This window comes from Erythrolamprus reginae, chromosome Z, assembly GCF_031021105.1.
Source record: "Erythrolamprus reginae isolate rEryReg1 chromosome Z, rEryReg1.hap1, whole genome shotgun sequence".
Taxonomy (NCBI): Eukaryota; Metazoa; Chordata; class Lepidosauria; order Squamata; family Dipsadidae; genus Erythrolamprus; species Erythrolamprus reginae.
This window is the reverse complement of record NC_091963.1, coordinates 66454239-66526056: the sequence shown is the minus strand read 5'-3', so window position 1 is coordinate 66526056 and position 71818 is coordinate 66454239. Positions and strand designations below refer to the sequence as shown.

The 71818-nt window shown below is 43.3% G+C and overlaps 1 protein-coding gene across 1 annotated transcript; it reads right to left on the bottom strand.

Moving 5' to 3' along the window:
* Positions 1-28719: 28719 nt before the first annotated feature.
* Positions 28720-44821, bottom strand: SFRP4 (secreted frizzled related protein 4). Its single transcript, XM_070767057.1, has 6 exons — positions 44368-44821; positions 43478-43555; positions 43304-43369; positions 40751-40949; positions 31026-31089; positions 28720-28989 (listed from the first exon to the last, which is right to left on the bottom strand). Exons 1-6 carry the CDS (start codon positions 44819-44821, stop codon positions 28801-28803), a joined length of 1050 nt encoding a protein of 349 aa, XP_070623158.1. The 3' UTR covers positions 28720-28800.
* Positions 44822-71818: the final 26997 nt, after the last annotated feature.

The window sequence follows — 71818 nt, the reverse complement described above, 5'->3', positions numbered from 1 at the left end:
ACTAAAAGGGCCTGATTGTCCCACCCCCATGAGGAAGGAGCCGCGGATTCTTCCAAGGAGGGGGAGGTCTGGTCTGAAGAGTGAGTGATGGGTTTTGTGGTCCAGGAGATTTGGGAGAGGTTGGAGTTGGAACCAGCCTTTCTTCCCCCACTCCCCCCCCCCGGATGGGAAGGGCTCCAGACAACTTCTCCACTTCATAGAATCTGTTCTGGTTCAGCGATTCTAAAACAAAATTACATCCCCTCCCACCCCGTTCTTCATTCCTTGTGCTTTATAGCCTCCCTTCCTCTCCCCCCTGTGTGTATGTGCTTTTTTAGGAGAAGGAAGGGGAGGGGTTAGCCTCCTTCCCTTCCTCCCTCTCTCTGCTTTCAAGTCCAGAGCCCGGTCTGACTACAGCAGCTCTATGACTTTTTTTTTTGCAGAAGGACCTTCCCTTCCACCTGCCTTGTTTCTATGAATAACCAACAAGATAAATGGGACTTGAAGATTTGGTCGCGCCCCCCCTCCCAAATTATCCCCCCACAGGTTGCTAATTGTGAGTGTGTGTGTTTGTGTGTGGCAGAGAGAGAGATGGAGAGGGAGGAAGAGTGGGAGAGGGAGAGAAAAAGAGAAAGAAAGAGAGGATGAGAGTAGGTAATAACTATCAAGGGTGAAAGAAAAGCACCCCAAAGTGATCAAGGTGGGTGAGGACACCAGACCTCTGCGGACAGCTGGAAGCAACTGGCTGGACACACACACGCAACACACACACAAAGAAAACACAAATACACAAACACTTGTTTCATTTCCCAGATGAAGATTCTGCCAAAGGAAAAGCTACCGCACTGGATGACAAGGGGGAGGGGAAGCCCCTCAGCCAGCGAGGACTTGGAGGTCACAGACACCCCCCAATCTGAAGGGAAGCTAAATCATGAAGAGGCAGAGAGGATCTGCAGGGATCCCTCCTAGACCAGCCGGGTCCTCCCTCCAGCCTCCCCCTCCCCTCCATTCGGCTCTCTTGGGAAAGGCGCAGCTTCCCTTTACTGGAGACAAACCCGATTTCCTTAATGGAAACACGCATCTCTCTTGCCCAGAACATCTACGAACCGGCTCTTTCCGATGTTCCGCCCATCAACCCAAGATATGAAGGAAACGCTTCCCACCCCCTTTGTGGGTTGGGAAGAAATTTTGCCTGTTTCCCCTCAGAGAAATTTTGCATATTCTAGCTGTGGAACAAGAAGTGGTCCTAAAACAAAAGGCTCCCTTTTATTATTTTTTATTATTATCATTGCATAAAATAGAAAATAAAGGTAGTAAAGAAATGAGAAAGGGGGAAGGGGGTGGGAGAAAAAGGGTGGAATAAAGAGAAGAAAAAGGGAAAGGAAAGGAGAAAAGGGAAAGGAAAGGGAAGGAGGATGAAGGAAAGTGAAGGAAAGGAAAGAAAGGGAAAGGAAAGGAAAGGAAAAAGAAGGAAAGGAAGGGAAAGGAAAGAAAGGGAAAGGAAAGGAAAGGAGGAAGAGGAAAAGGGAAAGGAAAGAAAGAGAAAGGAAAGGAGGAAGAGGGAAAGGAAGCTACCTTGCTCAGATGTTCTTGAAAGCAAATCCAGGCGAGAGTGCAATGAATGTGACCCAACCAACAAAACTCTTCAAGCGAAAGCATCTCCTGCCCCCTGTAAAAAAAATCATTACTCGATCTATCTAATTTAGCAATCCTCTTTGTTCCCTCTTCATTCATCTTCACCCATCTTGGGGTGCTTTAATGTCTAATCCTCACTTAGTCATGAAAATCATCTGACTCAGAGTTCTAATCCTCCCTTAGCATATCAACATCCTGGATGACTTTGGACCAATCACCAGGAGACTCCTGAGTTCCAGTCCTGCCTTAGTGCTTTTTAATTGGGAGTGGGAAACTTGCAAAAAAATTCTCAGATTAATGTGAGATGCCAGAATTGGGGATTCCTAGAATGTAAGATGGCTCAATGTCCAATCCTGTGTGATGAGATGGAGGAAAGTGAAATCGAGGGAAAATGCCTGTTCCATTTTGGGCAAAGCCATAAGTCTCCACCTTCTGCTTGTGGGAGAACCAGAGGTTTTTGTCTGGTCACTGCGCATCTTGGACGCATCTTCATCTGATCCAACAGAGCTTTTCTTATCTCCTTAAAATGGATGTTGCAAAGGGATTCCATTCACTATTAGCAGCCATTTTGAGATCTAAACATTGATTCCCAATTGATCAGCAATCTGTGTGGTTGGAGAGCAGAACAGCTTCCATGGGAGCCTTTTCCATAAATCTATATGTTCCCACCAGTGGTGAGGTTCAGCCAGTTCACACCACTTTGGGAGAACTGGTTGTTAACTTTCTGAGCAGTTTGATAAACTGGTTGTTAGAAGAAATCATTAGGGCAGAGAATAGATTGTTAAATTACTTTAATCCCATCACTGGTTCCCACCCTTATTCACCCTCTTCTTGGACCTGGATGAATATTATGCAGCATTAAGCGTTTGTGACCTGCCTTTAGATTTTCTCTGAAAATCTTCTCCAGCCCTTCACAGACAAGACAAGCTTGGAAGAGGAGAAGATAAATTGCTTTAGGCAGAAATTGTGAAGTGGAAATTTAATAGACCTGAAAACTGCTATTTTATTTCTGTGCTTGAAAGAAAAAAACACAGTGGAAATTTCATTGCATACTTTATATTTTAAATTTACTTTATTTTTTAAAATTTTGGGGTGAAGTACAGAAACAAAATAATAATAATAAGATCTACCCCAACCTAAAACCAAACTGTTGGAGATGCAACAGCATAACTGGATCCTTCTACCACCTATGGTGGACATGCCCACGCATAAAAAAACTATGGAAAAAAATTCAAATATGGATACAACAAATCACAGCAATTTCATTAAAACTTAGACCAGAAATATTCCTACTGGGCATAATGGATTTGGAAAATAAAAAACAAGATCTATACCTAATACAACATATAATTACAGCTACAAGAATCACAATAGCACAAAATTGGAAAAAAGACAATACACCAAGTGAAAGAGAAATTATTAAAAAAAATTATGATTGTGCAGAAATGGATAGGCTCACCCAAAAACTTAAAAATAAAGAAGATTCGAGATTCTATAAGAATTGGGAAAAAATTTACGACTGGGTAAAAAGTAAAAAACAAATGGAGGAAAAAAAAGAGAAAGACAAGGAAACAACACAAATTGTAGGTCAAAAATACATTAACGGATAGTGGAGAAACCTTTATAGCGACATAACATAAAACTCTGAACGGTTTTATCGGATTATTATGAACACCTTGATCAATCCAATATGACTTTATCTCAAGTGTAATTTAGAAATGTATTGAGAAAAATAAAACAACAACAGAAAAATAAAAAACAACAAAACCGCGGCACCCATATGCCGCCCACTTAGTAATTTAAAGCTTTCTGAACTGTCACAGTTCATTGGGGGGGAGGGGGAGGGAAGGAAGAGTTAGAAGACTTAAATGATAATGAATTTTCCATAATTGGTTCTGGTTTTGATATGTATACTGACTGGATAAAGTCATTATGATAACATATACTTGCGAGTATATGTTATCATAATGATGTCAATTAAGATATATTTGCTCTTCCTCCCTTTGTACATACTTTTTTTTTTGTAAACTAATAAAACTTATTTTTTTTAAAAAAATAATCTCAAACTGAAATCCCAAACAGTTGTTCTGCTAAACATTTTCTGTAAAGGAGGTTTTATCAGAAAATCAAAATAGAATTACATAAATTTTTTAAAAAGTTTTTAAAAAGAAAGAATTATATAAGAAGGATCAAGATTTCTCTTCCAAACTGAGAACCGCTCAAACATGGTATTTCACATCATTCTGGCATTCTCACGGATTGGATCAGGTAAACAGGTTGGTACTTGGTCCCAACAACTTCCTTCTGACCTCTTTTCCTACTCATTCTCTCTCAGAAACACTTTTAGCTGCTGTCAATAGGAAAGAGTGCCCACAGTATTTTCTATAAGCTTTCACAGTCAGTAATGTTGCTGAACAGCTGAATTTCTCTGAAGTTTACAAAGATATTTTTAGCAAGATTTATTGATAGGGGACAGAGCTGCAAGAATTCCCCTTGTTCAACAATTTCCCACTTTGAAACATATAGATATGGTTTTCTTTGACTCCTGCAAACTATCTAAATGGAAATCAAATGAAAGTCATGTTAACAATTTTCCCAGTATGACAATGGTGTTATATATCATGTTTTTACACTTGTTCTGGCTGTGAGATGCTCCTTTGTGTTCAGGTCTGGCCTCAGGAGGATAATGTAGCACTTGGGGATGAAGATGCAGCCCAGAAGTTTCAAGTTCAAGTTTCAAGTTTATTGGATTTATATGCCGCCCCTCTCCGAAAACTCAGGGCGGCTAACAGCAATCATAGACAGTATACAATAATAATCCAATACTAAAAGCAAATTAAAACCCCTTAATATACAAAACCAAACACACATACAAACATACCATGCATACCATTGTAACAGCCTAGGAGGAGAAGAAGTAGCTTACGAAAGGCAAGGAGGGTGGGGGCAATTCTAATCTCTGGGGGGAGTTGGTTCCAGAGGGCCGGGGCCACCACAGAGAAGACTCTTCCCCTGGGTCCCGCCAAGCGACATTGTTTAGTTGACGGGACCCGGAGAAGACCCACTCTGTGGGACCTAACTGGTCACTGGGATTCGTGCAGCAGAAGGCGGTCCCTGAGGTAATCTGGTCCGGTGCCATGAAGGGCTTTATAGGTCATAACCAACACTTTGAATTGTGACCGGAAACTGATCGGCAACCAATGCAGACTGCGGAATGTTGGTGTGACATGGGCATATTTAGAGAAGCCCATGATTGCTCTCGCAGCTGCATTCTGCACGATCTGAAGTTTCCGAACACTTTTCAAGGGTAGCCCCATGTAGAGAGTGTTATAGTAGTCGAGCCTCGAGGTGATGAGGGCATGAGTGACTGTGAGCAGTGACTCCCGGTCCAAATAGGGTCGCAACCGATGCACCAGGCGAACCTGGGAGAACGCCTCCCTTGCCACAGCTGAAAGATGTTTCTCTAATGTGAGCTGTGGATTGAGGAGGACGCCCAAGTTGCGAACCCTCTCTGAGGGGGTCAATGATTCTCCGCCCAGGGTAATGGACAGACAGATGGAATTGTCCTTGGATGGCAAGACCCACAGCCACTCCGTCTTGTCTGGGTTGAGTTTGAGTTTGTTGACACCTATCCAGGCCCCAACAGCCTCCAGGCACCGGCACATCACTTCCACTGCTTCTTTGACTGGACATGGGGTGGAGATGTATAATTGGGTATCATCGGCACATATTGATGATACCTCACCCCATTCCCTTGGATGATCTCACCCAGCGGTTTCATGTAGATATTAAATAGCAGGGGGGAGAGGACCGACCCCTGAGGCACCCCACAAGGGAGAAACCTAGAGGTCGACCTAGAGGTTTACTAGATAAATGGTCAAAGCAATGGAAACTGCAGTTTAATGTTTCCAAATGTAAAATAATGCACTTGGGGAAAAGGAATCCTCAATCTGAGTATTACATTGGCAGTTCTGTGTTAGCAAAAACTTCAGAAGAGAAGGATTTAGGGGTAGTGATTTCTGACAGTCTCAAAATGGGTGAGCAGTATGGTCGGGCAGTAGGAAAAGCAAGTAGGATGCTTGGTTGCATAGCTAGAGGTATAACAAGCAGGAAAAGGGAGATTGTGATCCCCTTATATAGAGCGCTGGTGAGACCACATTTGGATTACTGTGTTCAGTTCTAGAGACCTCACCTACAAAAAGATATTGACAAAATTGAACGGGTCCAAAGACGGGTTACAAGAATGGTGGAAGGTCTTAAGCATAAAACGTATCAGGAAAGACTTAATGAACTTAATCTGTATAGTCTGGAGGACAGAAGGAAAAGAGGGGACATGATCGAAACATTTAAATATGTTAAAGGGTTAAATAAGGTTCAGGAGGGAAGTGTTTTTAATAGGAAAGTGAACACAAGAACAAGGGGACACAATCTGAAGTTAGTTGGGGGAAAGATCAAAAGCAACGTGAGGAAATATTATTTCACTGAAAGAGTAGTAGATCCTTGGAACAAACTTCCAGCAGACGTGGTTGGTAAATCCACAGTAACTGAATTTAAACATGCCTGGGATAAACATATATCCATCCTAAGATAAAACACAGGAAATAGTATAAGGGCAAACTAGATGGACCATGAGGTCTTTTTCTGTCATCAGTCTTCTATGTTTCTATGTTTCTATGACCTCTGACCCCCCACTAACACCGACTGCGACCGACCGGAGAGGTAGGAGGAGAACCACTGAAGAACAATGCCTCCCACTCCCAACCCCTTCAGCCGGCGCAGAAGGATACCATGGTCAATGGTATCGAAAGCCGCTGAGAGGTCAAGAAGCACCAACAAGCCCCTGTCCCGGGCCCGCCAGAGATCATCCATCAACATGACCAAAGCAGTTTCCGTGCTGTAGCCAGGCCTGAATCCAGACTGCTGAGGACCTAGATAATCGGCTTCTTCCAAGGACCGCTAGAGTTGGAGCGCCACCACCTTCTCAACAACCTTCCCCATAAAGGGAAGGTTGGAGACTGGACTGTAGTTATTGAGCATGGCTGGGTCCAGGGAAGGCTTCTTGAGGAGGGGGCGCACAAGTGCCTCCTTATAAAGGGCCGGAAAGAACCACCTCCCCAAGGAGGCATTGAGAATCTCCTGGGCCCAGCTCCGTCTCACCTCTCAACTGGCCGAAACCAACCAAGAGGGACACGGATCCAGTAAACAGGTGGCGGAACTCACAGCTCCAATGGCCTTGTCCACTTCATCAGGTGTCACCAAGTCAAACTCCCCCCAGACAGATGGACAAAGACGTTTAGCCCCAGTCACCTTGACTGACTCGTTGTCAGTCGACTCTGTTTTACAATTGGAGTCAAGGTCCGCTCGGATCCGAGCAATTTTATCAGCGAAAAACGTGTTAAAATCCTCGGCGCTACTCTGCAAGGGCTCCCCAACTCCCCCCTGATTAAGAAGGGAGCTGGTTACCCTAAACAGAACTGCCGGGCGGGATTCCGTTGATGAAATCAAGGCGGCATGATACACGCATCTTGCTACCTTGAGCGCCACTTTGTAAGTCTTAATATGAGCTCTTACAAGTGTTCGATCGAATTTGGACTTACTCTTCCTCCATCGCTTCTCTAGACATCTCTTCTGGCATTTCAACTCCCGGAGCTCCTCGTTGAACCATGGAGTTCTTCAGGGTCTAGCGCCATGGAGAGGTCGCAGTGGCGCAATTCGGTCAAGGGCCTCCACTGCAGCCTTGTTCCAGGCCTCAGCCAGAGACTCTGCCGAACTGTGGATGAGTATATCTGGAAGAACCCCAAGCGCCTTCTGAAAACCTTCTGGATCCATCAGGCGCCTGGGGGCGGAACAACTTAATCGGTTCCGCCTCCCTGCGGGGGAGGATTGGAGCCAGGAAGTCAAGCAGCAGTAGAAAATGGTCTGACCATGACAAAGGCAACATTTCTAAGCCCCTTAGTCTCAGACCATTACTCAGTTGCTCAGAGAGGAATACCACTCATGAGTCGGAGCCTGTACTACTTGGGTCAGGTCCATGGCTGCCATGGTGGCCATGAACTCCTGTGCCAGTCCAGAGGATTCGCCGAGCGATGGCAGGTTGAGGTCCCCCAAGACAATAAGTCTAGGGAACCCCACCGCCAGCCCGGCTACCTCCTCAAGTAGCACAGGCAGGGCTTGTGCCACGCAGCTGGGAGGCAGGTACGTGAGAAACAAGCCCACCTGAACCCCTAAGTCCAACTTCCCCAGGAGAGACTCGCAACCTGCAATCTCCGGAGCAACAAGTCTACGCAGGCAAAGGCTCTCCCTGGCTATAATAGCCACTCCTCCCCTCCTTCCCCGGGGTCGAGGTTGATGCCATATCTGAAACCCGGCTGGGCAAATTTCAGAGAGAGAACTCCTCCCTCTGGGCCCAGCCAGGTTTCAGTTACACATGCCAGGTCGGCCTCCTCATCCAGGATTAAATCCCGGATGAGGAGAGTTTTATTTACCACTGACCTGGCATTAAGTAGCAGCAACCTGAGCCCAGGGCCAGACTTACATTTGTCACCCATATTCTGGGTTGAGCTCACGGAGCCGGAACAAGGGATCGTTATTAAGCAACGATCCCTCCTTCCCCTGGAATGGCTAGCTCCATGGCTCCTGCCATATCTGCCTCTCCCCAGCAACACTGAAATATCCTGACCCTCTGTCACCCCAGAGATAGATGTCCCTCCCCCTCCTGCCTCTCCAGTGCCAGGTAGGCCAAATATATTATTTACATGATTCCCATTCATCTCACCCATACTGTGACCCCACCCATACCACCCATCCCATCCATACCAATCATTCACTCCATACACACTACACCCACCCCAATTATCCATCACTAAAACATCCCCCCAATAATTTAGTTAAAATATGAATCAATTTATAATTAAAAATGAGCCGGGGTGGTGCAGCAAGTAGAGTGCTGTACTGCAGGCCACTGAAGCTGACTGTAGATCTGAAGGTCAGCGGTTCAAATCTCATCACCGGCTCAAGGTTGACTCAGCCTTCCATCCTTCCGAAGTGGGTAAAATGAGGACCCGGATTCTGGGGGCAATAGCCTAGCTCTGTTCAATAGTGCTATTGCTACCATGTTGTAAGCCGCCCTGAGTCTAAGGAGAAGGGCGGCATAAAAATCAAATAAATAAATAAATAAATATTAAAATACTAATTAAAAGATAATAGATACAAATAGAAAATATAGAATATATAAGATATAGGTAATAGTGCAGCAATTCAGTTGATTAAAATAGATCCAGTCAGCAGCAAATGACAAAAGAGTGGTAGAGTCAAAGATTGTTCTGATTGTTCAGAAGACCAGTACTGGAGGCCAGGATGGAGAAGACCTGCACAGCCACCATGTATTTCCCTTTGGTGCTCAGGTAGGTGGGCACAAAAGTCACCCAGACACTGCAGAAGACCAGCATGCTGAAGGTGATCAACTTGGCTTCGTTAAAGGCCCCAGGCAGATTCCTGGCCAGGAAAGCCACCGTGAAGCAGATGGCAGCCAGGAAGCCCATATAACTGAGGGTGACGTAGAACATGACAACAGCCCCTTCGTTGCATTGCAGGATGATCTCTCCATGCTGTGAGTGGAGGTCAGAGTCAGGAAAGGGGGGAGAAACTGCCAACCAGATGGAGCAGATGACAATTTGGACAGCATCAGAAGAAAGGATGAGGGAGTTGGCCAAACTCTTCCCCAACCATCTCTTCATTTGGTTTCCTGGTTTTGTGGCCAGAAAAGCCAGCACCACCATGATGGTTTTGGCCAAGAGAGAAGAAACAGCAACTGAGAAGATGATGCTGAAAACTGTCTGCCGGAGAAGGCAGGTGACTTTCCTTGGTTGACCAATGAAGAGAGAAGAAGACAAGAAGCAAAGCAGGAGGGAAACCAGGAGGATGTAGGAGAGGTCCCGATTGTTGGCTTTGACAAGGGGAGTTTCTCGATATTTAATGAAGATGATTAAAACAAGGTCTGTGCTTAGGAACAACAGTAGGGCAAAGACACCAGGATTATGCCCAGAAAATCTTCATAAGACAGGAAGGTTATAACTTTGGGGATACATTGGACTCTGTGCTCATTAAGATATTTATCATCTGGACACTTGGTGCATTTTTTAGTATCTGAAAAATAAAAAGCAATATTTCTTTAATATTTTGGTTTTTTAAATTACAAGAAATAATGTTTTTGGACAACACCTAATTCCAAGAACATTTTCCACGATGTATTATTATTATTTATTAGATTTGTATGCCGGCCCTCTCTGTAGACTCGGGGCACCTCACAACAGTAATAACACAATATATAACAAATCTAATAATTAAAAGTCACTAAAAACCCCTTATTAAAAAGAAAACATATCATGCATAAACTGTATAGGCCCGGGGGAGATGTCTCAGTTCCCCCATGCCTGGCGGCAAAGGTGGGTTTTAAGAAGTTTACAAAAGACAAGGAGGGTGGGGGCAATTCTAATCTCTGGGGGGGAGCTGGTTCCAGAGGGCTGGGACCACCACAGAGAAGGCTCTTCCCCTGGGTCCCGCCAAATGACATTGCTTCGTCGACGGGACCTGGAGAAGGCCAACTCTGTGGGACCTAACCAGTCGCTGGGATTCGTGCGGTAGAAGGTGGTCTCGGAGATATTCTGGCCCGATGCCATGAAGGGCTTTATAGGTCATAACCAACACTTTGAATTGTGACCGGAAACTGATCGGCAACCAATGCAGACTGCGGAATGTTGGTGTGACATGGGCATATTTAGAGAAGCCCATGATTGCTCTCGCAGCTGCATTCTGCACGATCTGAAGTTTCCGAACACTTTTCAAGGGTAGCCCCATGTAGAGAGTGTTATAGTAGTCGAGCCTCGAGGTGATGAGGGCATGAGTGACTGTGAGCAGTGACTCCCGGTCCAAATAGGGTCGCAACCGATGTACCAGGCGAACCTGGGAGAACGCCTCCCTTGCCACAGCTGAAAGATGTTTCTCTAATGTGAGCTGTGGATTGAGGAGGACGCCCAAGTTGCGAACCCTCTCTGAGGGGGTCAATGATTCTCCGCCCAGGGTAATGGACAGACAGATGGAATTGTCCTTGGATGGCAAACCCCACAGCCACTCAGTCTTATCAGGGTTGAGTTTGAGTCTGTTGACACCCATCAGACCCCAATAGCCTCCAGGCACCGGCACATCACTTCCACTGCTTCGTATATCTAAACAATTCCATTAAAGAGGTAAAAAGGATATTTTAAAAAATAGCTAGGTATACCAAGGTGAGGGGAGTCCTAGGATGTTAATTATTTTCTGGGTAATATGTAGAATCTTCATAGGAACCTACATTATTAGAGGTTAATAATGAATCATAACATTTTTAACGTCAAAAATCCTGGGTCCTGCCCCATGGCAGTTAAAGGGACTTGGAGGATGCCTACAGTGTCCTGTAACATCTGGAAGCAATATGGAATTAAGGAGAAACTTCCTAACAGTGAGATGATTAACCAGTGGAACAGCTGGCCTCTAGAGCTTTTGTGTCGTTCAATATTGGAGGTTTGTAAGAAGATATTGGACAGTCACTTGTCTGAAATGATATAGATCCATGATAGCAAACTACGGCATGGGTGCCAGAGGTGGAATGCAGAGCCCTCACTCTTGGAATCTGTGCCATTGACAGCTGATCTTCTGATTTCCAGTGCAGGCAGTGGAGCACTGAGAAACAGCCAGAAAGGAGCCTGAAAAAATGGTCCAGAAAACAGACAAAGGAAAGACAATTTTCACACTGTTTTTCGGACCAAAATTCATGGAAAACAGCCAGAAATAGCCAGAAAATGGCCACAAAAATGGCCACAAAAGGCATGTTCATGCTGAACAGCTTGTCTTTGAGTTTCCAATGCTCCAGTATGTGTATCTGCAGGTTCTGGTTTGGGCGCTCGGTGCCAAAAAGGTTCACCATCACTGATATAGGTTCTCCTATTTCAGCAGGGGGCTCGACTAGAAGACCTCCAAGGTCCCTTCCAGCTCTATTTTCATTGATAAATGGATCGATATGCCGGGCAGAATATTTGTGTAAGGAGTTCCCCCCAAAACTATCCACAACACCACATGATGGACCTTCTCAGTGATCCTCAAGGGGAGGCCAATATACACTGAATTGCCAGGTCTTTCAGAAGATGGAGCTGAAAGGATTCATCAAGTTTCAAAGATCTCAGATGGTCCTAGAAAGATAAACTTATCTTATCTCCAAACTAAAAAGCAGAAGAGATATTTCCTCTGCTGTTAGTAAAGATTGACCAGTCTTCCACCACCTCCTACCGTCTCTTCTCAGCCCTCCTTCAAAGTCTTTTTGATTTACTTCCTTTTAGAAAACAAATTGTGTAGGTTACAAATAAAGAAAAAACAGGTTTGCTCCAATCTGACTTAACTTGTACTTTCATGAAAATGTTCTGGATGGATCCAGTTCCACCAAGCCTCCCATTTTCCTCAGGGTCACCCACCTTCCTGAGTGGAGAAGGTTCCCACCAGACAAGGAACACAGTCGTAGCAGCAAACTGGCTCCCCCCTCTCGAGCCCTCTTGACAAATCCAGGATGACAACTTTCCACACATTTGGACTCAGGCAGGGACTGAGCAGAAAAAAGAGAATGTGTTAGGAAATGCATTAGGACTCTCCATCTATAGATAATGTAGGTAAAAATGGCAGGAGACAATTAGCCTCTGGTCTTCATTGAGGTTAATATGAAATCTCTGACTTCTTATAAACAAATGCAGGAGGTATAACAACAGGCAGATTCTTCATTTAATTCCTCCCTTTTGCTTTTGGAATTCAACATTACAATAAAGTACTTTTCTATTTAATAAGGTCTGATGGGATGGAATTGAAGAAAAAAGATTTAAGTATGAGGATATATTCATATTAAAAGTGAGAATAAAGTTTACAGTAAAAGGTTTAGGAAACTTTTATTTCATTCAGTTTTTTTAATGTAGAATAAAACTGTGATGAAGAAAGAAACCTCTGACCAGTAAGATCTCAAAAGGTTTCCATAAAACATGGCAAAAAATCTTCATTTAGTTGCTGTCTATTGAAGAACTTCCATTAAATGACACCAACTGTCATGGAAGGCCAACCACCCTGGAGACTCCAGGCTTTCCCCACTTGAAATGGGACCTCAGACTTTGGGAAACAGAGAAAAGACAGCAACATTTCTCCCACCTTATTAAGCAACTTAAGCCGTGAAAGAGCATCTTGGTCGATATAAAATACGCCAGAGTCTCATCCTTGACATCCCCCTTGGGGAGAACCAAGTAGCTGTCAATGAAGAGATCTGCTTTTATCTCTCCATTTTGGTCCAAGTACAGTTTTTTCGCAGAAATATTCCAATATTCATTCTTCTCCAGAAAGGGATGAAACTAGAATGGGAACATTCAGGAATTTGAAATACAGAAAACATTGTTTCTTATCCCACATTCAGTCTTTCTTCTATAATTATCTAATCTCCAAATATGATTAAATAATTCTACCATTATCTTCAAAAGTGAATGAAAAAGTTTGTCACTCATATACTGACAAAATATAGAGAAAATATAATTGACACAATTGGTCAATTATAGAGAAAATTCTAGAGCAGATGAGAAATAAAATGAAAAAAATATTCATAAACTCTTCAGAAACCACAGGTAGATTCCCAGAAAGCATGGGGGTTTATCAAGAAGAAAGGTATCAGGCTAATCTTCTCCCTGGTCATCCTGATGGAAAACAGCTCAAGATGTGGTAATTCTACTTGATGGTAATGTGACATTAACCCAATGTTGCAAATCTGAAAGAACAAATCTCCCACCAACTCTTTTCTCAGCCTGAAAAATTATCAAAGATCCTTTCTGAGTTTATTTCTCTCCCATTATGCAGTTTCAGGAGTCTCCCCTCTGGTCCGATCCTTCCCTAGGCAGCCTCTCTTCTCCTCATCCCTAAAGTCATTCACAGATACCATTCCACTTCCTAAATACCATATTTTTGGATTATAAGACACACTTCTTCTCCCCACAAAAAGTGAGTGGAAACATTGGTGCATCTTATACACTGAATGCGGCCATTTTTGGCCTCCCTAAGGCCAGCTCCATGTGAAAACTGGTGAGTAGACAGTTTGGGAGGTCTGAAAATGATCCTGGGGGCTGAGGGAAGGCAAAACCTTTTTTTCTTATTTACCTCTTTGGAATCTTGGTGTGTCTTATGCACAGGTGCAACTTATAGTCCCACACTGGAAGTTCTAAAGATGTTGGATAACCATTTATATGAAGCGGTATAGGGTTTCTTGCCTAGGTAGGGGGTTGGACTAGAAAATCTCCAACATCCTTTCCAACTCTGTTATTCTATGTTCTAATACAGGGATCCTCAAACTAAGGTTCGTGGACCGGATATGGCCCACCAATGCAAAGTATCCCATGCACGAAGTGGTGGAATGAAGCCCTTCCCCTTGCCCCTCACCTCACCAATGGCCTTATCTTCCCACGAGCATCTACTCCAGTGGCACTTCTGTCATTGGTTGAGCTGCCCTTCTGATGACACAGCTGTTGCCAGTGGGTGAGTAGGGGAGGGGCTGCTTTTAAAAGTAGGCCTTTCAAAGTGGGTGGCTGGGTGGGGGACATGTCTCCGTGTCTCTTTGCTTTTTCAAAATCAGCTGAAGTTGGCTAACACTCATTCAAGTGCAACCACAGTATAATGCCTGGAGGAGAATTCACCCACTGCTTTGGTTCTTGCCATATATAAAGTACATCCACCCAATTGGTTGCTGGACAATTTTTGTAGCTTTCCTATGTGTGGATGCATATGCATAAGTCTGGCACGAAGCAAATCAGTTTGAATTCTCCTTCTGGCTTAAAATCCCAAATAACTAAAAAGAAGGAGGCTGGTCTCCCTCCCCTCCCCTGGCCCCCTCCCCTGCTGGCAGGCACTCACAGCTCTGCAAAGCCAGAAGCCTTTGGCTGGAACCGAAGGGGAAGGACCCACGTGGGCCCCTAGAGAGGAGAAGGGGGGAGGCTTGATTGACAGCTTCTCTCAGCTTCTCATGACTACTGTGCTCTGTGATCAGGAGTTATTTTGAAGGAAATCCTGTTTCTTTCACTCTTTTTTAATGGCCTTTTTTAAATAGCATGAAGCTGCTGTTGTAAGGATGTTAGGCAAGTGGCAAGAAAGTTTGTGCTCTTTTTCCCTTTGGGGGGGTCTTATTAAGTAAATAGATTCCTTGTGGTGAGCAAGTACAGCTCAGGAAAGAGAAAGAGAAAAAAATTGGTGTGTTACATTGGCCACGCCCACCCAGTCACATGACCACCCACCTGGTCCCGTCCCCCAGCCATCTGAAGGACTGTGAATTGCCCACCTATGTTTGAGGACCCCCGTTATAGTATTCAACTGGGGGACAATATACAGTATATGTATGTGGGTTTGTCTGTTTTTAAATATACAGTTTTTAAAATATGTTTCATCTACTTTTATTTTGTCTTTGTAATAGTTCAATTTTTGGAAGCTTGTTTTTGTACCTTTTTAAATAGGAGAAAATTTAATGAGTGGAATATCAAGTTTGCAGAAAAAAATATGCATGATTTTCACAGAGAGAAGGGTACAGGAGTAAAAAGCAGTAGAAAAATCATCTAGGGTTTTTTTTAGCACATAGGACTTGACTAACAATAGAGTCTCATATAAGAACATTAATGGTGGACTGGAAGAAAGATGAGGGACACGAAACTTGATATGCATGTTTGTGAAAATGCCCTCAAAATTGTAGTTAATTGGAAACAGAATATGAATCAGCAGGGAGATGTTCTTAGAAAGGAGGCAAAGGCAGCCATAAGAATCCCAGGAAGTGAATGTTCTGGCCTGGGGAGACATCAACTCAAGGACCAAGTCCCCTTGCAGGCACCAAGCTTGGAGGAGAATTTGCAAAAAATCTACATCAAGTTCAGGGAAGGACAAATACAATATTTCCGAGTCTGCGGAGAGAGGCGGCATACAAATCTAAATAATAATAATAATAATAATAATAATAATAATAATAATAATAATAATAATAATAATTATTATTATTATTATTATTATTATTATTATTATTATTATTATTATTATTATTCAGAGTATAAGACGCTCCGGATTATCAGATGCACCTACCTTTTGGGGGGAGGAAAACAAGGGGGGGGAAAATCTGCCTCCCAGAAATTTGCCTCCTTGCAGCAAGCAGCCTGTTTCAGCTTCAGCACAGCCTGATTAGCACAGGCAGATAATTGTTGGTTGGATCGGCCGCATCAGCTGTTTAAGGCTGCAAGGATTGCCATAGGCTATTGCCGCCTCTGCACGCTCCATTTTCTGGGTGGTGGGCATCAGAATGGGTGGAAAATGGGGCAGATGGAGGCAGCAATGTGAATCTCTAAGCCTGAAACAGCTGAGGGTCGTGTGGATGCTTGTGTTCATCAGGCTGTGCTGAAACTGAAACAGGATGTTTACCGTTTGCTGCAAGGAGGCAAATTGCTGGGAGGCAGAGGCCAAAGGTTGGGGGGCGGTGGGTAGGTGGGTGGGTCTATATTTGGTGTGTAAGATGGACCCAAATTTCCACCCTCTTTTTGGGGTGGAGCAATATTGGGTTGCTACCAGTATGGAAAAGGGTGGCGCATTGGTAGCATAAGTTGAGCTGCGCACGCATGTCCCAGCGAGATTTTGCTTGTGTGCGTGCAGAATGGGAATCCACCCCGGGTGGGGGAGAGTGCACCTTATACTCCGAAAAATTCGGTAAGGCAAGGAAGAGATCAAAGGAGTCGCTTGTAGCCTTGAGGAAAGGCAAGAAGGAGGAGAGCTGAAGATCAGGAGGAGTCTGGGAGCCCCTTTTCCAACTGACACCATCTCTCGATTGAGGAGGGGAGGATGCAGCCCTTTTCCGATCACTGACACACGTCACACATCAGCCTAAGATCTGCTCACTATTACTCCAGGGCATCACACATGGAAAAATGAACTCAGTTACAGGAGAGGAGACTTTAGACAAACGAGAGAATAAAATATCCTAAAAGGATGAGCTCTTTTAGAGCTGAGCCAGGAAAGCAGAGAAGTTCAGTCTCTCCTTCATGGATTCTCTGAATGCAAAGACAAAGCAGTCATCAGTCAGAGAAGCTTTAACTGGGATTGCTGCAGAGAGGCGGGGTTGGGCTAGATGGTCTCAGGGCCTCCTCCAAATTCATAAAGGTCAAATTCCACAATGCTAATCACAAACCTATACAGCATTTTCAAATTAATATCAAAATGCCATGGTATCTAGTCTTTGGAACAGGGGCGGATTCCTACCAGTCCAATCCAGTCCAGGCACAACGGTAGCCTCGTACTGGCCTCGTACTAGTCCCCAGGGGCTGACATTTCCCTCTAAATTGTTTTGAATGTCTTTTTCATTTTGGGATGTCTTTATTTTTTTCTTCTTCTTCTGTGCATGCACAGAAGCCAGGTTTTCAGCACTGCACATGTGCCACCATTTTGTTTTGGGCGGCTTTTAAAAAAATAAAATAATAATTTGAAATGTTTTTCCTTCTGAGCATGTGCAGAAGCACTTCTGTTTTTAGGCCCATTCATAATGTCACTGGCCTGGTACCAGTCCCTGGGGGCTGGCATTTTTTTTCCAAATTTTTTTGGAATATTTTATGATTTTGGGGGGGATTTCTTTAATTTTTTTTCTTTTTCTGAGCATGTGGAGAAGCCGAGTTCCAGCACTGTACATGTCGCTGCCCTCTGTTTTTTGCTTTGTTAGAAATATAGAAGACTGATGGCAGAAAAAGACCTCATGGTCCATCTAGTCTGCCCTTATACTATTTTTTTGTATTGTATCTTAGGATGGATATATGCTTATCCCAGGCATGTTTAAATTCAGTTACTGTGGATTTACCAACCATGTGCTGCTGGAAGTTTGTTCCAAAGATCTACTACTCTTTCAGTAAAATAATATTTTCTCACATTGCTTCTGATCTTTCCCCCAACTAACCTCAGATTGTGCTCCCTTGTTCTTGGGTTCCTATTAAAAACACTTCCCTCCTGAACCTTATTTAACCCGTAAACATATTTAAATTTGTTTCGATCATGTCCCCTCTGTGGAACAAGAATAGCTCCTAAAACAAAAGGGTCCTTTTTACTATTTTTATTATGATGGCACAAAATAGAAAATAAAGGTAGCGAAGAAATGAGAAAGGGGGAAAGGGGAGGGGAGAAAAAGGCTGGAATAACGAGGACAAGAAAAGAGAAAGAGAAAGAAAGAAAGAAAGAAAGAAAGAAAGAAAGAAAGAAAGAAAGAAAGAAAAGGGAGGGAGAAGGACGGAGGGACTGGAGGGAGGAAGTACTGAGGAGGAAGTTTGTGTGGGTGGGAGGGAGGGAGGGAAAGAAAGAAAGAGGAGGGAGAGAAAGAGAAAAACAGAAAGAAAGGAGGAAGGGAGAGATAGATAGATAGAAAGAAAGAAAGAAAGAAAGAAAGGGGAGGGAGGGGGAGGGAGGCAGTGGAGGGGAGAAGGACTGAGGAGGACGTTTTTGTTGGTGGGTGGGTGGTGAAGAAGGAGGGAAAGAAAGAAAGAGGGGGAGAGAAAGATAAAGAAAGAAAGAAAGAAAGAAAGAAAAAAGAAAAAAGAAAGGGTAGGGAGGGAGTGGAGGGAGGACTGAGGAGGAAGCTTGGGTGGGTGGGCGGGAGGGAGGGAAAGAAAGAAAGAGGGGGGAGAGAAAGAGAAAGAAAGAAAGGAGGGAGAAAGAAAGAAAGAAAGAAAGAGGGGGAGAGAAAGATAAAGAAAGAAAGAAAGAAAAAAAGAAAGGGTAGGGAGGGAGTGGAGGGAGGGAGGACTGAGGAGGAAGCTTGGGTAAGTGGGAGTGAGGGAGGGAAAGAAAGAAAGGGGGGAGAAAGAGGGAAAAAAAGAAAATAAGGACAGAGAGAGAGAAAGAAAGAAAGCAGAGGGAGGGAGGGGAAGGGAGGCAGTAGAGGGGAGAAGGACTGAGGAGGGCGTTTTTGTTGGTGGGTAGGTGGTGAAGAAGGAGGGAAAGAAAGAAAGTGGGGGAGAGAAAGATAAAGAAAGAAAGAAAGAAAGAAAGAAAGAGGAGGAGAGGGAGAGGGAGAGGGAGAGGGAGGGAGAGGGAGAGGGAGGGAGAGGGAGAGGGAGGGAGTGGAGGGAGGAAGGAAGGACTGAGGAGGAAGTTTGTGTGGGTGGGTGGGTGGCAGGGATAGAAAGAAAATTATTTGAGCTTGGAAATATTGAATGAAATTATAGCAAAGTAAATATGGAAATATATTAATTGATGCATTGGTGTTCAGATAGATTTTCATAGTATTATTAGATTACTATAATACTATGATAAATATTTAAGAAATGAAGATTTTAAAGCATGGATTTATTAATCGTTGTGTTTTTGGTTTTGCTGGTTGTTTTAGTTTTAATAGTAATAGATTTTGGTTTTGTTTTATTATTAATTTATTTTAATAAAAAAGAAGGGATTTTTTCTTATTTATTTATTTATTTATTTATTTTTACTTCTATGCCGCCGGGTCCTGAAGGGACTGCCGCTCAGACACTATACTTTTCTGCCCACACTGAAAAAAAATTAGAGGGAACACTGGCTGTGGGTACTGCCTCCCAAGGACACATCCATCTATCCATCCATTACTCTGGGGGGAGAATTGCTTACCTCCTCAGAGAGGGTCCACAACTTGGGCATCCCCCTCATTCCACAGCTGACTCTAGAACACCATCTTTCGGCTGTGGTGAGGGGGGTTTTTGCCCACTTTTGCCTGGTGCACCAGCTGTGGCCCTATTTGGAGAGGTAGTCTTTGCTCATGGTCACTCACACCTTTATCACCTCGAGGTTTGACTACTGCAGTGCTCTCTAAATGGGGCTACCTTTGAAGAGTGTTCAGAAAATTCAAATACAGTAGTCCAAAATCCAGCCGTGTGAGCAGTTATGAACCTTCCAAGGCATACCCATCTTTCGTTCATTACTCTGCGGTCTGCATTGGCTGCCAGTTAGTTTCTGGACACAATTCAAAGTGTTGGTCATGACCTACAAAGTCCTACATGGCATTGGGCCAGATTACCTCTGAAACCGCCTTCTGCTGCACAAATCCCAGTGCCCGGTCAGTTCCCACAGAGTTGGCATCCTCAGGGTCCTGTCAACCAGACAATGTCATTTGGTGGGGCCCAGAGGGAAGAGCCTTCTCTGTGGGGCCCCCAGCCCTCTAGAATCAGCTCCCCCCAAAGAGTCACACTGCCCTCACCCTCCTTGCCTTCTGAAAAAATTTAAAGACCTATTTATGCCTGGGGCCATTAGATACTAGCCCCCTACCAATGAGTGTATTTATGGAGTGAATGGGGATGAATGTTTCTTAAAATTATATTGGAGTTTTTAAGTTCTTTTAGTCATATTAATTAGATTTTTTAGATGTATACTGTTATGTACTTTGATATGTTGTGAGCCGCCTCAAGTCCTCAGAGAGGGGCGGCATACAAATCCAATAAATAAATAAATAATAACCAATCATCCATCCCTTGCTTACTAATACCAGCACACACTCCCCACCTGCACTCCTTATCTAGTTAAAATGGTTAAAAACCCTCTCCCTCCCCCAACCCACAATTACCACCCCAACAAATCCCTCCCCTGCACAAACATCAGTACAATTTACAAAAATGATATTACAAGATGATTTTTAAAAAAAACACTGAGTATGAGTAAGTGATTGCATAACAATGGGGGCAGTGTTGTTCTTCAGAATAATAAAATTTAGAGGAATATTTCTAAAAGTTGGTCCCCGAACAGGGTAGTCCATGTCCTGGAGAAAGTATAAAAGTTGTCTCTATATCTCACAGTAGAGTTCAGGTTGGAAGGTCTGATAATACAACTCACAGAGGAAGAGGCAGGTGTAGTGGCAGTCTTTAGGATACACAGTCTATATTTTCAGCCCACTGATCATAAAGGTGAATCCCCTGGTTAAATTCAAAGGGACTTCACACAGGGGGCTCTTATGCTCTGCTCTCCTGCCAATTCTCATCACAGCTGCAATCAGACAATCCATAGACCAGGGGCAGGGCAGGTCTTGATGATGTGGATTAAGCTGTTCCCAACCCTTGGTGTATTCTTCGGCATCTCACTCTCACTAGCAGCTCTCACCTGTCCATTCTTCTCCATCCAATGTATTTCTCTTATTGTCCCACCGACTTTGTCTCCCTTGACTGTTCCCACCAGTCAGGTTGGCAATTGACTCAGCCTAATAATGGGATCCCCTAGCTGCTCTTACCAGCCGGCCAAATAATGTTGCCTTCATATGCCTCCTTCTGACTCATTATCCCCTGTTCAGATTTCTGCTAACACCGCTGCTACCACTGTCATTCCTCTATCACTGGGTCCGAATGTTGAACACAGCCAGGTGCTTTCCAAGCACTGACCACTCCAGTAATGTATCCAGTAATGGGCCTCACCCGGAAAAAGTGAGATCGGCGATCTGGTAGCACCTTTTACTGGGTTTCGGAGGCTGGTGCAGGTAGGTGTGTACCCAGCATGTGTTCATGCACCTCTGTGCAAAATTTTGCTTCTGCACATGCACCCAAAGTGAAATCTCACATGAGGACACTTGTGCGGGTGAGATCTCAGTAACGTTTGCCTTTTTTTGCTTAGAAGCAAAAGGGCAAAATTTGCCAGAATCTTACCTGTGCGAGCGTCCTTGTGTAAGATTTCACTTTGGGTGCATGTGTAGAATCAAAGTCTCAAATGTGGGTGAGTGCACACATGCTGGACATGTGTGTGTGTGCACGGCAACCTCAGGATCCCAGTACCGGTAGGTGTGTCTGCTCTTTGGCCAAAGATTGTCAACACTACATCTTTAGCTATTGCAGCATTAAATCAAGAGCAGATTGAACTTTGACGTGCAATCTTGGACAATAGAGCTGCTATATAATTTTTATTGTTAGTGCATTACTTGCATTGTGAATCTGTAAAAAAACGTTTTGTTTTATACTTATTTGCTTTTGCTGCTTTATGCAATGTCTGCCTTTCATTATTTCTTATTGTACCCTAATGTTTATGATTTTGAATCTGAATAGGACTATTTATTAATAATAATGGGTAATAGTAGCATCGCCCCCAAATGGGTGGGAGGTAGTATCAGTTTCAAATATAGTACAAGTATAGTACAATGGGTATTCAAAAACATCCTATACTGTAGGTCAATTTTTTTCAAACTTTTTTCTTCAGGAGAACCCTTTGGTGTCGTCAGATTTCTGGCGTAATCATGGTTGAAAATCACTGCATTAAGCTGTACATCCTAAAGCTGAAATAGAATTCTTATTGGCCAAGTGTGATTGGACATACAAGGAATTTGTCTTTGGTGCATATGCTCTCAGTGTACATAAAAAAGATACATTTGTCAAGAATCATGAGGTACAACACTTAATGATTGTCATAGGGGTCAAATAAGCTATCAAGGAACAATCAATATAAATCATAAGGATACAAGCAACAAGTTATAGTCATAAGTGGGAGATTGGTAATAGGAATGATGAGGAGACTAATAGTAATGCAGCCTTAGAGAATGTAGGCAGAATCAGCAAGTTCCGCTATTGCATACAGGTCCATGGCTGTGGAGTAGCAAACAGAGGGCGAGAGAGAGAGGCTGCACCGCCTACCCTCACCGGGAGTGCCAGGCTTGAGCGGGGCAATAAGCGGAGGCCATTCGCTCCATTCCACCCAATTTCTCTCCCCATTTTTTGGTGGCTGCGGGAGCTGGTAGGAGGGTCAGAGTGAAGGCAAAGCCAGAGTGGATGCCTTCCACTCCATCTTTCACTCCTCCTGCCCTCTCAGGCCCTGAGTGTGGGAGAAGTAGTAGGGCGCACTCTCTTACAGTGCCCTGTGCAGGGAAAAGGGAGATAATGAGTTGGCTACTTGGACAAGCATGGCAGCGTGTACACAGGCATGGGAAGGAGGCATGAAGAGGAGTGGGAGAGAACCTTGAGCTGCCTGGCGTGCCTCGGCCCTGGACTGGAAAGCTCCATGTTGGAGGTGCTGGAAAGGAAACCGCTCCCACCTCCTCCTCTTCCTCCTCCTCCTCCTACTGCTGCCTGCACTTTTGCCCCGCTGCTGCAGCAAGGGGCTAGAGGGATGATGCTGCTGCTGTCGGTGCCAATGCCGCTGCTGCTGCCACTCCTCCTCCTGCTTGGCGGCGGCTGCTGCTGAGCATGATTAATCTGCCAGACACGAGACGCAGGAAAAGGCTGCCTCACTGCAGAAGCTGGCGGGAGTGAAGGGGGGACCTGCCTTGCCTTGTCTTGCCTTCTTATTAAGTCACAGAACCCCTGGCTGGCCCTTGCGGAACCCTTGGATTCTGTGGAACCCTGGTTGAAAAACACTGCTGTAGGTATTACGGCAAGCTTTTCTGCACTGCAATCAATTGCCCTAATCCAATTTAATTTAAGAGATGGGAATTTGGGAGATGAAAATATTTCCTCCATTTTTAAAGTTTCATCTTGTTTACCTGAAAAATCCATTTCATACACAAAACACAAAATGCTTGCTAAAAAGTACTCTCCAGTAAAATGAATGGGACATTCCAAATATGGAAGATAATCCATATCTACATATTATTGTTGTGAAACCTGTAGAAGAAAGTAAGTTAACATAAATTTGATATTATAATGTTTCACTTTTGCTAAATTAGTTTCAGAGATGCCTTCCCATTTTTATTTTAAAAATATTGAGACTTGGTTGTGAATTAGCCTTTACCTTTTAAGTTAGGAAAGGTTTTGTTTTAATACTCATTCTTAATAAATCTATAAATGACAAGTAAGTGTAAGTTTTCAGATTTGTTGTAGTAGATTTTTGAATGGTTTTTTGTAAATGTGAAAGTACATTATACTATAACAGTGAATACTTATATAAACAGAGTTGAAGTAAAAAAAAGAGCATGCTTTATACTGGCAGTCATATATATATGATGAGAGCATAATAAGTTTGAAATAGATCTATACTAGTCTCTCTTCCTTTTCACTTATCAGCAAAAAATAAGTATACAAGCACACACACACACACGCCCCTTACTTGTATGTGTGTATTTATATAGTATAGCGTATACCAGGGTGATTTGACAGAAAAAACATATAAGACTTCCCTGAAGTGAAAACTGAAAGGATGAGATCCTGTGGCCTAGAAGTTAATTCTCTGCCTTATAAGGCAAAAGCTGCAAGTTCAAATCCTAGTGAGTGTATGGCTAGCTGATGAGGCCACAACAAGGCCGAAATAGATCTATACTGGTCTCAAATTCAGCAAAATATGTTTTTATATATTTAATTTAATTTAATTTAGATTTGTATGCTGCCCCTCTCCGAGGACTCGGAGCGGCTCACAACAAGCAATACATATACAAATCGAATATTAAAAAAACAATTTTAAAAAACTCTTATAAAAAAACAATCATACAGTCCAGACAAACCATACATAAATGGGAAAGCTAGGGGTATGTCAATTTCCCCATGCCTAGCAACATAGATGTGTTTTCAGGAGTTTGCGAAAGGTAAGGAGGGTGGGGGCACTCCTAATCTCCAGAGGGAGTTGATTCCAGAGGGCCGGGGCTGCCACAGAGAAGGCTCGTCCCCTGGGTCCCGCCAGACGACATTGTTTTGTAGACGGGACCCGGAGAAGACCAACTCTGTAGGACCTAATCGGTCGCTGGGATTCATGCTGCAGAAGGCGGTCCTCGAAGTATTCTGGTCTGATGCCATGTAGGGCTTTATAGGTCATAGCCAACACTTTGAATTGTGACCAGAAACTGACCGGCAGCCAGTGCATGCTGCAGAGTGTTGACAAGACATGGGCATATCTAGGAAAGCCCATGATTGCTCTAACGGCTGCATTCTGCATAATCTGAAATTTCCGAACACTTTTCAAAGGTAGCCCCATGTAGAGAGCATTGCAGTAATCGAATCTCAAGGTGATGAGGGCATGTGTGACTGTGAGCAGTGACTCCCTTTCCAAATAGGGCTGCAACTGGTGCACCAGGCGAACCTGAGCAAAAGACCTCCTAGCCACAGCTGAAAGATGGTGCTCTAATATTAGCTGTGGGTCGAGGAGGACACCCAAGTTGCGGACCTTCTCCAAGGGGGTCAATAACTCCCCCCACTAGGGTAATGGACAGACAGATGGGATTGTCCTTGGGAGGCAAAACCCACAGCCACTCCATCTTGTCAGGGTTGAGTTTGAGCCTGTTGACACTCATCCAGACCTCAACAGCCTCCAGGCACCGACACATCACTTCCAGCGCTTCACTGGCTGGACATGGGGTGGAGATGTACAACTGGGTATCATCAGCGTACTGATGATATCTCACCCCATGCCCTTGGATGAAACCAGCGGTTTCATGTAGATATTAAATAGCAGGGGGGAGAGGACCGATTCCTGAGACACCCCACAAGGGAGAGACCTAGAGGTTGACCTCTGACCCCCCCACTAACACTGACTGCAACTGACCAGAGAGGTAGGAGGAGAACCACTGGAGAACAATGCCTCCCACTCCCAACCCCTCTAGCCAGCGCATAAGGATTCCATGGTCGATGGTATTGAAAGCTGCTGAGAGGTCAATAAGCACCAGGACAGAGGACAAGCTACTGTCCCAGGCCCACCAGAGATCATCTATCAGTACAACCAAAGCAGTTTCCATGCTGGAGCCGGGCCTGAATCCTGACTGTTGAGGGCCTAGATAAATGGCTTCTTCCAAGGACCATTGGAGCTGGAACAACACCACCTTCTCAACAACCTTCCCCATAAAAGGAAGGTTGGAGACTGAATGATATTTGTTAAGAATGGCTGGGTCCAGGGAAGGCTTCTTGAGGATGTGTATGTATGTATGTATGTATATGCGCACACACATACATATATATATATATACACACACACACTTTTTTAAAAAGCCCCCTTATTTTCAATATGCCTTATTCCTTCATATATTTAGGATTGTAGCATTACTGTACATATTTTTGTCACAGAAATCTGCATATACAGTGGTACCTCTACTTACAAATGCCTCTACTAATGAACTTTTCAAGTGTTTAAGATTTGTTTGCCTCTTCTTAAGAACCATTTTCACCTTACAAACCCGAGGCCAGGTGCATACGTTCCCTTACTGCACATGCACTCTCTTACAAGACAGGGATTCCCCTGCCTTGCGACCGCCACTGCCAGGATTTCCCATTTGCTTGCCACCCTCGCTGGGGCTCCCAACATCCAGACTGCCAACATTGAGTGTTGCCAGCTGAAGTGCCTGAGATTTTCCCTTTGCTTTCCAGTGGCTGGAAAGTGGTGGGGGGTATTTGAGGAGGGGGCTCAGGATGCTAAGCAGGAAGGCAGACCCTCCTCCTCCCAGTTGGGAACAATGGGTGTCAGTATCCATCCATGGCAGCTCCTAAAAGTCCCCTAAACTTTTCTTTTAAACTTTTGGCAGCATCCCGGCAGATTCCTCACTGGGGAAGCCAAGGCAGCCCCTTCTGTTAAATATCTCACTTGCCTGCATTTCGGGAAGCCACATCACTAATCTGCGGGTCCTTCCAAGTGGGCAGGGAGAGCCCGGCTTGTCCACCCACTTTTGGCCAAGGAGAGTTGGGAAGCCGATCATATGCCAGCTGGTGGAAGATGCTGAAATGGGGACGGAGTGGCTGGGTGAGATGCCCCCTTCCTCCTCCTCCTCCTTCTCCTCCAGAGCCCTCGGGGACAGTCACGCGCTCCCCTTTGTCTCCCTGGCCAAAGAAGCAGCAGCCAGTTGAAGTTGCAGCCTAGAGTCTTAATCCGTCTGCTGCTTCACCTCTCTCGATAGATAGATAGATAGGTAGGTAGGTAGGTAGATGATAGATAGACAGACAGACAGACAGATGATTGATGGATATCTATCTATCTATCTACTGTATATACTTGAGTATAAGCCAACCCGAGTATAAGCCGAGGCACCAGTTTTTGCCACAAAACCTGGGAAAACTTATTGACCCGAGTATAAGCCGAGGTTAGAAAATGCAGTGGCTACTGGTAACTTATAAAAATGGAAACCAATAAAATTACATTAATTGAGACATCAGTTGATTAAATGTTTTAGAATATTTATTTTAAAGCAAACCAAAATTAGCTCTGTAAATTTAAAAGAGGGTAAACGAAAGCAATCTGGTAATAACAATAAATTAAAAAGTAAAAAAAGTAGCTCAATCAGCAACCAAGCTAAAACCTATTTCTAACCCTAACCCAGGGCTCTTTAAACTTGACAGTTTTAAGACTAGTGGACTTCAACTCCCAGAATTCCTGCACCAGCCATGCTACTTCAGGAGTAGGAGTTGAAGTCCACAAGCCCTAATTTTTCCAGGTTTGAAGACTCTTGCATTTCTAACCCTAACCCAGGGCTCTTTAAACTTGAGTTTTTAGAAGCCTGGAGAGAATTCATGCTGTCCCCCCCCCTCTTTAGCTTGCTGGCTGGCTCATTGGCTTGATCTCCCACCCCTGATCCTCCCTCCTCCTCATCTCCCTTTATTGCCCCATGTGTTGTGCAGGAAGCAGATTTGCTAAAGAGATCCACTTGGGACGGCAACAGGGAAATGAGGCGAAGGAGAGCCAGAATAGCCCACAGCCGCAGGGGAGGAGGAGGAAAGGAAAGAGCTGTCCTCCTCCTCCTTCTCCTCCTTCCCCTGCTGCCGTACCAAGTGGATCTCTGTAACAAATCTGCTTCTCTCTCCGGCTGGAGGCTTCTAAAGCCTGGAGAGAGTTCATGCCATCCCTGTCCTCCCCATTTAGCTTGCTGGCGGGGCGCCCTCTTGTGGTGATTCGGCGCCCTCTTGTGGTGACTCGAGTATAAGCCGAGGTCGGGTTTTTCAGCCCATTTTTGGGGCTGAAAAACTCGGCTTATACTCGAGTATATATGGTATCTATCTATCTATCTATCTATCTATCTATCTATCTATCTATCTATCTAACTATCTATCTATCTATCTATCTATCTATCTATCTAGGCTTGCTAGAGAACGGAGCGGAAAAAGTTTAAATTTTGGCGCTGGACGATGCGAGCTATATCCTTTGTCCCTATCCCGGGTGAAAGTTTTCCCAGGACAGGAGAAAGTCTTGGGGGGGGGAGGGGGAGGGATGGGACAGAGGGCCAGGAGGACCAGGGGATGGCACGGCAGACAGAATGATAGACACACATCTCCACTCACCTGCAGGTGGGGGAGGGGAGTTTGTGAGGCGTTTGTGAGGCAGAAGTTATGGGAGAGCTGGTAGGCTCCACTCAAGGTGGCCGGGAACGGAGCTATGGTGGTGGTGGCCAAGCTTTAGGGTTTCTGAGGGGAGGCTCAGAGAAGTGGGGAGCTGCCAACTCAGCTTGGGGGTGCCGAGTAGGGGCGACTCCAGACCCCAAGCCAGACATCCCCCTGTGCTTTGTTGCCTGTCGGGCAAGAGGGGGGAGGCAGGAGCTTCCTGCACGTGTCAATCCACCCACGAGGCTCCCTCCAGGCAGCCTCTGCTGTCTTTCCCCCCCTCCTCCACCCGCCTCCAAATAAGGATCCAAATACCAGCGGTAATAAGGCAAAAGGGGTGAGTTTTGGGATTGCACACGTTATTTGCTTTAACATTGATTCCAATGGGAAAAATTGCTTCTATTTACAAATGCTTCTACTTACAAACCTGGTCATGGAATGAATTAAGTTCGAAAGTAGAGGTACCACTGTAATTCAATGACACAGAAATGTTGCTTATGCATTTTTTATAATAAAGCCATGGTATTGTATTTTTCCTGTGCAATGAAGGTTGGATGAAGTACGAGAGAAATGCATGGCATCCCATTCCTACACTCAGCAATTTTTTTCAAGATACTAGACAAAAACTCTCTTTTTGCTAGCATTATGATACTCCTCTTCTGCTATAGCAAAACTATTCTTAGTACTAGAAGCACTGGCATATTTAAATCAAAGAGCTACTAACTTAGACATGTTGATCAGCCATGATTTGCAATGTTAAATGTAGGCTGCATAGTCAACTCTCAGTTTAGTGCAAAACTGTATGTGCTTTTATTTATTTTACAAAATTAAAAAATGAAGTGTTTAGGTTATGGAGTTCAGCAAATCATATGCTTTTCAGGCCAGCTTGTTGGCTTTTCTCCAGGGGAAAAAAAGGTGGAACTCATATTTTTTTAGAATTAATTTCTTTCCGGCGATTTCTGAGTTTATTGGTCTTCTTGGAACTGGTGAGCACAGGGTTGATTTTCTTTAAGTTTTGTTTTGGTATCCCAATATGATCAGTGTTTCTGGAATTCAGCTTTCTATCCGAGGCTACTTGTAGTTTCTGTTCTTGGAGTCTCTGTTCCCATCGCTAGGAAACATAATGTGAAATAATGTTAGCATTCCCAAAACTTTTGTTGCACTGGAAGCCATTCCTTCATCTACTCATGCATATTCACTATCAATGAAGCACTGACAATGGCCCTGTTACCTTGTTGAGGGGGGGAAAGTAAAAGAAGTAAATTTCCACTTTCCTGTCCTTATAGAAATATTTTACTTAGCAGCTCTTAGCAGTTAATACTTTGCAAAATCATGCATCTATAAGAATGGATGGTCTCCTTGTATACTTCTGGAACCCAGTTCTGGTAGCTGGTTGGATAAAAACAAAATCAGAGAATAGAGCCAATCCTACCAGGTATGAATGAGCATTTTTTTCCTTCTTGTCTGGGGCCAGGATAGTGACACATTTGGAAAGGATGGTTTACAAGGTATCTTTATGCTTCCCCCTCATAAAGGTTCCCAGTCAGAAGATAAATAGTTCTACATTAAAGTGTTCTAATTTGTATTATAAAACCATGCCATGCATACTCTAGCATCCTTTACATTATTCTTTCACTTATCAATTTTTTCTTTAAAAATAATAATTTACATCAGTGGTTAGAGCTAGAAAACACTTCTATATATTTTAAAATATTTCATTTGTTCTATTTAAAAAAAATAATTGAGTTTTTAACACATAAAGCATAAACAGACAAACACAAAAAATAAACAAACCACACATTACACCATACAGAAAAATTACAAAAACTTATACATTTTGAAATAAAGTTGTTTTACATGATCTTTTCTACATTGTCCCCTTTTACTTTGTCTAATTATTTTATTTCTGTCTTTTCTTCTATCCATTTATAAATTTTCCCCATACAGTATAATATTCATTTCTCTGTTTGTTCTGCAATTCTAATGTAATTTTATTCATTTTTGCGCATTCTAGTACAGTATCTTTCTAATTACCATTTGTTCTGTTGGAGTTTTTTTTCCAGTTCTGTGCAAAACCCAGTCTTGCCGCTGTAAGTACCTAGATTATTTGATATAGATTTGCCTTTTTATGTTGCCATCTAATAATTCCTAGTAAGTATATTTCCGGTTTTAGTTCTAGTTCATAATTTAAAATTTCTTTCAACCAATTTCTAATAACCCAGGATTTTTCTGCCACCACATATGGTAATATGTGCCACATGTGATGTTTTACATTTCCAACATTCTCTATTTAGATTATTGGAAATTTTAACTAATCTTGCTGGGTTGTAATGGCACCAGTAGAACATCTTGTAGAGATTTTCTTTATATAGTATAGATATTGTCAGTTTGAAATTTAATTTCCAAAGTTTCTTCCAAACTTCTAATTGTATACTATAACCAAAATTGGTCATCCATACTATCATGTTCTCCTTCACAGATTCTTCTATATTTTCAAAATTCAATAAATTCAATTGTTCTTTTTATTCATGAAAACCTTAATATATGAGATGGAGTAAATGTGACAATATGACAAGGATAAAACTCTGTTAAATAGTTTTTAGTAAAAAAAAAAAAAGCTTGGCTTTTAAATTTGTATTTTAATGTTTTTTAAACTTGTATTTTTCTGCTTATATATATGCAAGGTGGTTTTGGAGAGAAATTTCAGAAATATAAATAATTAAATACAAAAAGAAAAGGGGGAAAATCCCCAGAGCAAGAGTTGGATCAGCCTGCTAAAGAAGTATTCATTTTAATACTTCACCCTGAAATCCTGTGGTGCAGAATGATAAACTTTAATATTGTGTTCATAACAAGAACTGCTGGTTTGCTTAACAAGACTTATGCAAATATGCTCCTAATATAGCTTCTTTTATACATGAGCTTAACAAACTAAAGCACTAAACATAACAATAACAATATGTTGAAAATGCTTATACATCATTCCAGAATTCTATTTTTCTAATTACATATGAATGATTTTTAAAAATTCTATGACAATTTGTATTTCTCTATTCTTACTTACTTTGACCCTGAAATATAGGCTAGCATACTTCTTGCTATTGTGCATCCCATCCATTCTACATGCTTACAAGAATCTGTTCTTACCTGAAACCTTTTGCGTAATGGATCCTTCCACTTTTCCACTGAGCACTCATCAAGAAGCATCAACCTAAAAATAATTACGTAACAAAGAAGATCAGAATAGAAATGTATACAATCTTCATCCTATTTTGGTCATAGAATTTATTACCAATAGTTTTGATACCTTTAAAACATATAGGTACTTACTAATACAACTGAGCCCAACATTTATGATGCTAAATGCAACATTTATTAAATGAGTTTTTGCCCCATTTTACAAACTGAATCACTATCATGGTAGTTAGTAACAGGTTTGTTAAATGAATGTGGTTTCCTCATTGACTTTCCATGTCAAAAGGTCACCAAAAATGATCACATGATCCCAGGACACTTCAACCATCATAAATACGAGTCATTTGCCATGAGTCTGAATTTTAGTTATGTGACCACGGGGATGCTGCAATGATGGTAACTGTGAAAATAAGCACTTTTTTCAGTGCTGTTGTAACTTTGAATTGTCACTAAATTAACTGTTGTAAGTCAAAGTCTATTTCTACTGGCCAACTTCATAGAAGATAAATTACTATTGGTTCGCTGCTTACATTAGCTTATATATCAACATTATCTTATAGCTTAATGTGTTTAATACCATTTATAATGGAAAATAAGAAAACGTTTCTGGGCCAAACTTGTAAGATGTCTGTATTTAGGGATCCTCATCCCACAGGTTGTGGCCCACTACTGAGCCATGGCCTATTTGCAACTAGGCCATGCGACTGACAGGCCAGCACATGCAACTCAACTTGCACCAGTTGAGCTGCACATGCATGCATATATGTACTGGCTGCTGCTAATAAAAATTCAGCTGCAAACGCATGTGTGTGTGCATAATGCCATTGCTTATATGGTCTGGTTCCCCTCTTCTCATCCCCTCCCGGGCTGCCAAGCTGAAAGGTTTGGGAACTTCTGTTGCATTTGGTGATCCTGTACATAACCCAGAAAACTGGGCTAATTTTATTTTTTTAAACCTGATTGATCAGGACTTTTATTTTTATTTTATATGACCTTTAATTTCAAAGCAAGAGGAGTCAATGGGAGGAAAAACAGAGTGCTTTGATGGCTAAATAACTGTTCTTTTCTTTTCTTGATTTATTTTCTTAATCCCTTAATGTTAAATTTAATAGGATAAAGTATTAACCCCATACCACCTCTCTTCTGTTCTTGTAATGGGATATGAGAGAGCTTTAGAACATGGAGACCCACAGTCTCAATTGATATGAGCATGGTGAATGCATGTTTTGCTTTTAGTGCCAGATAATTAGTAGTGAGTGAAAAAAAATGGTAAGTTTTCTTTTTTTAAAAAAAATAATTTTATTGGATATAAACATTGCATATAACATTGATTACTTATACACACTTAACACAAATAAATACATATGAAACAGACATACAAACAAGGTAAAAAAAGAAAGAAAAAGGAAAAAAAATGAGGAAGAAAAATAAAGAAAAAAAAAAACTTCTAAATCTTTTCTTTTTACAGTAAACTATACAGTGTTCCCTCGATTTCCGCGGGGGATGCGTTCCGAGACCGCCCGCGAAAGTCGAATTTCTGCGAAGTAGAGATGTGGAAGTAAATACACCATTTTTGGCTATGGACAGTATCACAAGCCATCCCTTAACACTTTAAACCCCTAAATTACCATTTCCCATTCCCTTAACAACCATTTACTCACCATTGTTACTGGTACTCACCATTGAATTAGACACTTAGTGATCCTGATATTTATAAACATAATTATTTATTAACAATAATTATTTTTTTTTGTTATTTATTTGCAAAAATTATTAGTTTGGTGATGACATATGACATCATTGAGTGGAAAAAACCGTGGTATAGGGAAAAAAACACGAAGTATTTTTTAATTAATATTTTTTGAAAAACCGTGGCATAGGCTATTCGCGAAGTTCGAACCCACGAAAATCGAGGGAACACTGTACTGTTATCATATTTCATATGGTTAAACTGTATTTCTTTTACATTTTTTTTTTACTTTCAATGTATTTCCTTATTAATATCATTATCAATATTTCAATAGCTACATTTTATATAATATAATTGACTTGCAAACATTAAGATATTTTGATCCACAGTTTTTTAATTTTAGGGCATGACCATCACATATGATAATAAGTTCCCTCCATTTCCTGGCATTTCAAACATTTAGGGTCCATGTTTCGCAGGCCGAAGATGCCACCTGTAGAACGTTTTATATAAATTTTCTTTATAAGATGTTGCTTTTGTAAGTTTATAATTGGAGGTCCAAATTTTTTCCCATTGGTCCAAATTTATACTGTATCCAAAATTCCTTCCCCAGCTGATCATACATCCCTTGACAATTTCTACTTCAATTTTATAATTTAATAAATATTTATATATTCTAGTTATGAATTTTCTTCCTGGTTCTAATAATATCTTGTCCAATTCCATTCTTTTTTTCACAATTCCTTCTTTCTTTTTATCTTCATTAAATTTAGATTTTATTTGATAGTATGTCCACCAGTCTAGGGTTATACCTTTTTGTTTTATGGCTTCCAAGTCTTTTAAATTACCCTGAGCATCCAATATTTCATCATACCTTAGTATTCTCTGTAGGTTTATTATCTTTAGATATGTAAGGGCCTCCATACTGGATATCCATACAGGTATTTCTTTATAGTGGCAAGATTTAATTTTTAACCAAATTTTGTGAAGGGATTCTCTAATTTTATGAGTATAGAAGTATGAAAGTACTTTGTGTTTCCCATAACAAAAAAGGCTGTGCCAACCTGTTTGCAGTTCATGTCCTTCTAAAGTTAATAGTCTGACATTTTTTAATGTTATCCACTCAGTAATCCACTGCAATCCTGCTGCTTGATAATATAATTCTATGTCTGGTACTCCGAATCCTCCTTGTCGTCTATTATCTTGCAAGTCATTTTATCTTACTCTCCCTTTTTTCTTTACCCATATGAACCTTATCATTTTGTTTAAATCTTGGAAGTATTTTTGGTCTAATTTGATTGGAATGCATTGAAATAAATACAGTATTTTGGGAAGTATAGACAGTATTTTGGGAAGTATAGTCTACGGAGAGGGGCGGCATACAAATCTAATAAATAAATAAATAAATAAATAAATAAATAAATAAATAAATAAATAAATAAATAAATAAATAAATAAATAAATAAATAAATAAATAAATAAATAAATAAAAGAGTGAATAAATAAATAAATAAATTTAATAGCTGAAATTCTTCCCAATAATGAAATTGGGAGTTTATTCCAATTCTCTAATTTCTCAGCTATTTGTTTGCTTAATGTCATGTAGTTATCCTTTTTTAATGTTGTGCATCTTGCAGATATAACAATGCCTAAATATTTAGTTTTTTTAACCACTTGTATTGCCAAACTTCTTTCTAATTCTTGATTCTGTTGATTACTCATATTTTTAGTTATTATCTTGGTTTTAGTTTTGTTTATTTTCATACCTGCTACTTCCTCAAATTCGTTTATTTCTTTAAAAAGTTTTTCTGCTGATTCGAGTGGGTTTTCCAATATACAGACTATATCGTCTGCAAAGGCTTGCAGGCCTTGTATGTGAACGTTTTGTCTAATTTGTTGTAATGGTGTTTCTAATGTGAATATAAAAAGCAAAGGGGACATTGGGAACCCTTGTCTTACTCCCTTTTGAATGCTCAATTGTTTTGTAAGTTCTCTATTTACAATTAATTTAGCTTTTTGCTCTGTGTAGATTGCCTCTATCACTTTTATGTATTTTTGTCCAAATTTCATCATTTTTATTTTCTTAATAAGAAATTCCCAGTTCAAATTATCAAAAGCTTTTTGAGCGTCAAGAAATACTAATGCTACCGGTTTCTCTGAATTAATTTCGTAGTACTCCAATGCATTTAGGATTGTTCTTATATTGTCTCCAATACAGTGATACCTCATCTTACGAACTTAATTGGTTCCGGGATGAGGTTTGTAAGGTGAAAAGTTTGTAAGACTAAACAATGTTTCCCATAGGAATCAATGGAAAAGCGATTAATGCATGCAAGCCCCAAACTCACTCCTTTTGCCAGCCGAAGCACCCGTTTTTGTGCTGCTGGGATTCTCCTGAGGCTCCCCTCTATGGGAAACCCCACCTCCAGACTTCTGTGTTTTTGTGATGCTGCAGGGGAATCCCAGCAGGGGAATCCCAGCAGCGCAAAAACAGGTGCTTTGCTGGCAACGGAAGTCCAGAGGTGGGGTTTCCCAGCGAGGGGAGCCTCAGTAAAATCACAGCATTGCAAAAACACAGAAGTCCTCGAAACCCCATCTCCAGACTTCCATGTTTTGTGATGCTGCGATTTCGCGGGTCTCCCCTCGCTGGGAAACCCAACCTTCGGACTTCCATTGCCAGCAAAACACCTGTTTTTGCGCTGCTGGGATTCTCCTGCAGCATCGCAAAAACACGGAAGTCCGGAGGTGGTGTTTCTCATGGAGGGGAGCCTCATCTATTTGGAAGAAATCCATTCTGATCAGAATTTATATATTTATTAGCTATGTTTTTAGATCTTTCTGCAATTATTGTTGCGAATATTTTGTAGTCAACATTGAGGAGAGAGATTGGCCTAAAATTTTGTATTTTTTTTTCTTTCTTGTCTTTGGGGATCAAAGTAATTATTATTTCTTTCCATATTTGAGGGATTAAGCCTTTCTCTAAAACCTCATTAAACAATACTAGTAATAACTTATTTAATGGGTTCATCAATTCCTTATACATCTCTGCTGTCATGCCATCTGGCACTGGCGTTTTATTATTCTTTTGTTTTCGTATTGCTTCTTCCAATTCCCTTTCTGTTATTTCTTCTTCTAATATATCTCTATCTATTTCTGTTATGTTTATATTCTCTATTTGTTGTAGTTATTTTTGAATATAATCTGTTTTAATTTCCTCTTTCCTATATAACTCTCTGTAGTAGTTAAATATTATTTCTTCTATTTCTTTCTGTGTCATTCTTATATAGTTTTGTTATATAGTATAATATTGTTTTCTCTTTCGAATTTTTTGTCCTATTTTTTCCTGTGTTATTATATTAATTTTATGCTTTAATAGCTCGATTTCCTCCCTGTTCTCCTCTATTTTTAATCCTGTTGCTAATTTTTGTTCTAGGTCTCCTATTTTTTTTTGTAATTCATTAACCTCTCTATTATTGTTCCTGCTTCTTCTTATAGTATATGTGATCGTCAGTCCCCTTATAAAGGCTTTTGCTGTGTCCCAAAGATTTTGTACTGTGGTATCATCATTCAAATTAATTTCCATAAAATATCTAATTTCTTCTTCCATATAATTAATATTTTTTTTCTTTTAATATCGCATGATTAAGAAACCATCTTTTACTACTTTTACTTGAGTTTTTAATCTTACGAACTAAGGGATTATGGTCAGCCCATATGTTAGGCTTTATATTTTTAGGCTCTCTTCTATATTATTTAATGTCTTTATATCTGTTCATGCCATATCTAGTCTTGCCTAGGAGCATTGTGGTACCGAATAGTGTGTGTATTGTTTTTCCTCTACATGTCTTTCTCTCCAGGCATCTTTCAGGTGTAATTCCCTTACTAAATCAAAAAAGGTATGTGGCAAGCTCTTTCTTTCTTTCTTTCTTTCTTTCTTTTTTTGTTTTGTTTTTATTGCTTGGTATCTACTTTGGTATCTGGAACTGTGTTGAAATCACCAATTATACATATTCTTTCTTTTTCAAATTTAACCACATGTTCATGAAGTTTTTAATAATATTTCTTTTGTTCAATATTTGGGGCATATATATTTACAAGTAATATCTTATCTTGATCTATTTGTATCTCAACCGCTAAAATCCTTCCCTCTTCATCTTGATGGTTCTTGTGGTTTTAACCATTCTTTAATATACATTACTACACCCCTTTTTTTCTAATCATCTAATGCAGCAAATAGTTTCCCTAATCTAGGCATTTCCAGTAATTTCCTATGGTCTTTTTAAATGTGTGCTTCCTGTATACAAATTACGTCTACATTTTGTTGCTTGAATTTGCTAAATGTTTGTCTTCTTTTAATTGGTATATTAGTTCCATTGATATTAATTGAAATAATTTGGATTGCTTTTCCCATTTTAAATTATTGGGCTATTAACTTCTTCGCTTTTGCACTTCTAGTTTCTATCGGTCTTCCTTTCTGTTCCTCCTTTCTTTCTCCTCCTCTTCTGTTTTCTGTACTTAATTCTTCTTGGCTTCAGGATTCAGTCTCTATACTGCTATCACCTTCTGTTTCCAGTTCTTGGTCTATAAATTTGTTTGCCTTTTCTATGGTGTCTATTTTAATCCTTTTTTCTTTCCACATCATGAGTAGTGCTTCTGGCACTAACCACCTAAAAGGTATGTCTCTTCTTAAAAGCTTTCTTGTTAGGGACTGGAAGTCTCTTCTCTTTTCCCTGATTCTTCTTGGATTTTGTTTTAGAATTATGACTTCTTTTCCGTTATATGATATTCTACCTTTTCTCATGACTTTGTACACCTCTTCTCTTATTGATTTCCTTATAAATTTTATGTGCACCTCTCTTGATAATCGATGCTTCCTTATATAATTTGTTTAAACTCTGTAGTCTTCATCTATATTATTTCTGACTTCTTTTTCCAGTTCTAGGATTTCTGCAATAAAATCAGTAATTAAGCCCAAAATGTCTTCTCCCCTTCTTCAATTACATTTTGAAATCTTAAGTAATAAAATGCTTTTTCAAGCTCTAATTAAGCTATAGCACCCTCTAACTTTTTATTCACTTTTTTCAATCTTTCTTCCATTGTTCCTTGTCTCTTCTCAATCTTCTCTGTTTTCCTTCTATTTCTTTAATTTTATCTTCATACACATTTACTGTGTCTTGGGTTTTGTCTATTTTCTTTTCTAATCTTTTAATCTCTCCTTTTAATTCCTCAAATTTTCCTTTCATTTCTTCATGATGTTTTTCCATTATTTCTTGGGTTTGGTAAGAATTTTCATCAATATAACAATAAAAGACCTTTAGAGCATCACTCTCACCATCCTTGGACTACTTTTTCTATGATGAATGGAGAAATCTATATTTTTTTAAGACTTTGAATACTGTTGCTGGGTCTTACACTTTTAATTTCTCTTTAACAATGTTCTCATACAAATATAGTATCGTGAAATTTTAACAAAGAATATTGTTCAAAGATATTAGCCTTTCTTCCAAAACAATTTACAAAAAAAGAATCCATGAAAGCAATATCCATGAAAAACATTAATATATGCAGTTTTATATTGTATTAAATATGATGATGATGATAATAATAATAATAATAATAATAATAATATAGGGTATATATAGTATAGATCTATAATGGCAAACTTATAGCACATGTGCCAGATGTGGCACATTACACCCACTCTTAAGGCATGTGAGCTGTTGCCCCAGTTCAGATTTGCTATGCATGCATGCATGCCAACCGGTGTTCAGCTCTCTGCCATGAATGCATGGGGGCAGAGGGCATGTGGGTGTGGGTGTGCACATTGCATTTTTGGGTTTAAACATGTGCACATGCATTTGCATGCACACGGTCCGGAAAAGGTTAGCCCTCATTGGTATAGATCAGTGATAGCGAACTTTTTTTTCCTCAGGTGCTGAAAGAGCATGCATTCATGGGTGCCTGCACTCATAATTCAATGCCTGGGGAGGGCAAATACACCTTCCCCCAACCCCTGGAGACCAGAAACTTCCTGTTACCCAAGTTCTGGTGGGGCCAGTAGGCTTGTGTTTCACCCTTCCCAGGCTCCAAAGGCTCATGTGCCAGCAGAAATGGCTCCGGATGCCACCCGTGCCATAGGTTGACCATCCCGTGCCATAGGTTGACCATCATTGGTATAGATCAATGATATATAGAATTATTTAAAATGCATTAGTTTGCTTCATTGATGTATACTGTCTACTGGAAATTGATTCCAGAAATCATTTAGAGTGAATTGATTAGTTTATCAGGTACCTATTGGGATCCCAAAATTGAGACTGGATTAGATTCAAGTCCAAAGTTATTCAATGATATTATTTGGAGGTTCATGTTAATTTTGACCCAGCAGACATTTGGAATCAGGTTTGTACAAATCTCCTCACAGCAATGAAAGTGCAGTATTTTATAACATATTTCATCATCATTGTTTTGCCACAAGCAAGTTCTTTCTTTTTGTTCTAAATTGCTGGCCTGTTATATAATTCAAAAAGAGTTGCTGCAATATGGTTTATTTAACAAAGTGAAACACAATCCTTAATCAATCAAGCAATGCTTTTGATCTTTCTCATCCTATTTTACCTAAAATGAATTAAGAGTATAAATTACACCCAGCATTTCCAATTAGCGAACATGGTTGGAGAATGCCAGTTTGGGAAAGACCAATGAGCTTGTATATTTCGAATTCAGTTGACTTATGATTGGATAACTCAACCTTAATTTATATGTGCATCTGGGTAACATGCTGATTTGCTTGTGCAGTTCTTGAAAACATTTTTTTAAGGTTTCTGTCTTATGATACAAGAAACATGCAACCTTAGTGCTGTCCCAGCCTTGGTTCAATTTAAGGTTTCCACATTCTTTAATCTAAGACCAAGACCCACAATGTAATCACAAAAGAAGAAATTGTGATAGAAACAAGATTGTGGTATTTTTTTCAGCACTTTTCCAAGTAAGTGACCGTTACTTTTGACATTTTTAAAAACCACTGTAATTCAAACTGTGTTTATATATGGCTCAGTTCAATGGGAAATTCAATGTTTTGTTTTTACTGACTTTCAAATCTTTTGGCAAAACACGAAATTAAAACCTCAAAGAGCTTTGGAAATATCCCTGGCAAGCTTGTTTCATGAAATATATAATTCTTTATAATCCATTTCCATTCCTGAATTTAATTCTGAAAACATTCACCCTTTTGTATTGATATTCTAAAATATCTCAAGATTAACCAACACTTATTACTTTACTCGTCCCTTTCCCATTTTCCTACTTTCCCACTTTTTTCAGAATCAAAACTCAGAAGTTTAACCATTTCTTAATTTTTCAAAATATACTGCTCACAAAAATAAACGGAACACTCTAACACATCCTAGATCTGAATGAATGAAATATTCTCATTGAATACTTTGTTCTGTACAAAGTTGAATGCGCACAACAGCATATGAAATTGATTGTCAATCAATATTGCTTCCTAGGTGGACAGTTTGATTTCACAGAAGTTTGATTTACTTGGGGTTATATTGTGTTGTTTAAGTGTTCCCTTTATTTTTTGAGCAGTGTGTATCTTTTCTATTCTTTGTTATTATCATCTTTTGTAAGCATTAATGCACTCAAACCTATGAATGTGGTATTCAGATCATAATGACATACTCAGACTACTACTCAGGGCTTATGATAAAACATTACCAGTGCAGCCTTATAAACTGATTTGAAATTATCTTCTGAACATTATGGCTGAAAATGTTTTGAATCTAGATCTCAACATGTCCAGGTCTGTTTCTTCTACAATATAGGGTTTCTGGTGCATATATGTCTTGTCTTCAAAATTTTATGCATTCATTTTGCTGAAAATCTCAAACAAATAATGAATATAGTTTGCTGTCATCATCGATAAAGAATATCGATGCTATACATCTTAATATGAATTTCTTGATGTTTTATCATTACTTACCTGGTGTGCCATTCATAGCACATAATGAGTACAGCTTGTTTGGGCAGAACAGGTGGACACTGACAAGAAGAATTAGTATACAGTGGAATTAGAGCATGAGGAACTGGAGTCAAAGATTTCCAAACATTTTTCACATCAACCATTGTGGTTATTTCATTGCAACTTCTTCTCTCCACACTCTTTATTTTAGCATGAATAACTGCAAGATGCAAAATAATGCAAAATAAGTACAGTAACAAACTGGGACATACATTTGAGAAACATATATAAAATTACTCTACTCAATATATTTACCAGAGAGAATGTTCTGCTGAATTATGATGCTTGTTATATAGTTATAATTGTGTTGTGAGCCCACCAGAATGGCCTATTTTTCTTCCACTTTTTCTATTATATTCCAGCAGGCAGGAAAAGCCATTAAAATACTATACTAAACAAAATTAATCTTTATGTGAAACTGTTGATTAGTTCAATGAAGGATAAGTATTTTTGAAAACAAATGAGATTTCCATAACCAACATGTAGGACCTGTTTTCCTAGTCATAAAAAGTATAGCATGTAATATGTTTGAGCAAAGGCTCCAGCTGAAAGTTGTTATAAACAGCACAAACATTTCCTTAGACCTACTTATATATATTTATAAGATAAGTATTATAATTTGTTTCCTTACTAATACTTCTCAATAAGCCAATCTATTAACCAGACAGTTGTTTGCACTAGCAAAAATTGGGAATTTTAAAAAGCAGTTTGAGGATCAAATGCAAGGAAATGGAGATCAGCTTTAAAAATTCTTCAACACTTTTACTGTAGAATATCTGTCCTAACTGATGTTGTGGCAACCATTGATGCCATTGCCTAAGACACAAGAAAGTGATCATTTGCAAAACAGGACTTTTTCAGAAGTGATTTCAGTTATATGGAATGACCTCAGTTTGCCTCTTTGAAAAGAACAACTGCCATGAAATTAACTAGCTGCTTGGTAATCAGGTATCTTCCTTCATTCAGATGGGAGAGTGATTGAAATTGACACATAGAGAGAATCTGGGAAATAAGCAACAACTCCAGTTCAGCCTCCCTCCTTGTTTTCTTGACACAGTGATAAGGAAAACCAGAGGCCTTACATTAAATATAATTAGATAACTTATGAAAAGTTTTATACCAAAAGAAATGGACATAATGACCATGGGAGTGTAAAAAAAGCAGTGGAAATGACTTCCTACTACTTTTCCCATTGACTTTCCTTGTAGGACTTGCTCTACAAGGAAATTATAATCATATGACCACAGATGAACTGAAGCAGATACAACTTTGCAAATTTTCAGTCCCATGAGAGTTTATGAGTCCCAGATTTTGAAGACATTCTGTACGTGTCCATTTAATGTATACCCATTTAAAAATGATTCTCCTAATGATAAAATGTTTCACCAAATTGAAAGTTACAGGCAATCAGATAGGTTCAAGAGTTTTAGAAGGCTATAGAAAAATTTCATTGAATAGTATAAAAGCACATAAGATCAACTACACTTTCTCTTCTTTTTAAAATAAAGTGTTAGAACTCTGCTTTGACATATCTTAATATAAGCTTATTGGTAGCAAGGGTGGGGGTGGGGGAGAAAGGTGACAGGCATGAAAGAATCCTATATATACCAGGGTGATCCAACAGAAAGAACATATAGCCCCTCCCTTGTACAAAGCTGAAGGGATCAGATCTGGTGGCCTAGAGGTTAACTCTCTGCCTTACAAGGCAGAAGCTGCCGGATCAAATCCCAGTAAGGGTATGGCTAGCTGATGAGGCCAGTTCAGGGCCGAAATAGTGCTATCCTAGTCTCCCTTAATTTTAAAAATTCAGCAAAAACTTGTGATATATGGTTGCTGGCTAATGATTAGTAGAAAATAAGTGCATCTCTTACCTATCTTCCCAGAATGCACTTGTGGACACAGAAACAGCGGTCAACTGACCTTAGCTCTCAATTAATGCATAGCAAGATATTGCAGTTGTTGTTACACAATTGGAAGCAGAAAATGTCAGCTTAAATACTGGCTGTTCCCCTCAAAAAGTGTGAAATCCTTCCTTCCTCCCTCCATCCCTCCGTGTATGAAATTCAAATGATAGTATATTTTTTTTCATTGTCAAACCACATTATGTTTTCATCTAAAAACAATGTAAAAACACCTTCTTTCTCAAAAACCCATTGATCAAAATGAACTATCTTAAATATATAAAATATAAAATTCCAAATTTAAGGAAAACAAAAACAAAATAGAAAACCAAGGCAGCACAATTGTATTTTGTTTTTGTTTTTTTTCCTTTCAGTCCGATTTCCCTGCACTGAAAATCCCTGGACTAGTGCTATCCTAGGATAGTGCTATCCTAGTCTCCCTTAATTTTAAAAATTCAGCAAAAACTTGTGATATATGGTTGCTGGCTAATGATTAGTAGAAAATAAGTGCATCTCTCATCTTCTGTCTAGGAAGGGGAAGAAGAAAGAGGAAATCGGGGTCGTAAATATGTTGCCTGTCTATAATTATCATCACCGTTGCGCCCTTTCTTACCATAGCTGTAGTTTTTGTTCAGATAAATCGCCAGCGTGGGTTTTATTTTCTTGCATCTGCAGCGTTCTAGAAGTTTTATTAGAAGAAGAAAAAAGAAAGAGGTAAATTCCCATCGCCGCCAACTTCCGAGTAAAAGTGAGCCAACCAAAATAAGAAGAGAGAAAAGGCACTTACTGGGCATCTTGCACTCTGGGACCAGCGGCTTCTCTTGGAGCATCACGTCTTCCGAAAAGTCAATCCACTTCACCTCCTCTTAACGAGAAAACAGGCACCCCAAAGGGGCAATGAAAAATTGAAAGGCGAAGAAGAGGCAGGAGGGAAGCGGGAAAGCTTTCCTCTCATTTCTCAAGATACTTTACAGCTTCCGTCCGACTCCAAAACCTATCCTCTTGCGTTCACACATGCACAGATTTATCTCCGCCCTGCCCCCACATAAGGTGCACCGACCTGAGAGAGATCTGACAAGCTGGCCAGCCCCGCTCTTGCCATTTTCGGAACAGGCCGTCTCTGAAGCGGGTCGGTTATTCTCTCCCAGCTGCCAGTGAAAGCGAGCCTGAAATCTGACTGGCCGGCGATGACCATCTAGGAAGCGGCAGTGGGGAAAGATTGCGGGGGTGGGAGTTTCTCTCTCGCCTTGGTCGAAATTTCCTCTGACTAAAGAGACCTGACCCAAGGGGAAATCGTTGGGTGGATTCTGAAGCTATCTGAAAAAGCTACAGCCCGCAATTAGAAGCAGAGGACCTGTTGGGTTTCCCTCGAATATCTCAAGGGCTGGCTGACCCCGAAACCGATCGCTTGTTGTTCGGAATGAGCACTTCTGAAAACTGGTCGAAGCGGCGTGGCTGCAGTGCTCCTGGGTCCTTGAGGCACCCCTTTCTGGTGGAAAGTTCCTCCGAATCCCGAAACTTTCCCCGCTACTGACTATCCCCTACCCCACCTACAGCAGTGCCGTTCCCTTGCTATATAATCCCAAACCAAACAATCAAAAGAGCTTCTAATGGGAGCCAACGGATTATAGGATTGACGTGGGATCGCTTGGAGTTTAAATAGCCTCTTCGCCTCACCTGCCGGGAGATCCGTAACGATGGCCTCTGGGGCTATGCACACGCCCCGATCATAGACAGGCAACTCCTCGCAGGATAAACCTTCGGGCCAACTGTGATTGTATCTCTTCATGAGGGGCTCGCAGCCATCGCGAGCTCGCTGGCACAGAGATTTGCAAGGCTTGATGGGGTCGTGGAGAAATTCCACTGTGCAAATGGGGGCGAACATAGCACATAGAAAGAAGCTAAGCACCGGGCTGCAGCCGAAGTCTACCAGCTCCTGGTACTGCTCGATGGCGAGGACTGCGTTCTCCTGGGTGCTGTGGTGCAAGTGATTAGGCATCCGCGTCATGTTCCAAGGCATATATCGGCACATCTGAATGCGAACCGGCTCGCAAGGAGACCCAGGTAGCAGACCGACAACCGCCCAGCAAAGCCAGGGCGAGAGCCAAGCCAGTAGGATTAGCAGGGCCATCCTCTGGACTGAGCAGACGCCGCCTCACAGCTTGCCTGCACCTTTTCTGCTCTGTGGGGACAGACCGCCGGGAGGAAGAGCCAAGGATGTGCGGGCTCTCTCCCAAAGGATGCGAGGCTGGGTCGTCGAGCCTCGGTCAAGAGGCAACCATAGGAAGTGGAGGGACTGGGGACAGTATTTATAACCGATTGTGCCAGTGACGTGTGAATTGGCTTCTGTTTGCCGGCCCGGTCATTACTGGAAGGGAGGGGGGAATTTTGTATGCGGACTGAACTTCCGTGGCAAGACGCAACTATACCACATTTCCACTAAATTTCCACTCCCCCCTCATCTGATTTAATGCAGATAATGAATTATCAAAGTACATTGAAAAGAAGCAGTGTGGTTGTGTAGAAGAGGGCGTGGAGAGGGCGTGAGTTGGAGGCAGAGGAGTTTAATTAAATGCTATAGGTACAGAATACTGTAGTTTTTTGGCTAGGAGAAGCCGGAAGCATTAAGATGACAAGCTTTCCCTTGTCCAGAGAAGAAATATTATTTTTAACACATATAAGTAAATTCCTCATCTGGAATTAGAAAAGAAGGAAATAGCCAAAGACAATTTTAACAAACATTTGCTCAATTGTTGAAACTAAGCTTTCTCCATTAATTAAACCCATTAAAACAAAATTTTCAAGAATAATTTTAAAATCCAGCATAGAAACTTATTCATTTGTTTATTTAGTTTGACTTCTATGCTGCCCAATCCCAAAAGACTCAGGGCAGCTTACAACAGTATAAAATTACAACAGCAATAAAAAGAACTCAAGAAAGAAAACAATCTGAGTACTAAAACCCTAATTAAAACTTAAAACTCAACAACACGCAAATATATCGTTCATATAGATTCATGTACCTGGTCAAGCTAGTTGTTGATTTAGGGGCCCCAGGCCTGCCAGCATAGCCAGGTCTTCGTGGCCTTATGAAAAGCCAGCAGGGTGACAGCAGTACAGGCATCAGTGGGGAGTTGATTCCATAGAGCTGGGGCAGCAATAGAGAAGGCCCTCCCCAGTGGTCCTACCAATCTGCATTACTTAGCTGATGGGACCTGGAGGAGGCGAACTCCATGTGTTCTAATTGGTCTCTGGGAGATATGTGGCAAGAGACAGTCCCATAAATAATCTGGCCCTAAGCCATATAGGGCTTTATAGGTAACACCTTGAATTATGCCCAGAGACTAATAGGAAGCCAGCGCAGCTCACGGAGTATAGGTATTATATGGGTTTACCAAATCAAGCGGTTGCATTCTGGACAATTTGGAGTTTCCGAACACTCTTCAAGGAAAGCCCCATGTAGAATGTGTTGCAATAATCAAGATGGGAGGTGATGAGGGTCTGAGCAACTGTGTGTAGAGCCTCTTGGTCCAAATAGGGCCACAGCTGTTACACCAGGTGAACCTGGGCAAAGGTCCTCCTGGCAACAGCCGAGAGACAATGGTCAAGGTTCAGCCATGGGTCCAGTAGGACACCTATGTTGCAGACGCTATCTGAGGGGGGGTCACTGTTTCTCCCCCCAAGCCAATGGATGGACAGATTGAATAGTGCTTAGGAGGAAATGCCCACAGCCACTCGGTCTTGTCTGGGTTGAGCTCGAGTCTGTTGGCCCCCATTCAGACCATTACAGCTTCCAGGCACCAGCACATCACATCCACCACTTCACTGAGTTGGCATGGGGTGGGGATGTATAGCTGGGAATCATCACCGTACTGATGATACCTTACTTCACGCTGTCGGATAAACTCGCCCAGCGGCTTCATGTAGATATTAAATAGTAGCAGGGAGAGGACAGATCCCTGCAGCACCCCACAAAGGAGAGGCTGAGGGGTGGACCTCTGCCACCCCACTAACACTGAATGTGAGTGACTGAAGAGATATGAGGAGAACCACGGTAAAATGGAATCTCCCACTCCCAGTCCCCCCAGCCGTCACAGAAGGATACCATGGTCGATGGTATCAAAGGCCACTGAGAGATCAAGGAGCACCAGGATAGAGGAATGTCCCCTATCCCGGGCTCACCAGAGACCATACATGTGCAACCAAAGTGGTTTTCATGATGTGACTGGTCCTGAAATTGGACTGAAAGGAATCCAGATAATCAGCTTTATCCAAGGACTGTCAGACCTGGAGTGCCACCACCTTCTCCACAACCTTACCTAGAAAGGACAGGTTGGAGACTGGCCTATAGTTCTTCAATTCAGCTGGATCCAGGGACAGTTTCTTGAGGAGGGGGTCACACAACCTTCAAAGGCTGGGGAAATGATCCCTCACTCAAGGAAGCATTAATCAATGCCTGGATCCAGCCGCGTGTCACCTCCCGACTGGCCAAAACCAGCCAGGAGGGGCACGGGTCCAGTAGGCAGGTGGAGGAACTCACAGCTTTGCCTCTAATGAAGTAGAGGCAAACTTAAACTATAAAATATTGTTCAATAAACTATGCTAACAATAAAATCAATGTGGTGTAGAGATTTAAAGCACCAGGCTAAAAACTGGAATGTGCAAAGAGGACTTATTTTTTGTGGGCCATGATGGCTCTTTATTATTTTTCCATTTGTCTATATCAGTGTTTCCCAACCTTTTTTGAGCCGTGGCACATTATTCATATTTTCAAAATCCTGGGGAACATTGAACGGGGGGGGGGGCGGCTAAAGAAAAGTTTGGACAAAAAAAATCTCTCTCTTCCTCCCTTTCGCTCTATTTCTCCCTCCCTCATTCTCTTCCTTCCCTTCTTTCTCTCTCTCCATCCCTCTTTCTTCCTTCCTCTCTTTTTTGCTCTCTCTCTCCCTCCTTCCCTCCCTCTATGTCTCTCTCCCTTGCTCTCTCTCTCTCTCTTGCTATCTCTTTCTCTACCCCCTCTTTGTCTCTCTCTCTCTTTCTCACTTTCTATCTTGCTCTGTTGCTCTCACTCTCTTGTTCTCCAGAGGCTGGCAAAAGTGATTTTCAATGTTGGGTGCGCGGGCCGGCGCGCGCTCTCTCCCCATCCCCCTGCCAGCCCGCCCGGAACATTCAAAGTAAGAAAAACCTTCGCCGGCTTACTTTGAATGTGGCAGGGGGAGGGGGAGAGCGCACGCCGGCCCGCGTGCCTGACACTGAAAATCACTTTCGCCAGCCTCCGGAGAACGAGAGAGATCGCCTTCGCCGCCTCTCCTGCAGCCCCCTCGCTGAGAGCCTGGGACAAAAGCACTTTCGGCGAAGGCAGCGGCAAGTAGACAGGGGCGCGAGGGGGCTAGAGGCGTGGGGAGTGGCCGCGGCTTCAGGGCCCCCTTGGAAAAGGGTGCCTGGGGGGCGTTTTGGGGTGCGCTGGCGCAGGCGTGCGCGGCCCGGCACCCTCCTGCTCCCACCGCCAGTGCCCTCCCTCCGGGCCCCAAAGGACATTGGTTGCCGCCTCCGCCAGGGAAGCTCCAGCTGGGCAGGGCACTGCTGGTGCCTCCGCCCTGGAGCTCTTGCCACTGCCATCCCTCAGCTACTACCTTGTGCCGCTGCTGATGGCACCCTCCTCCTCTTGCTGCCAGTGCGAAGAATGAAGTTCTCCTTTTTTCCTGCCTTCCTTCTTTGGGGCCCAGCAGGAGAGCGCCGGCAACAGCGGCATCGGGAAGTAGCTGGGGGGCAGCTGTGAGTGGGAGCTCCAGGTCGGAGGCACCGGCAGCACCCCGCCCAGCTGGAGCTTCCCTAGGAGTTTCGCGGCACACCAGACCATGTCTCGCGGCACACTAGTGTGCCGTGGCACACTGGTTGGGAAACGCTGATCTATATGAACATAAGAAGAGTGCTTGTAAAACTGGATCAAAAGCTGACCAACAGTGGTATAAGGATAAAAGGCAGATTTTTTATTATTATTATTATTATTATTATTATTATTATTATTATTATTATTAATTAGATTTGTATGCCGCCCCTCTCTGTAGACTCAGGGCGTCTCACAACACAATAAAACAATTCATAACAAATCTAATAATTTAGAATTTAAAATATTTTAAAACCCCATTATTAAGCAGACATACATACAAACATACCATACATAAATTGTATAGGCCCAGGGGAGATATCTCAATTCCCCCATGCCTGACGACAAAGGTGGGTTTTGAGCAGTTTACGAAAGGCAAGGAGGGTAGGGGCAGTTGTAATCTCTGGGGGGAGCTGGTTCCAGAGAGTTGGGGCCGCCACAGTGAAGGCTCTTCCCCTGGGGCCCGCCAACTGACATTGTTTAGTTGACGGGACCCGGAGAAGGCCCACTCTGTGGGACCTAACCGGTCGCTGGGATTCATGTGGCAGAAGGCAGTCTCATAGATACCCTGGTCCGGTGCCATGAAGGGCTTTATAGGTGATGACCAACACTTTGAAATGTGACCGGAAACTGATCGGCAACCAATGCAGACTGCGGAGTGTTGGAGTAACATGGGCATATTTGGGAAAGCCCATGATTGCTCTCGCAGCTGCATTCTGCACGTTCTGAAGTTTCTGAACACTTTTCAAAGGTAGCCCCATGTAGAGAGCGTTACAGTAGTCGAACCTCGAGGTGATGAGGGCATGAGTGACTGTGAGCAGTGACTCCCGGTCCAAATAGGGCCGCAACTGGTGCACCAGGTGAATCTGGGCAAACGCCCCCCTGGCGTTTGAAAGATGTTTCTCTAATGTGAGCTGAAAGATGTTTCTCTAATGTGAGCTGTGGATCGAGGAGGATGCCCAAGTTGCAGACCCTCTCTGAGGGGGTCAAAGGGTGATGGACGGACAGATGGAATTGTCCTTGGGAGGCAAACCCCACAGCCACTCCGTCTTATCAGGGTTGAGTTTGAGTCTCTTGACACCCATCCAGGCCCCAACAGCATCCAGACACCGGCACATCACTTCCACCGCTTCGTTGACTGGACATGGGGTGGAGATGTAAAGCTGGGTATCATCAGCGTACTGATGATACCTCACCCTATGCCCTTGGATGATCTCACCCAGCGGTTTCATGTAGATATTGAATAGCAGGGGGGAGAGGACCAACCCCTGAGGCACCCCACAAGTGAGAGACCTCGGGGTCGACCTCTGGCCCCCCACTAACACTGACTGCGACCGACCAGAGAGGTAGGAGGAGAACCACTGAAGAACAGTGCCTCCCACTCCCAACCCCTCCAGCCGGCGCAGAAGGATACCATGGTCGATGGTATTGAAAACCGCTGAGAGGTCAAGAAACACCAGGACAGAGGATAAACCCCTGTCCTGGGCCCGCCAGAGATCATCCATCAATGCGACCAAAGCAGTTTCCGTGCTGTAACCACGCCTGAAACCCGACTGCTGAGGACCTAGATAATCGGCTTCTTCCAAGGACCTCTGGAGCTGGAGCGCCACCACCTTCTCAACAACCTTCCCCATAAAGGGAAGGTTGGAGACTGGACGATAGTTATTAAGTACGGCTTGATCCAGGGAAGGCTTCTTGAGGAGGGGGCGCACAAGTGCCTCTTTATAGGGTGTTGGAAAGGACCCCCTCCCCAAGGAAGCATTGACAATCTCCTGGACCCAGCTCCATGTCACCTCCCTTCATCAGGTGTCACCAGATCAAACTCTTCCCAGACAGGTGGACAAGTATGGGCCCCAGTCACCTCGACTGACTCGTTGTCAGTTGACTCTGTTATCCAATTAGAGTCGAGGTCCTCCCAGATCTGAGTGATTTTATCAGCAAAAAACATGTTAAAATCCTCGGCACTACTCTGCAAGGGCTCCCCAACTCCCCCCTGGTTAAGAAGGGAGCAGGTCACCCTAAACAGAGCGGCCGGGCGGGATTCCGCTGATGCAATCAAGGCGGCATGATACGCGCATCTTGCCGCCTTGAGCGCCACTTTGTAAGTCTTAATAAAAGCTCTTACAAGTGTTCAATTGGATTCAGACTTACTCTTCCTCCATCGCTTCTCTAGATATCTCTTCTGGCGTTTCAACTCCTGGACTTCCTCGTTGAACCATGGAGCTCTATGGGGTCTAGCGCCACGGAGAGGTCACAATGGCGCAATCCGATCAAGAGCCTCCGCTGCAGCCATTGTTCCAGGCCTCCGCAAGAGACTCCACCGAACTGTGGATGAGTGCATCTGGAATAACCCCAAGCGCCTTCTGAAAGCCCTCTGGGTCCATCAGGCATTCTGGGGCGGAACAACTTAATCGGTTCCGCCTCCCTGCGGGGAAGGATTGGAGCCAGGAAGTCAAGCCATAGTAGAAAATGGTCCAACCATAACAAAGGCAATGCTTCTAAGCCCCTTAGTCTCAGACCATTACTCAATTGCTCGAAGAGGAATACCATGTCGGGTGCGTGTCCTCCCTCGTGAGTCGGACCCTGTACTACTTGAGTCAGGTCCATGGCTGTCATGGTGGCCATGAACTCCTGTGCCAGGAGTGACAGCAGGTTGAAGTCCCCCAATACAATAAGTCCGGGGAGCTCCACCACCAACCCAGCTACCTCCTCGAGGAGCACAGACAGGGCTTTTGCCACGCAGCTGGGAGGCAGGTACGTGAGAAACAAGCCCACCTGAACCCCTGTCCAACTTCATCAGGAGAGACTAGCAACCCGCAATCTCTGGAGCAATGAGTCTATGTAGGCAAAGGCTCTCCCTGGCTATAATAGCCACTCCTCCCCCCCTTCCCTGGGGTCGAGGTTGATGCCATATGTGAAACCTGGCTGGGCAAATTTCAGAGAGAGGAACTCCTCCCTCTGGGCCCAACCATGTTTCAGTAATACATACCAGGTCGGCCTCCTCATCCAGGATCAAATCCCGGATGAGGAGAGCTTTATTTACCACCGACCTGGCATTGAGCAACAGCAACCTGAGCCCAGGGCCAGAATTACACTCATCACCAGTGCCCAAGGTTGAGCTCACAGAGCCAGAACAAGGGATCATTATTAAGCAATGATCCCTTGTTCCCCTGGAACGGCTAACTCCGTGGCCCCTGCCATATCTGCCTCTCCCCAGCAACACCGGAATATTCCGACCCTCTGTCACCCCAGAGATTGGTGCCCCCTCCCCTCTTGCCTCTCCAGCATCAGGTGGGCCAAATCTATCATTCATACTATTTCCATTCATCTCATCCATACCATAACCCCACCCACCCCAACCATCCCACTCATACCAATCATTCATCCCATACACATGATTACATCCATCCCAGTTATCCATTAGTTAAAAAGCCCCCCAATAATATTAAAAGTAGATTAAATTAGTAGTAATTAAAAACACTAATAAAATATATCGCAATATATAAATATAAAATATAAAAAATTCATAATAAGTCAATATTGGTAATATAAGATCAGATCTTAGTCATTATTAATCATCAGTCAATCAATCAATCCAGGTATGATGTCCTCTATAGATCTTCCATAAGGTCTTAAAGTCTTAACGTCTGCTGTCTTCTACAGTCTTTCCACTATGGGCGCAGTTCTTCTATGATCATACGTAATAATTAGGAAGATGGGGGAGGGGGGAGAGACGACAAGCAATGACAAACATTGGCAAAGTTGACATTGGCAATACCCCCAGTCCAATGGGCCATAATGTTCCCGAGCAACCGACTCCATCATTCTCACCCCCCCTAATCACTCTAGTCGTTATTATTCCGATATCTACCAACTCCATGGGTATTCATACTGGCTGGCTGTCTCCTCAATCCCTCAATCCAACTTTAACCTCCCCTCAGCACCAGCAGCTCTCACCCACTGGTGCCATGTGGGGGGGGGCTGGGTTGTTGCCCCTGGATGTTCCTCACTCGCCACATCTCCGTAGACGTCTGCAGCTATCCTCCACCACTGGCAACAGGTCACTCCCATCTCAACCTCAGTGCCGGTCTCCGCTCCTCTCCTCTCCGCTCCTCTCCGTCGCCTCCATCACCCCCTGGCCTCCACCGCCTTGGCACCGGTTACTCTCACTCACCGGGGCCGAGCCGGGAGGCTCGGTTCGGCAGTGGCTCGACACTTTGTCAACTCCTTTCCTCCCCTTCGGTGTTTGTATTCTGTGTCAGGCACCGCCGCCATCTTCCGCGTGTAAGCTGATCGCCTCTCGACGCCGTAATCTCTCTCGGCGCCCCTACAACAGGGTGGAAGCACTTTATTTCCAGCCCTCAAGGTGGGGGGACACAGCAGCAGATGGACTTTGGGCCATTTGCAACCTGGACTAATTAATTTCTGACGATTTTTCACCGTCATTTCAGAGGAGCGGCGGACCCACCATCTCCTCACCACTCGCACCGGAACTGAATATGTTTTTCAGAGCACAAATTCCAATTTCACATACTTAAATTTGTCTTGCCTAAGTTAATGAATGAAATGTTAAACAGGCTTTCAAGTTTTAATTTTGGTTGTGACAGACTGCCATAGTGAAATTTTAAAAAACGAACAAAAGAATCAAGTAAAACCATGAAGCAACTCCTAATTATTATTTCAATTCCAGTTCCTAAATAATAACTCTACTTTGTTAGATTATTGATACTACTATTTTAAAAGTTGCATTCCAGTAGAGAGAAGTTTATTTGTTAAAATTCTTTATCAGGGATGGGAAACAATGGCCCTCCAGAAATGCTGAACAATTCCCCAAAGCAAATTCAGGCTGATTACAGTTCTATATTAGCACGGCTGTATTTTTAGATCTATTATAGTCTGTCCAGACCAGGTGTAGGCAAACTTGGCTTTTCTATGACATGTGGACTTCAATTCCCAGAATTCCTGACCTAGCATGATTGGCTCAGGAATTCTGACAGTTAAAGTCCACAAGTCATAGAAGAGCCAACTTTGCCTGCCCTGGGACTCCAGACAGATCCTATTGTAATGGGATCTTTTATTCAAAGATTAGCACCACCGTTCCCCGAAAGCTGCGCGCGTGTGCGCACACGCACCCCAAAATACCCCCGCGCACACTGTTTTTCATGGCCGCGTGCTCCCAATCCTCCAGCCAGCCTGCGGGGGGGGAGGCGCCAGCAGCAGAAGGGAAGGGAGCCGCGGCCGCTTGGAAAGGTCCGCGGAACTCGCCCAGGAAAGCCTCCAGGGAGCGGCGGTAGGAGCGCTCCTCCGCCAGGCTGCAGGGGCCGCCCGCACCCACCGCGGCTCCCTCCGCTCGCTCGCTCGCCCGACCCGCCGCAGCCCCAGCTGCCCAGCCAGCCCCAAGAGCACACCGCGTGCCCCCACCCGGGATCCCCGCACCCCGCCTCCGCCCCCTGCGCGTGCCCGAGAGGCAGGGAGGGCGGGGCAGGGAGGAGGGAGCAGGCGCGCACCCCCGCTTTGCTTTCCACCGACACCGGGAGTTTCTTTTCCTTCCCTTTGCAAGCGGGGAGTGGGCATGCAATGCCCCTCTCCCTCTCTCTCTTCCCGGATTCTGCAGAAAGGAAAGAGACCCCCCCTTTTTTTTAACAAGGGGCAACAGGGGGATGCAATCCCCCTCCCCTCCTCCCAGATTTTGGAAAAAGGAAAGAGACCTCCATTCCTTTAACAAGGGGTGAGGGGGGGCGTGGGTGCAATCCCCCTCCCTTCCCGGATTCTGCAAAAAGGGAAAGACCCCTCCCCATCCTTTAACAAGGGCTAGGGGGGCTGGAATGCTATCCTTCTCCCCCACCCCCGGATTCTGCAAAAAAAAATGGGGAGGGGCGTGCGACACCCCCCCCTTCACTTCCCTCTGTCCTCCCGGACTCTGAAAATGGGAGATTCCCCCTTTTTCCCAGCCCGGGAAAGGGCGTGCAATCCCTCTCCTCCCTCCCGGGACTCCAAAGAGAGAGACTGCCGCCTATCCAAGCATGGGGAGTGGGAGAGGCGTGCAATCCCCCACCCTCCCCACGGAGAGGGACACCCCCCCTTTTTTTCAAACAAGGCCGGGACGTTGAACTCCCCTCTTCTACTCTAGAAGCAAGTGGAGAAAGAGAGGTTAGAGCGCCTGTGCACGCGCACACAGCCACACAATCGCACAAACCCCCGATGGGCAGTTTGGGGGACTCCGATTCCCATCATCCATGGGCCACAGCAACGTTTCCTTCTCATCCTTGGCAAGGGCGCCGGGTTGGAGAAACGGATGATGGCTTAAGTCTGGATGCCGGCGAAGGCTTTTCTTATTTTGAATATTACGAGCGGGCTAGCAGGGGGATAGGGAGCGCGCGCCTCTGCTGAGAAGAACAGAGAGAGAATGAGAGTGAGTGAGAGCAACAGACAGCAAGATAGAGAGAAAGTGAGAGAGAGAGAGAAAGTGGGGAGAGAAAGAGATAGTAAGAGAAAGAGAAAAAGAGAGAGAAAGAGTGTGAGAAAGAAAACAAGAGAGAAAGAGTGAGAGAGAGAAAGCAAGAGAGAGATGAGAGAGGAAGGAAGAGATAGAGAGATATGATAGAAAAAAGGGGAGAAAAGAGAAATGAGAAAATGATTGAGGCAGAGAATGACAGGAAAGAGAGAGAAACAGAGAGAGAAGTGACTCTTGATTTAAAGCATATGGTAAAAGCACTTAAATAATAACAGAGAAAAAAACCCCAGCCCTCACCTGTTTTTATTAATAGTTATGGTTTTGCTGGTTGATTTAGTTTTAATAGTACAGTGATCCCCCGCTCGTTGCGAGGGTTCCGTTCCAGGACCCCCCGCAACGAGCGGGTTTTCGCGAAGTAGCGCTGCGGAAGTAAAAACACCATCTGCGCATGTGCAGATGGTGTTTTTACTCCCACAGCGCTAGCGAGGAACCGAAGATTGGGGGCGGCGCGGCTGTTTGCCGCCGGCATGGGGGGCTTCCTAGCAGCCCCCCAAACCCGGGTTGGGGGTCCGGGGGGTGCTGGCAAGCCCCCCATGCTGGCGGCGACATTTTAAAATAGCCGCGCCGCCCCCAATCTTCGGCTCCTCCGCGCTGGCTCTCGGCGCTTTTGAGCTGACTCCGGGAGCGAATTCGCTCCAGGACTCAGCTCAAAAGCGCCGATAGCCAGCGCTAGCGAACGGCTTGTCCACGCTGGCTCTCGGCGCTTTCGAGCTGAGTCCGGGAGCGAATTCGCTCCAGGACTCAGCTCAAAAGCGCCGATAGCCAGCGCTAGCGAACGGCTTGTCCACGCTGGCTATCGGTGCTTTCGAGCTGAGTCCGGGAGCGAATTCTCTTCCGGACTCAGCTCAAAAGCGCCGATAGCCAGCGCTAGCGAACGGCTTGTCCACGCTGGCTCTCGGCGCTTTCGAGCTGAGTCCGGGAGCGAATTCTCTTCCGGACTCAGCTCAAAAGCGCCGATAGCCAGCGCTAGCGAACGGCTTGTCCACGCTGGCTATCGGCGCTTTCGAGCTGAGTCCGGGAGCGAATTCGCTCCAGGACTCAGCTCAAAAGCGCCGATAGCCAGCGCTAGCGAACGGCTTGTCCACGCTGGCTCTCCACGCTTTCGAGCTGAGTCCTGGAGCGAATTCGCTTCAGGACTCAGCTCGAAAGTGGCGAGAATGAACCGCGTGGGCGGGCGAAGGGCGGGCGGCAGCGAGGAGTTTGCGTGGGCGGTGGGGAAACTCCTCGCTGACGCCAGCAAGAGGGGGAAGACCCAGGGAAGCCGGTTGCCATCTACGCATGCGTGCCCATAGAAAAAACGGGCACGCATGCGTAGATGGTATTTTGACTTCTGGGTTGAAAAATCACGAAGTACCCTGTTCGCAATGGTTGGGGACGCAATAAACGGGGGATCACTGTAATGGATTTTGGTTTTTTTAAATTATTAATTTCTTTTAATAAAGAAGAAGGGATTTTTTTTCTTATTTATTTATTTATTTATTTATTCATTCATTCATTCATTCATTCATTCATTCATTCATTCATTCATTTATTTATTTATTTATTTATTCTATGCCGCCCAGTCCCAAAGGGACTGTCGCTCAGACACTATACTTTTCCGCCCACACCGGAAAAAAATTAGAGGGTACATTGATTAGCACTATCTCCTGCAGTTGATGGAAAAAGATCTGTTATCACTGAGTGATTTGCAATTGAGGAGGGAGGGGGTGAGACCAAAGTAAGGAAGGGGGGTTTAAACCAGGTTGAATGGAAAGGGGAAGGAGAGGTGTAGTCTGATCAGCCAGACTTCAGGAGAAAGAAAGCACCATGACCTGGCAATAGGCAAGAATTTCTGTCTGCATAATTTGCAATCTGTTGCCTATTGGTAATGTTTGGGGACATAGTGCAGGAAGCCACTCAATAGTCACCATCTTCTTCCTCCTGTCCTCCTCCCCCTCCCTTTCTATTTTTAATGAGTGCCAGGGAGGGAGATGCAGGCACACACCAGACACTTTATTACTGTTTGGAGGTGTGAGGTTTGGAGATTTATGTAGCCACAACATTTGGGCGGGAAGTGGGGGTATGAAGGCTAGTTTTGGGGAGTGAGGCAAAGGAGGCACAGGTGATGGCTCCATGTTGGATTAGAAGCTTTGAGCCGAAGTTTTTTAAATTCACCACCACCACCCATACACACACCCTCCTCCCTCTTTCCTTCCTTTTCCTCTTGTACTTCGCCCCCCACACACACACACATTAGGAGAACTGCAAAACTGAGACCCCATTCAATTTAAAGTCAGACAGAATTCAGAGACTTACATTCATTCAATATTTATTTATTTACTTGACTTCTATGGCGCCCAATCCTGAAGGATTAGATAGATAAAGTGATCATAAGCAGGCTTCTTGCGGGGTGGATTTGACTGCACAGCACTTGGAAAGTGCTGTGTAGAAGTTTCTTGTTGCCTGCACAGCCATGTGGCCTCGCAGTTTAAAGAGAACAATGATGAGATCATCTGACGGCATGGGGTGAGTTACCATCAGTATGCTGATGATGCTCAGCTATACATTTCCACCCCGTGTCAACTCAGTGAAGTAGTGGAAGTAATGTGCCGGCATCTGGAGGATGTCAGGTTTGGATGGGCATTAATAGGTTCAAACTCCACCCTGACAAGATGGAGTGACTGTGGGTCCTGCCCCCCAAGGACAATTCCATCTTTGCCCCCCTCAGAGAGGGTCCACAACCTGGGCATCCTCCTTGATACACAACTCAGCTTAGAAGATCATGTCTCAGCTGTAGCGAGGGGGGCGTTCATACGGGTGCGCCTTGTACACCAGTTGCAGCCCTATTTGGAGAGGGAGTCACTTTTCACAGTCACTCATGCCCTTTTCACTGTGAGGTTCGACTACTGCAATACTCTCTACATGGGGCTGCCTTTGAAAAGTGTTCAAAGAGTACAAATAGTGCAAAATACAGCCACGTGAGCTATAGCGGGGTTCCCAACATCTGCCCACATTTCAACATCACTCCGTGAGCTGCATTGCTGCCTATTGGTCTCCGGTCACAATTCAAAGTGCTAGTTATGACCTATAAAGCCCTACATGACGTAGGACCAGATTACCTATGGGAACGTCTTCTGCCTCATGTATCCCAGCAGCTAGTCAGGTCCCACAGAGTCAGCCTTGTCCAGGTCCCATTGGCCAGATAATGTTGCATGGGTGGACCTAGAGAAAGAGACTTCTCTGTGGCAGCCCTGGCCCTTTGGAATGAACTCCCTCCAGAGATACATACTGCTCCCTCCCTCCTGGCCTTTCGCAAAGTTTTGAACACCCATCTTTGCTGGTAGGCATGGTGGCAGTGAGTATTGAGATCAATTCTGGCCATAGCCATGAGTGATTGATTAGGTGAATGTGGATGCTTGAGTTGGAATGATTTTTTTTAAAAAAATAGTTTTTTCATAGTAATTTTTAATATTAGATTTCTATACATGTGTATTGTACTGTATTTTTTTAATGTTGTATGCCACCCTATGTCGTTTGAGAAGGGCGGCATAGAAATCTAATAAATAATCTAATAATAATGGTTTGCTGTTGCTTTGCAGCCTTGAACTCCCTTGATGGTCTCCTATTCAAAGATTAACTGTATCTGATTGTCCTATTTATCTTTCAAGTCAAACAAAGTTGCTCATTTTTTTAAGAAAAAGCCTAAATATAGGTTCTATTATCATAACTGTGACACTGATGTAGTAGTGTGATAATATCCCTATCTCCTCTGGGTATTTACTGAACAGAAGCCATGCTAAAAATTGCTAAGTTCTCATATTCCTCTTCTATCAAGAACCTAAGAACTGTCCTATACCAGACTGGGATCAAAGGGGCTGGGGATTGGTTGATTGGTTGATGGTTATATTTGGTCAATGATATATTTTGTTTACCAACAGTACCATCCCATTTTATTTGATATCAACTTCTGGTGATTAGAAACAGCTCAATAGAATAGCCTTCTTCAGCTATGTATTGAATGTAGATAGATCTATTCTCTATAGGGTAGGTTCTTTTGCAAACCATTAAAATGGTTAGCACTAGCACTGATGATGTTACCTGGTTTGTGTAATGAAATGACTGCAAGAGAACAAGCAAGCTCAGAGAACACCAAGAAATCCTCAGGCATTAAACCAATAAACAATAATTGCATCTAGTGATAGTGAATGTCTCAAGGCAGTGGCAGCATTACATGAAGTCTCCATATATATCTTAATTTTTTTATTTTTTTATTTTTTTAGAAAATATTTTTATTGAATATATACATTAAAAACAGGGTACAGAAAAGCAAAAGGGATATATATAATATACATTCTAACATTTATAATTTATTTATATAGTACAGGTAGGTGGGGAGGGGGAAAAGAAGAAAGGTAGGGAGTTGGGGAGGAAGGGAAAGAGATATAAAGGGAAGAGGGATAGGAAATTGGAGCAAAAGGGGAGTGGTAAGAAGAGAAGGCCAGCGTTAGAACTGGGGTTTTCATACTTTGCGGCCTGTGGTTTAAGCATAGGTGGTGTAGATTTCCCTAAGGTTTTATCCATATGTTTTTGATGTAATTGTTAGTGCCAATACGTATCAGTGGTTTAAGGGTTTGTTTTCTTTGTAATTTAAAGTTTGTGTCAATCGATGTTTACAGTTTGTCGTTTCAATTTAATGTTATGATTTGTGATGTAGGTTGCTAGTTTTTCAAGCTGTTTTTGTTGGATATTTTTCTTGATGAATAATTTTTAAGTTATTTCTTTTTTTTAACCAAAGGTACCATTTGTCCCATGCTTTGTAGAAATCTGTCTCATCCTTGTTTTGCAATTCCATTGTGAGCTTGGACATTTCTGCACATTCCATTATTTTAATCAAAAGTGATAGAACGGTTGGGTTTTTTTCTTGTTTCCAGAATTGTGCATATAAAATCCTTGCGGCTGTAATAATGTGAATTATAATATATCTGTTTTCTTTACTAAAGTTTTGTCTTATGATTCCTAATAAAAATAGTTTGGGTTTTGCATGGATGCTCTGGGAAGTAATTTGTTCTAACATAGTTTTGATTTTATACCAATATTTTTGGGTGGTTTAACATGTCCACCAGATGTGGTAGTATGTACCTGGTTTTTCCCTGCACTTGCAACATAGTGGTGATAGGTTTGGATACATTTTTGCAAGTCTAGCAGGTGGCAAGTGCCATCTGTAGAACATTTTGTAATGATTTTCCTTATATGAAGTTGCCATCGTTAGTTTATAGTTAACAGTCCAAATTTTTCCCCTATCTGGACCGGGACTCATTGCTCACAGTCACTCATGCCCTCATCACCTCGAGGTTCGACTACTGTAATGCTCTCTACATGGGGCTACCTTTGAAAAGTGTTCGGAAACTTCAGATCGTGCAGAATGCAGCTGCGAGAGCAGTCATGGGCCTACCTAGGTATGCCCATGTTTCAACATCACTCCGCAGCTTGCATTGGCTGCCGATCAATTTCCGGTCACAATTCAAAGTGTTGGTCATGACCTTTAAAGCCCTTCATGGCACTGGACCAGAATATCTCCGAGACCGCCTTCTACCGGACGAATCCCAGCGACCAATTAGGTCCCACAGAGTGGGCCTTCTCCGGGTCCCGTCAACTAAACAATGTCGGTTGGCGGGCCCCAGGGGAAGAGCCTTCTCTGTGGTGGCCCCGACCCTCTGGAACCAACTCCCCCCAGAGATTAGAACTGCCCTACTCTCCCTGCCTTCCGTAAACTTCTTAAAACCCACCTCTGTCGTCAGGCATGGGGGAACTGAAACACCTCCCCCGGGCATGCACATTTTATGTATGGGATGTTTGAGTGTATGTTTGTTAACAAAATGGGGTTATTTTAAATGTTTTGAATTATATTTGGATTTGTTACAAACTGTTATGTTACGCTGTGAGCCGCCCCGAGTCTGCGGAGAGGGGCGGCATACAAATCAAATAAATAAATAAATAAATAAATAAATAAATAAATAAATAAATAAATAAATAAATAAATAAATAAATAAATAAATAAATAAATAAATAAATAAATAAATAAATAAATAAATAAATAAATAAATAAATAAATAAATAAATAAATAAATAAATAAATAAATAAATAAATAAATAAATAAATAAATAAATAAATAAATAAATAAATAGTGTACCCAAAATTTTGTGACCACGCTATCATAGTTCCTTTAACTATTTCTTCTACAGTATCGTGTTGGAGGAGGATATTGTATATGTTTGATATTTGTTTTTTGGGGGGGGCAAAAATTATCTTATCAAGGAGATTATTTTTTTTGAAAGCCTAATTTGTTCTTATCTTCATTATATTTTGATTTAATTTGTAGGTAGTGTAACCAATCCACTTTAATACCTTTTTCCATGAGTTTTTGTTTAGGGATCAGATCATTATTTTCATTTAACAGTTGGTCATATGTTATAATTTTGTCAGGGGTTAATGCATTCGGGTATATAATTGCTTCTGTTGGGGATATCCATTTTGGGATACAGAGGTAGTGGTTCTTTTTAATGAAGTGCCAGGTGTTAATTAAGGTTTTTCGTATGTAGTGTGATCTGAAGTGTGTTGGTATTTTACCTGTGTCTGCCATCAGAAACTTGTGCCACCCGGATTGAAGGTCATAGTCTTCAAGTGTTAATATTCTAAAAATTTTAAGTGTTATCCATTCTTTCAGTAAATTTGTAATTGAAGCATGGTAATATAGTTCCATGTTTGGTAACCCGAATCCACCTCTTGACCTATGGTCTTGTAGGTCTTTAAGTTTTATTCTGGCCTTTTTTTTTGTCCATATAAATTTGTGAATTTTTTTGTGTACATTTTTGAAAAAAGTCCTGTTTAATTTAATGGGTGCAGTTTGAAAAAGGTATAAAAATCTAGGAAGTATATTGCTTTTAATTACAGCAATTTTCCCCATTATAGAAAGTGGGAGCTTCGACCATCTGCAAAAATCTTTGTCCATTTCATTGATTAGTTTATTGTAATTGTCTTTCTTGATAGTGCTACAATTAACGGTAATCCATAGTCCTAGGTATTTAACTTTTTTGGCGGTTTTAATTTTAGTAAATTCCTCTAGTTTCAATATCTGCTGTTTTGTCATATTTTTTGTTATCATTTTTGTTTTTTCCCTGCTAATTTTTAGTCCGGCAATCTCTCCAAGTTTATTTATTTCATTAATTAGAATAGGTGCAGATTTTAAGGGGTCTTGTACAATGAACACCATGTCATCAGCAAATGCTTGAAGTTTATAGTGTTCACTTTTAATTTTTAATCCTTGGATTTCCTTTTTGTGTCTTATTTTATTTAGTAGAACTTCTAGAGCGAAAATGAAGATCAGGGGGGCTAAGGGAGAGCCCTGCCTCGCTCCTTTTTTAATGTTTATTGTTTCTGTCATATCATTGTTTATCAGTATTTTAGCTGTTTGTATTGAGTATATAGTTTTAATGAGTTCTGTAAATTTATTACCAAGTTGCATTGACACCATTTGTATTGTGAAAAATTGCCAGTATAAACTATCGAAGGCTTTCTGTAAATCTATGAATAAGAATGCTACTGGCTTATCTATATTTTTATCGTAATATTCTAAAGAGTCCAAAATAATCCTTGTGTTTGTTGCTATGTTTCTTGCATTTTGGTCTGTATGTATTCTAATAGTTAGTATTCGTTTAAATCTTTCAGCTATGATAGATACAAAGATTTTATAGTCTGAGTTAAGCAGGGATATTGGGCAATAATTTTGGATGTAAGCTCTGTTTTGTGTATCTTTAGGTATTAAAGTTATGTAAGCCTCATTCCAAGAGGAAGGGAGTTTTGAACCTTCGAAGATTTCATTAAAAAGAGGTAACATTATGTTCTGTCTGGGTCCCCCCCAGAAGCCAACACCAACCAAAAAGAGTATCCAGACACACTGGTAAAAAGCAAAGGCAGTTTATATAATTCCAAGCAAACACAGGTAGCAAAAACTGTTCTTACAGACAGGAACACTCTGAAGCTTCACAGAGGTTTCACGAAGGCCAGGCAATAAAACAGGATTCTTGCTGGCAAAAACAACGCTGGAGATAATAAAACCCACACCTCCCCAAGTCTTCCAGACTTCTAGGCCACAAGCCAAGATCAGAGACGCCAAGAATTGAAGCAAGGTCACAGGACTCCCAATTGATAACTCTCCACAAGACTGTAAGGGCGGGCCTGCCTTTTCAGCCCTGCTGAGGAGAACCACACCCAAATGCAGCTGTTGCCAATTCAGGGATGTAAATACCTTTCTAATTGGTCCCTTCTTTGAGCTGCACGTCGCTGCCTCATGTCTATTATAGCCTGTGCATCTTCATCCAATGAATCCAGGCTAGTAGCTGGGGAGAGGCCCCCCCCCCGAGGGTCTCAGGCTGCTCTCCCTTCTCCTCTTCCTGACGTTCCTCTCCCCCGTCTGCCTGGTCCTCCCCCTCCTGGTCACTGTCCTCCTCCTCTGGGCATGGAACTGGCAGAGATCCAGCTGGTCCCTGAGGAGCCTCAGGCTGAATCACAACACAATCCCCCCCTCGGAAGGCCCCTCCCCACCTGCCAGTGGAGAGGACGTGGTTTCTGGGGAAACTGGGTGTGAAAATCCCGAATAAGGTCGGGAGCGTCCAACAACGCAGCTTCCACCCAGGAGCAATCATCTGGGTCCGCCTCCACCCATTGCACCTTGTAGTGGAAGCAAGCGTCCACCCAACGGGAATCCAGAATGGTATGTACCATAGCCTCAGGGAGGTGGTCATGAACACATGGGGCAGGAAACACGGGAACGTTGGGACGGAGCGGACAATCGGGAAGGACAGGGACTAACAGCGAACGGTGAAACACAGGGTGGACCCGCAAGTTGGCTGGCAAGGTGAGCCGGTAGGCCACCAGGTTGATCACCCTTTCAACGGGAAAAGGGCCCAGGAACCAGGGATCAAATTTGTGTCTGGGTAATTTGGAGGCTATGTATTTCGTGGACAGCCACACCTGATCCCCCTCCACCAAGGGGGGGCACATCCCATCTGGAGCGGTCAGCCACTCTCTTATAGTCCTCCTTGGCCTTATTCAGGTACCTTTTCACCATCTTGTGGATCGCCTGCAGCTCCGAGAGGAAGTCCTCGGCAGCAGGCACCGGGGAATCTAGGAGGGTCAAGAGAAAGAAGTGAGGATGGAAGCCATAATTTGCGAAAAAGGGTGTGAGTCAGGTCGAGGAGTGGCGGGAGTTATTAAAAGCAAACTCCGCTACAGGGAGGAACCTGGACCAATCAGACTGGCGATCCGCCACTACACACCTTAGGTATTGCTCCAGTATCCCTATGACCTTTTCTGTGCCTCCATCAGTCTGGGGGTGCTGCGTCGATGCGAGGCACACAGACACATTCAAGGCCAACATCAATTCCCGCCAGAACCGGGCTGTGAATTGTGTTCCCCTGTCAGAGACCACCCGATCCGGAAGCCCATGTAACCTAAAAACGTGGCTGATAAACATTTGGGCCGTGAGTTGGGCAGTGGGCACCCTAGTGCAAGGTACAAAATGAACCATCTTGGTGAGCATGTCCATCACCACCATGACTACCGTGAAGAGAGCAGAGGAAGGCAAATGGGTCACAAAGTCAATGGACACGGCACCCCAGGGTCTCTCAGGCGTGGGCAAAGGTTGCAGTAATCCTGGCGGGGCTCCAGTCACCCCCTTGGCCGTACGACACCGGACACAGGTGGCCACATAGGAACGCACATCATCTTGGATGCGTGGCCACCAGAATGTCCGAGTGACCAGCTCTAATGTTTTGAACAGGCCAAAATGCCCCGCCACTGGACAGTCATGACACTGGGCCATAATCAGGCCCCTCACTGGGCCAGCGGGAACATACAGCTGCCCCCGATACCGGAGCAGACCGTCTTGGAACGTCCAGGGGGAATTGGGTGTTAACTCCCGCACCCTCTGCGCTACAAACCCATCCTCCCGCTGCGCCTCCCGTAAACAGCAATGCAAGTCCACTGGGTCCTGGGTCGCAGCCAAAGCTGCAGGGGGTAGAACCGTCTGCAGAGGAGCCGGCTCCTTCGGGTGCGTGTACTCCGGCTTGCGAGACAAGGCGTCCGCTCGAGGGCTCTGGGTGTTGGGAGTGTACCTGATGCAGAAATTGAACCGCGCAAAAAAGAAGGACCAGTGGATCTGTCTCTGGTTCAATTTCCGAGCCGTCTGAAGATACTTGAGGTTCCGGTGGTCCGTCCGTACTTCAATCTGGTGATGGGCCCCCTCCAGGTAATGCCGCCAATGCTCAAAGGCGGCCTTCACCGCTAAGAGTTCCTTCACCCAAATAGTATAATTTCTCTCCGAGGGTGACAATTTGCGGGAGAAGTAGGCACAAGGAAACAGCATGTCACCGGGACGATGGGCTCGGAGGAGCACTGCGCCAACCGCTACGTCCGAGGCGTCTGTTTCCAACACAAACGGCCAAGCAGGATCAGGATGGCGCAGAAGTGGTTCCACCATGAACGCCGCTTTCAGGGCATCAAAAGCCCGCTGTTCCACCTCCCCCCAACCAAACGGGACTTGTTTTTGTAACAACCGAGTCAAGGGCGTGGTTAACGTGGCATATCCCGGAATAAAAGCCTGATAGTAGTTCGCACACCCCAAAAGACGTTGTATGTCTTTCACCCATCGTGGAGGTTGCCAAGACTGAAGTGCGGCCACTTTGCCCGGGTCCATGGAAATGCCACCTGGAGACAAAATGTGCCCAAGGAATTCGACGGTAGTCTGGAAGAATTGGCACTTCTCCAGCTTGGCATACAAATGCTGCTCCCGCAACCGGAGCAGGACCCAGCGCAAATGGCCCAAGTGCGTGGCATGGTTCGGGGAATACACTAAAATGTCATAAAGGGAAATCACAATGAAATGGTCCAACATGTCCCGGAACACGTCATTCATCAGATGTTGAAACACGGCCGGGGCGTTGGTGAGGCCAAAGGGCATCCCGGTGTATTCAAAGTGGCCGTAACGTGTGCCGAACACTGTCTTCCACTCATCCCCGGCCCGCATCTGGACCAAATTGTATGCAATGCGCAAATCAATTTTGGTGAACACCGTTGCCGTCCGCAACCGGTCCATGAGTTCAGGGATCAAGGGCAAGGGGTAGCTATTCCACACCATGATGGCATTAAGGCGCCGATAGTCACAGCAGAGGCGAAGATCGCCCGTTTTCTTTTTCATGAACAAAACAGGGGCAGACAAAGGGGACTTGGATGGCCGAATAAATCCCTTGGCCAAATTCTTCTCAATAAACTCCTTGAGAGCCACAAGCTCCGGCTCTGACATGGAGTACAAACGACCAGCCGGGAGCTTGGCGTCAGGGATCAGGTCTATGGCACAGTCATACGTCCGATGCGGTGGTAGCTGATCTGCCTCCTTCTCATTAAAAACATCGGCGAACTCCTCGAGGCAACGAGGTAACTGGATCGCGGGAACTACTGGGCCATGGGCTGCGCACACATGTCGGTGGTGGTCCACACAATGCAAACTGGAGAATGTTACCAGGTTCTGGGACCACACCACATGCGGGTCATGGGCGCGCAGCAACGACAACCCCAGCACGAGGGGAAAATGAAGCCCCTTGGTGACATAAAACTGCAGGGCCTCCTCATGAGTTCCGATGCACATCCGCACCGGCAGGGTCTGGAAATGGATGGGACCAGCCAGCAACACCCGCCCATCAATGGTCTCCACAGTTAACGGAGGGATGACAAGACAAAGGGGCAAGGAATGGCGGTGGGCAAAGGCTTCGTCCAAGAAATTTGGCGTCGCCCCCGAATCCACGAGGGCCAACGCTGGATAAGTCTGAGTCCGTTGAGCAATATGCAGAGTCACAGTGAGCGTCAGGTGTCGAAACGGTCCGGAGTCGGTAGCCGTGGAGTCAGGAGAAAGTGGGATCCCCGCCCGACCTAGTGTTGCCACCAAGCCGGGCCTCCCTCGTTTCCCGACTGTTCCGGCGACTGAGGACGTCCAGACGAAGGCCCCGCCATCAGAGAGTTCATGACAGGGACAGGGACACAAGGGGTTGTCTCCTGGAACTGCATGGGGGACGCCATTGGAAGCACGGGAGAGCTGGAGGGTACTGGAACGGCGGCAGCCACCGTGCTCCGCCTTTTGTGGGGACAAACCACAGCAAAATGTCCTGGGGCCCCGCAATAAAAACACAACCCGTCCGCCCGCCAACGCCCCCTTTCTTCCGGGGTCTGGCGGGGTCGTGTGTAACTCACATCCATCGGCTCCCTGGTGGCAACACGATCCATCAGGCGTGGAGGCAGCGCTGGTTGAAAACGTCGACAATCCCCGCCGTGGAACAGGTGTCGGCGGGACGCCTGATGCACGGGGGTTGGACCGTCCCGCTCGACGGACTTCCCTGGCCAACAGCCTGGCCTCTATTGCCAGGCAATGCTGCTCCAAAGCGTCCAGAGTGCCGGGCAGCACCTCATGCACCAGTTCATCCAACATAGTGTCCGATAGTCCATCCTGGAAGGCCTCGACCAGGGCAGCCTCATTCCATTGGACTTGCCCAGCCAGAGACCGAAAGTCAGCCATGTAGTCCGCCAGGGGGTGTGAACCCTGGCGCAGTTGCTTCAGTGCCTGCGTGGCCGTCTGCTCTTGCACCGGGTCCGCGAATTGGTGATGCAGCTGGTCACAGAAAGCAGCAAAGTTCTGAAGTAGAGGGTCATCCCGAGCCAGGTACGGTGCCACCCACGACGCTGCAGGGCCAGCCAACAAGCTACAAAGAAATGCCACCTTGTGGTCATCTCCAGGAAAGTACATCATCTGGGCATTTATAAACAGCTGCACTTGGCTCAGGAACGCAGAAAACAGCCGCCGGTCCCCCCAGAACTTTTCTGGCATCGCCACGAAACATTTCCTCCTGGGCAAAGGCGGTGGAGGAGGTACTACAGGGGGCGCCTGGGGTGGGGGCGCTTGGGACAAATCCTCCACCTGGCGTTGTAACACCAGGACCGTCTGGGTCAACTGCGCAATGTCCCTGCGCAACTCATCAAACACAGCCTGCATGTCAGCTGCAGAAACTGCCATGGTGGAAGGCAAAAACAGGAACCCAAAAAGCAAAAATGCCAAACAAGGAACCAGCAGCAGAGAGCAGGAAGAAAAAACAAACAAACCACCCCCCAAACTGTGAACCAGGTGTCTGGTGGTTGGTGGAGAGTTATACTGTTCTATCTGGGTCCCCCCCAGAAGCCAACACCAACCAAAAAGAGTATCCAGACACACTGGTAAAAAGCAAAGGCAGTTTATATAATTCCAAGCAAACACAGGTAGCAAAAACTGTTCTTACAGACAGGAACACTCTGAAGCTTCACAGAGGTTTCACGAAGGCCAGGCAATAAAACAGAATTCTTGCTGGCAAAAACAATGCTGGAGATAATAAAACCCACGCCTCCCCCAAGTCTTCCAGACTTCTAGGCCACAAGCCAAGATCAGAGACGCCAAGAATCGAAGCAAGATCACAGGACTCCCAATTGATAACTCTCCACAAGACTGTAAGGGCGGGCCTGCCTTTTCAGCCCTGCTGAGGAGAACCACACCCAAACGCAGCTGTTGCCAATTCAGGGATGTAAATACCTTTCTAATTGGTCCCTTCTTTGAGCTGCACGTCGCTGCCTCATGTCTATTATAGCCTGTGCGTCTTCATCCAATGAATCCAGGCTACTAGCTGGGGAGAGCCCCCCCCCCGGGGGTCTCAGGCTGCTTTCCCTCCTCTTCCTGATGTTCCTCTCCCCCGTCTGCCTGGTCCTCCCCCTTCTGGTCACTGTCCTCGTCCTCTGGGCATGGATCCGGCAGAGATCCAGCCAGTCCCTGAGGAGCCTCAGGCTGAATAACAACACATTATAGGCTCCAGGATTTCTTGAAATTGTTTGTAGAATTCGGCAGGTATACCGTCTGTACCCGGGATTTTATTATTTTTTTGTTTCGTAATTGCATTGATTAGTTCTATTGATGTTATTTTGTCATTTAGCATATCCTGATCTTCCTTATTTATTTTTTCTGTGTTTTCTAAGGTCTCGAATAGTTCATTTACGTCATCTTTTTTATACAATTCCTCAAAGAAGGATTTAATTATTTGTTTTTTATCGCTAAGTATTGTTTTTAAAACACCTGTATGATCATATATTGCCTCTATAATTTTATCTGCTTTTTGATGAGCGAGTTTTGAGGCTAACCATCACCCAGGTTTGTTTGCAAATTCAAAGTGTTTTTGTTTGGCAATCCTTAATTTATGTGAGAGTTCTTCTTGAGTTTGTAGGTTTATGTAGTGTTTTGTAATATTCAGTTCTCCTAAAGTTTCGGTATTGTCTGGCTTTGTTTGTAGGGTTTTTTCAAGGTTCTGAAGTTTTATTTTTAGTGTGGATAGGCTGTTTTGTTTCTGTTTTTTCTTTTTACTTTGGTATGCAATATAGATTCCTCGCACATAGGCTTTCATTGTGTCCCATAGGTTTTGTGTGGAAGTGTTACCATCATTGTTAATTTGGAGAAATTTACATAGTTCTTATTTTAACATTTTTTGAAAGTTTTCTTCTTTAAATATTGTTTGGTTCATAGTCCATCGTCTTGAATGGTTATTAGTTGAATCTCTCCATTTTAACAATATGGGGTTATGATCTGCCCAGGAGTTTGGAAGTATTTGTATGTCTGTTACTTCGTTGATAAATTCTAAATCAGCCCAGGCCATATCAATGCGGGACCATGACTTGTGAGGAAAAGAGAAAAAAGTGTATTGTCTATTGTTTGGATTAAAGTGACGCCATATGTCTTTTAGAGCTAATTCAGTTGTAAGTTGTTCAAAAGTTGTCGGTAGTTGTTTTCTCTTTTTCATTTGTTTAGTGCTTTTATGATCCTTTTTCCTGTCTAATATTGCATTGAAGTCGCCTGTTATTATTATATTTGTCAAGTTTAATTCCGTAATTTTTTGATGTAGTTTTGCATAAAAAGTGGATTGATTTATTGTGGGAGCATAGATTGCGATTATATGTATTTTTTTTGTTCCTGATGTAATTTGTACTATTAATATCTGTCCATTGTCATCTGTGTAAATTAGTTTGGGGTTGAGTTTAGGTTTAATGTATAGTACTACTCCTCTTTTCTTGACTTGGGCAAGGGATGAGAAGATTTCTCCAAGCTTGGGATGGTTTAAGATTAGTTGGTCTTGTTTTCTTACATGCGTTTCTTGGAGACAGATTATATCTGCTTTTTGTTGTTCAATTTTGTAGAATGTTTTTTTCCTTTTACTAGGAGAGTTGAGGCCGTTGATATTGATAGAGAATAGTCTTATTTCATTGTTCGGTAAGGTTTTTTTGTGATGTAAGTTAGTTTGCTGGTTCTCTTCTTTTCTCCTTTCTCGCCTCCGCTTGAGATCTTGTTGTTGGGCCATCTCTGCCATATTCTTCCGTTAATTTAAGTCCAGTTTCCTTATCTGCGAGAGTGTCTTCAGAGCTAATTTCATCCAGGCTAGATTTATCTTTTGATTCTTGTTCCCTAATACATTCCTCATCTACCTTTTTCATGATTTGGTCGTAAAAGTCCCTTGCATCTTCTATCGAAGTTATTTTGTATTTTTTGTCAATTAAGGAGATAAGCATGCCCTCAGGTGTCAGCCATCTAAATGGTATCTTGTTTCTGTTGAGTTTATTAGCTAGGGTTTGATAGGGTTTCCGCTTTTCACGCACTCGTCTGGAAACTTGACGAAGGACTATGATCTCTTTTCCTTTATATGATGGAGGATTTTCCTTTGACATATTATAGATTTCGTCTCTTATAGTACGCTTTGTGAATCTAATATGTACTTCCCTAGGTAGGTGATTTCTTTTTGCATAGCTTGTCGATAGTCTGTAAATTTCATCCATTTGTTGGTACATTTCCTGTGGCGTTTTGTTTGCGATGGGTGCAAGAATTTCTGACATGATCTGGGGCAGGTTTTCTTCACTTGATTCGCTAATATTCTGAAACCTCAAGAAGAATGCTGATTTCTCAAGCTCGAGATTTAAAATGGCCTCTTCCAGATTTTTATTAATATATTCTGTTCTACTTTCTGCGTATTGTAATCTGGTTTCCATTCTATCACTTAGTTCCTCAATTTTTTAAATTTTTTCATCATTCTGTGTGAGGGTTCCATGCATCATCGCTATCTTCTCATCAAGCTGTCCAACACGATCGTCAATTTTCTTAATATCTTCTTTGATATCTTCCTTCATTGCACCCATATTTCCCATTATTAATTCATAATTCCAATCCATTGATTTCTGCATATTAATCATTATCTCTTGTAGGGCAGCTAAGGTGATGGGTGCAGCTTGTTCTGATTGTACAGCTGATGTTTTGTCAGTAGAAGAGTTTTCTAAGTTACGCTGGATGGTCGGGGTTCAAGATTGAGGTGTTGCCTTCTTCCAAGCTTTAGTACTTGTGTTTGTATTAGTAGATTACATTTTGAATATTTTATGGGAAAGTCAGATAGAGTATAGTAAAAGATACAGAAATATTAGTTTAGCTTATATTCAAAATGTTTGATATTGTTGATTTATATTAATTTTAATAAGATAGCTTATAATAAACTTATAGTAAGATAACTTATAATAAACTTATAATAGGCTCTATAATCCAATTCTTAAGACTCAAAAATGTCAATATACAGTTCTATATCAATATCTAATA

Coding starts and splice junctions, on each gene's coding strand:
- SFRP4 (XM_070767057.1), bottom strand. CDS start 44,821: ATGGCCCTGCTAATCCTACTGGCTTGGCTCTCGCCCTGGCTTTGCTGG. Junction 40,950..43,303: donor GAACAAAAACTACAGCTATG/GTAAGAAAGGGC, acceptor TGCATCTTGCAG/TTATTCATGCTAAAATAAAG. Junction 28,990..31,025: donor CATTACGCAAAAGGTTTCAG/GTAAGAACAGAT, acceptor TATGTTTCCTAG/CGATGGGAACAGAGACTCCA.